This window comes from Pteronotus mesoamericanus, unplaced genomic scaffold (genome assembly GCF_021234165.1).
Source record: "Pteronotus mesoamericanus isolate MK-2021 breed Mesoamerican mustached bat unplaced genomic scaffold, CSHL_Meso_final scaffold_167, whole genome shotgun sequence".
Classification (NCBI taxonomy): domain Eukaryota; kingdom Metazoa; phylum Chordata; class Mammalia; order Chiroptera; family Mormoopidae; genus Pteronotus; species Pteronotus mesoamericanus.
Window position 1 is genome coordinate 6,889,102 of NW_026555308.1, and position 54,386 is coordinate 6,943,487.

Here is a 54,386-nt window from a genome sequence, read left to right on the forward strand (position 1 = left end):
TAGGTCATGAGGGTAGACCCCTCATGAATAGGATTAACACCCTTATAAAAGAGAACCCAGAGAGATCTCTGGCCCCTTCTGCCACGCAAGGACCCAGCAAGAGAAAGCTGCCCGTGAACCAGGAAGCAGCCCTCTTCAGATCCTAAATTTGCTGGTGCCTTGATCTTGGACTCGCAGCCTCAGAACTGTGAGGACTGAATTTTAGTTATTCATAAGCCACTCATTCTACAGTATTTTTGTTATGGCAGCCCAAGTGGACTAAGACACTGATGGATGCTAATGTTTTAATGAGCATTTTTCTCTATTCATATACATAACCCTCTACACATGTAGATCCAACTTTACATAAACATGATAATATATGTGCTAAACTATACTGTTTTTTTCCATTTGATTCTATGCCAGGAGCTTCCAGTACAACAAAGCCCTCCAGAAGTTTTCCATTGTATTGATTTACCGTTAATAATTCACCATTGACATTCATACCGCTGTTGAAAGCAGCTGTAAGAAGAACTAGAAAGCTTTTTGTGTACTGATATGGAACAATCTCCAAGACAGGTTGTTAAGTGTGAAAAACAATGTTAGAACACTGTTTACTTTGCTCTTGGTTTGTTTTTTTTTTTAAACAGGGGAAAAAAAGGTAGAAGGGAAAGAATACATAAACATATTTTCTCTGGAGGAGAAGCCCGTGAACTGGTGGTACTAGCTGTTTCTGAGAAAAGGCCCAGGGAGCCTGAACCCGAGGCAGGAGACAGACATCTCATTACTTATTCTATTGTATCTATGGACTTTGGACCATATATGATTGTATAAACCAAGACAACATATGTGTGTGTTTTGTTTTTATGTTCTCTATACATCACTCTGTGTGTGTCTATAATTTTAACATATTAAATCATTTGTTACATTTAAATTATATAATTTACAATGTATGTATTTGTGACTTTGAAAAATAGTTTATCACTGTATCCCTAGTCCCCAGCCAAGTACTTAGAATATAAGATATAAAAGGAAAACCTCCATAACTACTTATCAAATAAATATATATACTGATAATTAAAATATCACATTTGTGAGTTCTGATTTTTTTCATAGATACTTCCATTCATTTTCAACGTGGGGGACTTTGTCACAATCTAGGAATCACCATGTGAGTATGTCACATATGTGAAGAAAGTCCACTTTGTTGGAAAGAGCAAATGTTTGAGAATTCCTGGGCCAATTTTGCTCAGGATCCTTCTGGCTGATACAATCCAGAATTCTACAAAAGAATCTAGAATACATGACGTTCAGGAATTGTTCCCCCCACAAGAAGGGGATCCGGAAGTGGGTATATGGGAAGATGGGGTGATGCTGGTGGAGGAAACTTTGCCCGATGCCTGAAGCCTCCCTGTAGGAGGCAGATGTTGAGAGAGAAGGAGCCCAGACGCAGACAAAGTAGTCATAGGGCCATGGGCATATGTTCTGGGTAAGTAGGTCTCGTGTTGGCCCTCTGCTTCCAAATTCTCCACCTCTCCAGGAGTAGAACATAACTCAGTGAGGAACAAGAGCTCTGGGGTCCACTCACCTCTGTGGGAATCCCAGTTTCATTACTCACCCACTGACTGTTGTCACCTTAGCCTCAGTCTTCTCACCTGTAAAATGAGGGCGATCATGAGTGCATTGAACTGATTGGGTTGTTTTAAGTCTTGAAGGAGATAACGCAAGTAAAAAACCGAACTAGGTCCCAGAAACCAGGGACAAGCAAAAGTGGACACTGCTCCTGTCCCCTTGGAGCTTTCCATCTGGTAAGAAAAAGGGGCGTGAACCAAAGGATCACACAAATAAACATAAGATTGCTACTGTGACAAGTGCTACGAGAGAGGTGTAAGATGTTTCAAGAGCTGATAAGGGGAGGTTTGATTTCATGAAGGGAGTCAGGGCAGGCTTCCTTGGGAGTGATGTTTGGGCCAAGATCTGAAGGATGACTGAGGATTATTTAGTTGGAAAAGGGAAGCAGGAGGTGGAAGGTTCCTGTGGCCAGAGGGAACTCTACCTACACAAAGAACTGAGAAAACCAGAATTGTTGGAGAGAGGTTACAAAGGTCAATGTGGGGTGTGGTGAGGCTGGGAGCTGAGTATGGCCGGCCCCTTGCAGGGTCTAGTGATAATAATAACCACAAATATGACAACAGCCATCACATATAAATTACTTGCTATATGCCAGACACTGTGCTGGGCACGTTGCATTACTTCATCTAAACTCATAACAATATCATGAAGCTGGTGCTATTATTGTCCCCACCTTGCAAATGAGGAAAATGGCTAAGGAAAGGTGTGGGGTTGCCCAGAACTTGAATCAGTTATGTCTAGCTCAAAAGCCTTGCAATCTTGGACTTGGAATACCATGCAATTTGTCGTGTAAACAGGGACAGTGCAAAGGGGACATTACTAATAATGCCAGGACCACCGGCATAAGCCAGGACAGTCTCATCCCATATCAGATAGTATCTCAGGATAAAGAAAATGAAAGTACTTTGTAAACAATGATATATATTAAGAGACCAGAGACAATTAAGCTGACCGCGGGGTTCAGGGAGGACAAAGTCTCAGTGTCGACAGAAGATTCATTCTTGAACTATTTCCTCTCTCTGCTACAATAGGAAGCCCTTTCTATGAGTCCCACATCTTAAATATATTTGACATTTCAAAAAATAATTGTCAGTTTTATTAATGTTTTAAAATATAAATTAAAAATGTGACAAATGAGTGAGAAACAGCAGTCTGTTTTAATGAAAATTTCATACTCTCCATCAATAAATCATAAACCAAAGAGAATCCAACACAGGCTGTTATACTTCTTGCCTGTCAGTGGAGGGGTGACTGAAGTTGGCCAAAATTAACTTGGCAGAAGGACTTCACGTGGGAACTGGGAAGGTTCTGGAATACTGCAGGACCCAGAAGGTCAGGCTTTGTGCAGAGAGGAGCTGCCCCAGAGGAGATGGCTTGAAGAGATGTGGCACAGCAAGCTGACATGGGCCTCACCACATGGGACGGCTTCCACCAGGACACCACAGTGGTCGGAAAAAACTCCCTAATATTTTGTTGAAATACAGCAGGACAATTGCACTGCTCAGCAGGAGGAGTTTTTCATGCTCACACTTCCTGGTGGGGATGCTGTGGCCTGTCCAGGTCAGGAGTCCCTTGTCTAAGGATGATGTGCAGCTGGGCCCCTCTCCCCTCATCCATGGTATTTCCCCCAATGCAGACACTACTCCAATTGTAGGGCCCATTCCCAAACTCCTTGCCCGGGATCTCAACTGAAATTTCATTTTCGTTCTTGAAGTTTCACAAGACATGCCTTATCTTATTCATCCCTGGGTAGCCATAAACCAATTCCATCTATTTTATGTTTTTAAAGAAATCCAGACTTCCAATCAAGATGGAGGTGTAAGTAAACATGGCTCGCCTCCTTGTACAATCACAGCAAAAATTACAACTAAACTAAAAAACAACTATCACCCAGAGTCATCAGAAGATTAAGCTATATGGCAGTCTGACAACCAAGGAATTAAAGAAATCACATTCATCCAGAATGGTAAGAGGGGCGGAGACGTGGAGACATAGAATGGGCAGTCCCATACCCATGTGTGGTGGATAAAAATCAGGAGGGATGCCTCAGAAGTAAGGGATCCCAGCCCCACACCAGACTACTCAGCCCAGATGTCCAATGCCAGGAAGGTAAGTTCCCATAACCTCTGGCTGTGAAAACCAGTAGGGGTTGGAGAGGCGGAAGAAACTGTTGGATTCTCAGACATCTCCTCTTAAAGGGCTCGCAACATACTTAGGACTTGCTCAGACTCACTCCCTCTGGGCTCCAGCAGAAGGGCAGCAGCTGGAAGGGCACCAGTGGCACACAGGGGGAAACTGAAGTGTCTGGCATCATCATGAGTGCTAGGGGACAGCTTCCTCCCAGACAAAACTCCAGAGGCCAGGCAGTGGCCACTATTCCTTTTCTGAGCCCTCCCCCACACAGAGCCACAGAGCAATGACACCATATCAGAGACTTCAGCAACCTGGTTCACATGGGTTGTCCCACCCTGGTGATTACCTGGGGCTCTGCCCCATCAAACTTACAGGTGTACTTTTCTACAGTAGGTTGTGCTACTAAGACAAGGAGTCAAAGCAGCTCTACCTAATACATAGAAACAAACACAGGGAGGCTGCCAAAATGAGGAGACAAAGAACAAATGAAAGAACAGAACAAAGCTCAAGAAAAAAGAAAAGAACTAAACAAAATGGAAATAAGCAATCTATCAGATGCAGAGTTCAAAACACTGGTTATTAGGATACTCAAGGAACTCACTGGGTACTTCAACAGCATAAAAAAGACCCAGAAAGAAATGAAGGTTATGATAAGTGAAATAAAGAAAAATTTACAGGGAATCAACAGCGAAATAGATGAAGCCAAGAATCAAATCAATGATTTGGAACATAAGGAAGAAACGAACATTCAATTAGAACAGCAAGAAGAAAAAGGAATTTTAAAAAACAAGGAGAGACTAAGGAACCTCTGGGACAATTTCAAACATTCCAACATTCACATCATAGGGATGCCAAAAGGAGAAAAGAGCAAGAAATTGGAAATCTATCTGAAAAAATAATGAGAGAAAACTTCCCTAATTTGATGAAAGAAAAAGACATAGAAGTCCAGGAAGCACAGAGAGTTCCAAACAAGATGGACCTCGAAAGGACCACACCAAGACACACCATAATTAAAATGCCAAAGGTTAAAGATAAAGAATCTTAAATGCAGCAAGAGAAAAGTAGAGAGTTACCTGCAAAAGGAGTTCCCATAAGACTGTCAGCTGATTTCTTAAAAGGAACTTAGCAGGATAGAAGGGACTGGCAAGAACTACTCAAAGTGTTGAAAAGTAAGAACCTACAATCTAGGTTACTCTATCCAGCAAAGCTATCATTTAGGATGGAAGGGCAGATAAAGTGCTTCCCAGACACGGTAGAGCTTAAGGAGTTCATCATCACTGAGCCATTATTATATGAAATGTTAAAGGGACTTATTTAAGAAAAAGAAGAAGATGAGAACTATGAACAATAAAATGTCAGTAAATTCACAACAATCAACAATCAATTAAAAAAACAAACTAAGCAAACAAGCAGAGCAGAAACAGAATCATAGATATGGAGATCATTTGGAGGGTTCCCAGTTGGAAGGGAGAGAATGGGGGGAAAGATGCAGGGATTAAGAAGTACATATTGGTAGGTACAGAATAGACAGGAGGATGTTAAGAACAATATAAGAAATGGAGTAGCCAAAGAATTTATATGCACAACTTATATGAACATGAACTAAGGGGAGGGGGATTGCAGGAGGGAATGGGGGTACTGGGTGGAGGGGTGCAAAGGGGAAAAAATTGAGACAACTTAATAGCATAATCAATAAAATATTATTAAAAAAAGAAACCCAGACAAGGAGTTGCTATGATCTCCCTCAGTCATCCATGCTAGTATTTAATCCCCAAAACTGCTCCTCCCTTCAACACTATTTTCATATTCAGTTGGTGGTTTACAAAGGATAAAGCTAATTCTTTGTGATCTGCATCATCTGTTCAAAAACTTTAAATAGGTATGAGTGATTTGGGGGCAGCAATAGTTGAAATGCAGAGTCCTGCGCTGGGGGTCTTATAAATGCTTATTCATGGGTTGGGAGAGAGGAGACAGGAATATGCTGTGTCCACACACATCCCAGGTGAGTCTAATGCAAGTAATTTAAGGACCACACTTTCAGAAGCTCTCAGCTGAATGAGCCTTGGCGAGAGCATGAGGAGTGGAGCCTGGGGAGGGTGGTTCTTTGGGGAACTGGGATATTTCCAAAGACAACCACCTCAGTGCCAAGTCCCCAGCCCTCCTGGCTCTTTCCCACATCTTCCTTCCACACCAGAAGTTAGCAAAGCTAGTCCTCTGAGGCCAGATTGAAATGCCAAAATGTATGGAGATTAATCACAGAATAATACAAACTGCCGCTTATCATCTCCCATATATTTGACATAATTACCCTACAAGCAACATGAAAATGTTATACTGTAATAACTCCGAGCCGGAAGAAAAAGCAGTGCTGCTGATAACACGAAAATAGAGAAGAATACAGAATAGAGCCCTTCAAAAACTTTTAATTAAAATTTCCCCCTTTCAGCATAATTGATGTCAGTTCAAGCTTCAGTGTTTTCAAAGTGCTTGGCCTCATAGCAAGGAAATTTAGGGCCACTGTCGGTTGACTACAGAGCAAAGCTGGGCCCTGGTGGGGGACTAAGAAAGAGGGGCATAAGGAGAATTGCCACAGCTTTTAAACATATAATTTAGACTGCATCACTTCTTCCATTTAAAATTCTCTCAGTGCTCCCCATTTCCTACCCTACAGAACCCCAAAACCAAGGTCCTCTGGGTGTCACTCAGGATCCTTCATCATGGGGCATTTGTGAGTTTCACCTCTTGCCCTCTCTCCCAAGTGCCCTGGTCCTGACCACATTGCTTGCAGTTTCTCCAATGCAGCAGTCCTAGTCCATCTGCACTGCTATTACAAAACACCACAGACTGGATGACTTATAAACAACTGGAATTGATTTCTCATGATTCGGGAGGCTGGAAGTCAGAGATCAGGGCGCCAGCCCAATCAGGTTTTGGTGAGAGCCCACTTCCAGGTCATAGACTTCTGTCTCGTGTCCTCACATGGCAGAGAGAGGCCAAGAGTCCTCTCTGAGGCCTCTTTTATAAGAGCACTAACTGTATTCCTGAGGGCTCCACCCTCATGACTTAATCACCTTCCAAAGGCCCACCTCCTAATATTATCACTTTGGGGTTAAAATTTCAACATATAAATTTTGAGGGATACACAAACATTCAGTCCACTGCATCTCCATTTACCCAAACCCTTGCACTTGATGCTCAAATTGCCAGGACACATCTCTCCATCTCTCCCCCATCCACTTCTTTATCCAGCCAACCCAACTCATCCTTCAAAACTCAGTTCAGATTTCACCTCCTCCTGAAAGCCTTCTGTCCTCACCTGCAGCCCAGGTGACTATATTGGGTTCCCAAAGCCTCCTGATCTCCCTTCTAACACAGAACTTATCACACTATGTTGTATGAGTAGGTTTATCTCTCCCCTCCACTAGAAGGTGAACATATCTATTCATCTCTGTAGTCCAGCATTTACAGTATCTAGGAGCGAACATATCTCAGAGAATATTTGAAGAATGAAAAATAAATTTTCTTTGTAACTACTATAGAAATTTAACATTTTGTTGATGCCCACTGTATGGAAACCATGCACTATAATTCTGGCATGAGACCACTCTCTGGATGAACTACTTTTATTCGTTGGTCAAACAAGCTTGTATAACCCATTATTTCCCCTTTTGCTTAGACTGCAAGGAAGCTCAAAATTAAATTTCATGCTCAACCATCATAATAGTATTAATCTAATATTTTGTTAATTAATTCTCTCTTTTAGTCTCTGTGATTTTATTATAGTTGTTGTTTTCTATTTCCAATTTATTGGTCCTACTTTCTCAATTTATTTATGATTGGCATTGCAAATGGTTTAACATAGGTGGGCTGCAAGGGATAAGTAAAGGATATACCCTCTAAAGCTTGCTTTATGTCTGACTTAACAGTTAAGCACACCTTTTAGATAAATAACAAGCACAATTTGTCTAAGCAGTAACCAAATACTCAGCAAATATTTGTTGAGCATAACCATGAGCCCAGCATTAAGCTAAGTCCTGTGCGTACAGAAAAGAAAGAAACACAGTTCCCTCACTCAGGGACTTCACTGACTCAAAGCAGATGTAACACAGCCCACTGTGGGTACCTGCCATGAAGGACATGTGTCCTGGGTGCCATGAGACTTCCTAGGGAAATTGGGGAGAGGTGTCCTAGAGGAGGTAACGTTTGAGCAGGGTCTGAGCAGATATACAAGAATTCACCAATGGAGGAAACGCGTGCTGAAGTTTAGGAACGTGGAGTGAGGATACATGTAGACTAGAGGGCTGGTGGACAACCAATCTGTTAAAGAACGGTAGATCATGAAACACACAAGGGCAGACCCCGTTGACAATTTCAGATTTTATCCTACCAGCCATTTTGCATATGAGGACTTCATTTCAATGTTCAGAAATTTTATGGCAGTAGTTTCAGTGCAAATTGTCTGAGAAAACACATCACAGCAAAAGTTATAGTAAGTTCAGTGATGCATTTAAATTAACTTGTACTTTGTTCGGCCCAATCAAATCTAGACATTTGAAAAACAGCTGCACCCAGCAAAACATACACTGTCCTCCTCATAGCTGTAGATAAAATATGACTGTGTCTATTCCACATGGTTACTCTTATCCCAGCATCTTACATTGTGATGTTCAGCCTTGAAATATGGTCTCTGCATTGTGTACTCCTTCTGTGGTGCCAACACATGGACTGTTTTTTCAGATGTTTCTCTCTTTTATTTAATTAGGCCCTTACTGCACTTTGCTTCTTTCTTCTAATTGTTTTTTCTCTCTCCTAAATGTTTTTTATGAATATCTATTGTTGTTAAATTACATTGTGATGTGTTTATCTATTTTGGTGGTCCTCAAATTCTCATGCTCATCCTCATCACCAAAGAGCTTGTTAAAACACAGGTTGAGGGCCCTCACTGGCATGGCCCAGTTGGTTGGAGCACTGTTCCATAAAGCAAAAGGTCACTGGTTAGATTCCCAGTCAGGGCACACCTAGATTGTGAGTTTGGTCCCCAGTCAGGGTATATACAAGAGGCAACCAATTTTCGATGTTTCTCTCTCACATTCATGTTTCTCTCCCTCCCTTCCCCATTCTCTCTCTCTCTCAAAACAACAATAACAACAACAACAAAACCCAGAATCTCCCAAAGATTCCAATGCACTAGAGCTTGGGGTGGGGAGCTGAGAATTTGCATTTCTAACAATTTCCCAAGTGATGCTGATGCTGCTGGTTCAAGGGCCACAGTTTGAGAACAATGGATTTTCATTATCACTTAATTTATTAGCAATTCATCCATGGTTTCATGACTTCTTACATATTTTTACCTTTCTTAAAATTCTCAAACTCTTGATTTCATAAAGAAATGCTCAAATATTGTATATAAAATAATTAGATTAAAATTGTTTCCAGAAATGCACACAGTCCATATAAACCCTTTTACGTCCACATGATATTTAAAATGAATAGTACATACACTATAGAAATTTCTAACTCATTTAAAACTGGTAAGTAAATAAATGCATATAACTTGTATTACCTCTAACTGTGATCTCTCAGTCGAAGTGAACATTTATAAATTAAGAGCCAAGATTTTTTGTGTGATCAATCTATATTTATATATTCATGGTGAAAAACTGAATATACAAACAGACAATGGCCAGACCATGTATAACAATAGAATTTTGACTCACAATCTGTAGCAATCACCCAGAAAACCAACACTAACCAACCCAGGGAGACAGCCTGCTATCCAAAAGTCAGACTGTAGGATTAGACCACTATCTCTAGCAACTGGTCCTAGAAGCCAAACCTTTGTAACAACTGACCCCACATGGGACTTGCTTAATAACTGACAGCATCCCTAAATTTTGTCCCTTCTGCCAACTTGGGACCAACCAAAAAAAGTCAAATATACACCTGAACCAATCACATGGGATGACATACTTCTAATTAGTCCACATACAGCTTACCCAGGCCAACGGCCTCCAATCAGGGCACAGCTGAAGCCGTCCCCTTTTCCTCCTGTAAAGCTTTCCCTCTCCTCTGCCTGCCTTTGAGCTTCTGTCAAAATGAAAGGGAGTCAGCCACCATCACTGTTCCTTGGCAAACTTTTTCAGTAATAGCCTTTGCTTGTTCTCATTTGGTTGGTCTTTGTTTATTTCCACGTTTAGCTGGAGGAACCAGAGGAAAGCCACAGCTCACTGAACCTTAGGGAGATGTCTCTGGGCATTTCATAAGAAGAGTTACATGTGTACACTCCATGAAGGTATTTATCCAGTCTGTGTATCATGGTTGTTGCATATTTGTGTTCAAAAGTCTCTTCCCATAATTATGTTGAAGGACCGTGTGGCCTCAGTGATGGCAACCGCTGCTGTGGGCAAGGGGGATCCCTCTATGAATTTTTGAGCTGAGATGTGTCAGGATCTGTACATTAAAACATTATCTGGACAGCTGTGTGGATAGGGAGTAAGGAAGGACTGGATGAATCAACCAGGGCTTCTTTAAGGGGATTGAATGAGAACTCCAAACCAGATCCTGCCTCCATAGTGGAGACATTCTGTATCCTGAAATACATTCCTATCGCCACTGGAGAGCCAAGCTTTCCCTCCCAATCACAAAGGATGGCGTTGTTTCATCCCTAGGCATGTCCTTGCATGGCCTCCACGTGCAGCAGCAAGTCACAGTCATGGTTATTTAATTAGCATGGCAGACTTTCATCAGGAAACCAAGGGGTACATTAGCAGTCGAGAATCCTCCTTAACTGCTGGGTGTGAGAGGCCGATCATGCCTTTGATGGGCCTGTGCTCACCCTTTTGACCTCCACCGTCTGGACTTGCTAGAACCATGGAAATGATTCCTGGTGGGGTGATAAGAATCCCAGGAATGAGACTCTGGCCACAACATTTGCCAGACTTTTTAAAATTCATGAGGAAGGAGAAATTCAACCCTCCCTGAGCTGCTGCCAGCAAGACCTCCAGAAAAACACCTGATCTTCAAATAAGTCAGTCAGATGGCCTGAGTTTGAGCCACACCCCAGCGCTTCATAGTGGTGGGACCCTGACTACACAAGTGCCTTACCCTCCCTGCCCTCGATGTCCCTGTTTGTAAGAAGGATGCAATGTGAGTGTCTGCTCCTGAGAGTAAAATTATGTATTTGAAGGGTTTGGCGGGATGCCCAACACATAGCAAACTTCAACAATTATGACACACGCGTCTCGAGCTCCGGTGGCACTGATACTGTGTCCCGCAGTCAAGATTAGCCCATGCAGATCTACAGCAGTGCCCCATGCTCTTTTATTCACTATCACCTCCATAAAGAGTCTTTTACATTTTTGTCTTAATTGCCACCTCCATCCATAAAAATTCAATAGCACAATTAGGCTGTATATCTGTTTAGATAGTATGGTCCTTTGGAAAGCCAAAAAACACAGTTATACCCAAATTTTTTCACCTCTGATGAGCCAATTTTCTGAGCAGAGATGAAATCTTATATGCATCTTTTATTCTTTTTTTCCACCCAGAAGTGAGTTAAGATTCACTATTTATATATGTGCATAAAACATTTACACATACATAGACTATGATTAGTTTTACTTTAATTGATGGGTATGACAATGTACATTATTTACATTTTACATAGTCAGTGGAGGAACTGGTGTTTCAAGAAATAAAGCATCTCCTTTAAAAAAAATGGCCAATTTTCATTTATGTTAAGAATGCAGAATCTGGAGTTCCAGCCAAGATGGAGGCATAGGAAGATACACTTCACTTCCTCACACAACCAAAAGAAAGATAACAACCAATTTAAATACAAAAAACAACCAGAACTGCCAGAAAATCAAATTTCATGAAAGTCCAACAACCAAGGAGTTAAAGAAAAAATTCATCCAGACTCGTAGGAATGGCAGAGACAGACAGCCAGGGTGGAGAGGATCCACGGCAAGGCAGTGACTGGCAGATTGGGGTGGGAAAGGCGGCCACTGGTGGGCCAGGATATCCCACACTGTGTGCAGATAAGGCAGGAGGAACAACTAGGGAGCAAGACAAACCGTGCAACCCAGGGTTCCAGCATGGGGAAATAAAGCCTCAAAACCTCTGGCTGTAAATATCTGCGGGGGTTGTGTAGCAGGAAAAACTCCCAGTCTCACAGGAGAGTCCATTGGAGAGACCCACAGGATCCTAGAATGTAACAAGTCCATTCACCTGGGGATCAGCACCTGAAAGGGCACAATCCACTTGTGGGAAGGGAAGAAAGTGACGGAAAGTGGGGCGACAGCCGAGCAAGCAGCATTGTTCCCTCTCTGATCCCTCCCCAACATACAGCACCACCACACAGTGATGGAATACCCTGCTCTGGCAAACCCCTAAGGAACCTAAGAAGGAAGAAATAAACATCCAACTGGAACAGAATGAAGAAACAAGAATTCAGAAAAATGAGGAGAGGCTGAGGGACCTCTGAGACAACTTTAAACATCCCAGCATCCTAATCATTGAGGTTCCAGAAGGAAAAGAGGAAGACCAAGAAGTCGAAAACTTATTTGCAAAAATAATGAAGGAAAACTTCCCCAATATGGCAAAGGAAATAGATGTGCAAGTCCAGGTTGCTCAGAGAGTACCAGAGAAGTTAGATCCAAGAAGGAACACACCAAGACACATCATAACTAAGTTACCCATCATTAAAGATAAGGAGAGAATCTTAAAAGCAGCAAGAGAAAAGGAGGCAGTTACCTACAAAGGAGTTCCCACAAGACTATCAGCTGATTTCTCAAAAGAAACCTTGCAGGCAAGAAGGGGTTGGAAAGAAGTATTCAAAGTGATGAAAAGCAAGGACTTACATCCAAGATTACTCTATGCAGCAAAGCTATCACTTAGAATGGCAGGACAGATAAAGTGCTTCCCAGATGAGGTAAAGTTAAAAGAGTTCATCATCACCAAGTCCTTATTATAGGAAATGTTAAAGGGACTTATCTAAGAAAAAGAAGAGGATCAAAATTATGAACAGTAAAATGACAACACACTCACAACTATCAACAACTGAACCTAAAAAACAAAAACTAAGCAAACAACTAGAACAGAAACAGAATCACACAAATGGAGATCACATGGAGGGTCATCCATAGGGAGGGGGGTTCAGGGAGAATGGGGGAAAATGTACAGGGAATAAGAAGCATAATTGACAGACATGAAATAGGCAGGAGGAGGTTAAGAATAGTATAGGAAATGGAGAAGCCAAAGAGCTTATATATACAACCCATGGACATGAACTAAGTGTGGGGGTGGGGAAGGAATCCTGGAGGGTGGGGGGCTGCTGTGTGGATGGGGATAAAAGGGAGAAAAAAATGGGACAACTGTAATAGCATAATCAATAAAATATACTTAAAATGAATAAATAATAAAAAGAATGCAGAATCCCAAATTGATTGAACTGAGGAAAATAAGAAAGTCCATTTATTCAATTTAGAGTTCAACCTTTGGTTCCAAAATATTTCCTTTCCAGAGTGCATGTGTGTGTGTCAGCAGGCATGTGTGACATGGTCATGACAGAAAATGCTGGAAACTGTCTTTTTGTATGTGTCTTTGTGCGTGTGTATGTTTAGGTGGTTGTTTAATTGATGCACTTACTTGGTAAGATAAAATACAGGTAATAAACCTTGGTCCCCGTAATTTTTTCTCTCTTCTACAAAATCTGAAATTTGGGTTCCTCTTAGCACTCCACCTCTCTGAACTTCGAAGGTTCATCTCTCTCTCATTCTCACACTCACACATGCTCATGGCCTCTCTGTCACCCTGTGGTCTTAGCTGGAGCCATTGGATAGAGTGTCCACTGTTCTCTGGGAGGAAACAGCAGGAGAAGCAGGGTGGACTCAACAGAACTGGGCACAGCTATTCTGCCCCTTGCCTTGTGCTTGGCACGTTGGGGGTACAAAGATAGATAGTTCACAGTTCTAACACTCAAGGTACCCAAAGCCTGGCAAAAGTGTCTGATCTCTCCCACTTTCCTGCTCCCTCATTCTTCTCTTTTTGGTCCCAAACTCAACTTCTTGGTGGCCAAAGCAAAGAGAGAAACTTTATAAGTGACAAGACTTCCAGTTTCCTTGGGTAAAGACCTACTAAAGGTTTGAGAGAAGCATTGCCTTTCTGTCCCTGAAACATGAGATAAATTCCTCTTGCAGACTCTTATAAAGAATAGGAGAGCTGGCATGATGGGGGCATCTAAATCAACACCCTTAAATCAAATGTAACAGTGTATTTCTTAGGGATATTTTTAAGGGGCCTCCCCACTCAAACCCATTTACCATTCAGTAAAAACAGTGGCCATAATTACCAAAAACTGTAAACCATTCAAACTGTTACAGGAGAAAATCGTTTCCTCTTGCTGACACAGTAAAGAATTACAGATCAGTAAGCTTATTAGCTCGCAAGCAGGGTTTATTGGTGACATGTTCTCATGAAAGAGAATGGGACTTGCTAAGGTCGGGGAGAAAGGCAAGGCCAAGAGTATCTAGGGCAGGGGTGGCAAGAGCCTGGGGTGGCCAGAGGCCAGGCAGCCAGAGCAAGAGAGTCTTTTGTTCTAAGGACTTACACAGTTGACAGGATGAGGGTGAAGGAGTTACATATTGATTGACAGGTAAAGGTGGTGCCAGCTTTGGGAGTGTGCGACTACCCAAAGGTGTTAATGGGTTTCTTCCTTTAGGCACTATGGGGCCCTTTCCAGCCTTTCAGACATTGGGATTAGAAGTTTCGAAGGCTTTCTTTCCCAGACAGTGGAGACACTACAACGAGTTCCAAGGACTGCTTTCCTCCTCCTCCCTGCCTTGGTTTGCTATCTATCCTACCTAACAAAATGCCCTTCAGTGGGTGAGTGGACAAACAAACTACACCACATCCATGCCATCATAGGCATGATGCTGAGTGAAGAAAAACCCATCTCAAGAGGTCATACACAGTATGATTCCATTCAGGTGATATTCTCAAAATGACAAAATTCTGGAGATGGGAACAACATTAGTGGTTGCCAGGGATCAGGTGCAGTGTGGTAGTGGGTCTTCAACTCTAAGAAGGGAGCACTAGAGATGTCCATTGTGGTGATGGAAAGTCCTCTACCCTAATTATGGTGGTGCTTACATGAATCTCTATATATGAGAAATTGCATATAACTATACATATATCCACACATATAAATTAGCTCTACAGTCCAATTAACCAAATTGCACCAATCTGATTTCCTGACATTGATATTGTAGTGCAGTTACATAGGATGTCACCCCTGGGGGAAGCTGCAGGAGGCTGGAAGAAGGGTTCACAGGACCCTGTGCACTATTTTCTGCAATTTTCTGTGTAAGTCTATAATAATTGTAAAATATGAAGTTAAAAAAAAAGAAGACAATGGCTGCTATCTCTGGTCCTACCTGCTGCCAAGTTCCCCACCCCAGAGACATCTGCCTCCTGGCTTAAAGGTGAAGCCATGCCGCGTCAGCACAGCCCCTCCCCACCCTTCCTTCCACAGTCTTTGATTCAGGAGCACAAGCAGCTCCCAGGGCCAGCTGAGCTCTGATTCTGAGTTGTCTTTGATCCCTCACTTTAGGTCTCTTACCACTTAAGCTGTCTGTGTTTAAACTCTCCCTGAGTGATCTCCGTTCTTTCATCCAGGTCCTTTGATGACTTAGTTCTGGTCACTTGCTAATCCAGCCAAGAAAAGAGGTTCCTGCTTCCCGCTAGGTTTTCTTTTCTTCAGCTTCTCTTCTTTCCTTTGTTCTTGGCCCTTTGCTGAGCTGAGAGGCCAGGATGGAAGCGCAGGGGTGCTGACCACCTCCATTTCACCCACTGGTCTAAAAAACACTGAGCTGACCCTGGGACACCAGCTCAGCGATCTCACTTTCCCAACTAAAATCTGCGATTTAATTGGCATCACTTTATAATACTTTGAAATTGGAGTTCTAGAAAAATCTGACAATGGGTGGCCCCTTCTGTGGGTATCTGTGGCCAGAGAACTCCTTCAGGAAAATGAAAAAGGCCACAGAGTTTAAAGAAAAGAACCAGGAGGTGGGGATTCAAGTAGTGGCATCACCATTACCAAGTCTCTTCCTTTCCTGGAGAAATGACTGTTCTCCATCGAGCGATGTGCTCTGAGCGGGAAAGGCTTTGCAAATAAGATTAAAATATTATTACCCTAGTTATATCTTCTTCTTCCTCGAAGAACACTTTGGGTTGCCTCATTCACTATCCCACCAATGGAGTCAGTCATTAAGCACACCTAAGTTTGTTCCACCTGAAGGCAAGGGAGCCAGAGTACCCATAAGCTCCATCCATGGTAGATCAAAGACTGTTCCCAGGAGTCCTAGCTCCCCAGCACTTCCAGCCTACCCAGGTATTAGCCAAGCAGACTCTTGAGACCAAAGAATGTCCTCAGGCAGAAGGTCATGGATGCATCTGCACATAAGAGGAAATGGTGGGGGCAAAGAGTTGATGGGCAGACACTGACGCATCTACTGTAAACATAGCATTCCACAGTCTAACTGTTCCATTTATCTAGTCCTGCCAAACAAACCACTCCAAAACTGAATGACTTAACACAATGACAGCATTTATTTTGCTCACAAATTCACACCTAGGCAGGGCTTGGTGCAGACATCTACTCTCTGCTCCTCTCAGCCTCCGCCGGCACAGCTTAAAGGCTGAGCTCTAGAATCATCTAAAGGCTCACTCCCTTACATGTCAGGTGGTAGGATCTCCGCTGGGGCTAGAGCTGGAACTCTAACACATGGTCTTGCCCCCATGGCTGCTTGGGCTTCCTCACAACATAGTGGCTCAGTTCTGGGCACATGACAAGATAATGGCAGAGGGCAACCAGACAAAGGCTGTATCACCTCTTACCATCGAGCCTCAGAATTCATCAGCTATACTTCTGTCTGGCACCTATTGGTTAGAGGCAAATACAAAACCCAGCCCATATTTAAGAGAAGAGGACTTGGACTCTCTACCTTTTTACAGGGGGAGTGTCAAAATAATGGCAGATATATCTTAAAACCACCACACAATACATTTCAACTGAGTTTTACAAATACGGAGCATTTTCTCTGTGCCAGGTATTTTGCTGGATATCAGAGAGACAGGATTGGAAGAGAAATTTAAAGCACAAGTCTGGAGTCAAAGTGTTTGGGCTTATTGCCCTACTTATCCCAACTATAATTTTATAATTTGCATGAATTTTCATGAATCTTTGATTAATACCTATTTCTCAAAGAAAAGATTCAACAACGCCTACATTGTTCAAGAATGCTTTTGTGCACAGGACCACCACATATGCTTGGGCAGGTTGAGCACTGCACAAGGGCGCCCCTGCGAGCAAAGAGCCAAGATGGGGGTGACACTTAAACTGCACCTGCTCACCAGACTGTGACCGTGTGCTCTGGTGCAGAGCTGCTTTGCTAAAGAACATTTTCTGGTTGCACCTGCTAAGCCTGGTGCCCTGACCTGGAGGGGGTATGTTTTGTTAATTTACACAAAGATGCCAAAAGGGCTGGTGCCACATGGGCTGGTGATGACTTTGTTTATATAAGCAGAGACTTTAGTGAAACTTAAAGACACGCCTAAGGAGGAAAGGGGAACACACAGATGCTGGAAGAATAAGGGAAAACCATCCAGTCAGCTACCTATGTTTGTGTGTGTGTATGTCTTTCTCAGGAATAGCTATATGGAATAGAAAGAAAAGAATCAAAATAGTATTAATAGGTATTACCCCTGATTGGTGGAATTATAGAGTATTTTTCTCTTTCTCTTGCTTATATGTATTTTTCAATCAACGTGTTGTATTCTACAATCAACATGTATTATTGTTGTGAAAAATAATATTATTAAAGTCATCTGAATCAATCTGTTTTGTTATACCTGTCAAGGTACACTTATGAGATCTGCTTTGTGCTTTTGGATGCCCAAATAAACAACCAGGGCAGGGGGTGTTGGTCATCCATTCACAGATGAAGAAACAGAGGCACAGAGAAAGGAAATAATTTGCTCGGGTTTACAAATCAAACTACAAAATATTGGTACTAAGCCCTAAGATATTGTGGAAATACAAAGGACATTTTAAGCCAAATACCTCCAAGATAAAGGATGGGTCCAGCAGGAGGGCCCCCAGGGTCAGAGCTAGGATGAGGCAATTGAGGCACTTGCCCTGGGTACAAAATATAAGGGCACACCAAGAGACTCAGTCATCCAGATAAATAATATTGCAATGCAATAGTTTTTTAAAAAATCAAAATGATCTAAATATTCATGATAAATGGAATGTCAACATTTTTAAATAAAGATGGGATCTCACCCTGAACTTCCACAAAGCTGCCCCATTCTCCTCACTCTGGTTTCAGCCCTGAGATCTGGACTCCAGTGCAGGAGTGGTTGAATTTTAAGTGTCTAGAAAAGGAATGGTCTGAGCTGAAGGACATTCTATGAGTCAGCAGGTCGAGCCTGGATCAGGGCCCAAATCTCTGAGCCTTTAAGGACTTCTTTCTATCACACTGCGTAGCATCAGCCCTGGCAGGAAGATGCTGTGGGGAAGGTTGGTGTGTGTGTGTGTCCCCCCTGTTCCCCAACAACAATACTAATATCAGCTGGTACAAGCAGGTTGTTTTCTCAGAAAATCTGAGAGGTGTAGAAAACCTCCTTAATTCTGCCCTGATTTTTCTACCTTCTCAACCATATTTTGGGTACTTGGAATTTCAATCCAAAGCTAAAATGAGGGAATTGAACCTCCTTCAGTAGAAATAGCAGGTCCTAAGACTGCTTCAAAGGACTCCTTCCTCCAGGACAATTAAAGATGCTCTTGAAAGGGCTTCCACCTCTTAACTGTTTCCTTTGTGGAGTGTTCGGGCCCCTTAACAAATGAAGAAATTACACCTTAGTTGGGCAGAGAGAGCATCTCCACCTTGGTTTCTCATGGCCCCATGCCCTTCTCTATCCCAGCACTTGTCCCCATTTGTAATTGTATGTCACACTTGACACATCTGTGGCGCCCACCCCACCCCAAACAATGCTTTCTATGGGGTGGGGTCAGCTTCCATTTTGCTCCCCAGTATCCCTTTAGGGGTGGTGCAGAGTAGGTCTCCCATACCTATTTGCTCAATAGATGAACGATGGAGTTAGCTAAATCCATGACATGGGGCAAGGTCCAAGGTCCAAGGTCCAAGTTCCAAGGTCTGGAAATGAGTAGAACAATAAGGACAGCAACACCGGTTTGGCAGGTACAAACGAGAAGCCCTGTTCTAAACACCATGCCTGTGCCGACTCATGCTCTCACCACAACAATCCCGAAGGTGGGTACTGATGTTGGCCCTGCTGTGTGGATGAGGAATTGGAGGCACCAGGAGCTTCAGCAATGTGCCCACAGTACAGCCTGTGCTCTGAGCCATCATGCTCTGCAGCCCCCTCAAAAGTGAAAGTAGAAATGGGGTGCTCATGGGTAGTTGGATATAGGGAGGTGCATGTAGCATTCAGCACTGTGACCTGCCATTTCTGAGTTTTTTCCTCTTTCCACCTCCCTAATCTTTCCTTCTTAGTAAGTCTAGTTGTCTCCTCTGATTTTACCCCATCAGACACCTCGGGGTCTCTCCTCTCATTCCACACTGACCCTCAGAGCCTCTTGAGCACCCCAAAGGCTTACACTACCATCTATATAACGATGACTCTCCAATGCATGGAACGAAGTAGTTCTCAACCTGAGCAACTGTGCCCCCCAAGGACATCTTGCAATGTCTGGAGTTATCTTTGATCATCATGACTAGGAAAAGGATACAATCAGCCTCTACTGGGTAGAGTCTCAGGATGCTGCTAAACATCCCACCATGCACAGGACATGCCTCCCCCAAACACAGAATTATCTGGCCTCAAATGTCACATTTGAGAAGTCCTGGTTGACCCAATCCTCTGTCCTAAAAAAGTATTTCCAACTGCCTCCTGGACATGTCCACTTGGTTGTCTCCCAGAGTCTCAAACTCAGTATTCTCCAGAATGAACTTGTTATCAACACCCCTCCCCCAACACCACCAGTCACTTTGCCTTCCAGCATTTTCCAGCTCTGCCAATCACAATATCACTCACACTAATAGTCCGCCTGGGAACCTGGTGTCATTCCCCCGCTCATGCTCTCAAAACGTCCAGCAGTCCTACCCTTAAACACCAAGTGTGACCTCTCCCCACCTTCCGGGCACCTCTGCCCCATCGCCGGCCACCACTTTTTCACATCTAAACTAGCAACAGCCTTTTTGCTGGCATTTATCCTAACTGCAGTATCACCACCTCCTCAGCCCAACACCCCAAGCAACAAGCAGAGATCATTCTAGAGCACAAAAGTGTTCCCTCTTCTATAAAACTCCCAAAAGGATTCCCTTTGGGATGATGAAAATGTTCTGGAACTGGATGGTGGCAATAATTGCACATCGTGAGTGTACTAAATGCCACTGAATTGTGCATTTTAGTTCAATGCTGAATTTTATTATATATGTGTTTTATTACAATTAAAAAACGAAAATACAAAACTTCCCATGACCTCTACACTCCTCTCCATGACTTCCGTGATCTGGCCCCTCTAGCTTCTGTTCTTGCTAGGGACTCAAAGAAATCTTTGGACTTTGTTGGAGACCAGAGCAGGGGCGGCTGAGATCCTGCAGGTGGAAAATGGACCCTGAGAAAGAAGACACCTACTAAGAAGAGCTCTGGCTGGCCAACTGAACTCAAAATTAAAAAAAAAAAAAAAAAAAAAAAAAGCTTAGCAGCCATTTCTATTCAGGGGCCTCTCACTAAAACTGCACTTCAAAGAGAAGCCTGCAGTGAACTGCCTGACTGCACTGTGTTTCTGCCATCTGAGCCAGCCCTATAAAAGAGTTTCTGGAATCCTATTTCAACCAATGGGACTGAGGCTTTGCCCAACCAACAAGAGATGCACAGCTCCAACCAATCAGAGTAGCTCTATTCTGACCAATCAGGATAGTGCCTTTGGACCAATCAAACTTTGAGGACTTAGAGTCCTCATTTGCAGGAGGACAGACCAATCAGGGGCCAGGGCAGGGACTTCTGTCCATGTCCATCAGCTCCCCTCTGGCTGGAGAGTGCACTCTCCCTTCTCCACTGGCGTCTGTATCTCTGCATCTCTGCCTGAGTTGAAACACTGCAGATGTCTGCCCTGAGAGGAGCAGACCGAACCAAACCAGAGCTGAATTGCTTAGTTAACGAGAGGCCTGGCCCCAGGGCTGCCTCACAGCTGTGCTGTATCACCACTGAGCTGTTTGCAGTGAATAAAATTTTCTTTTTCATCATACCTCAAATTGGAGATTTGTGTTGGCATTGGATTGGCGGCACCAATGACTGTCAGTTGATAAAATCATGAATGAATGGAGGATTGAGAAAGCAAGTTACTCTGGGAGAGGGTGGCAGAAAGTATTTTTAAAGACACTCCAACACTACCTGTCATCCCCACGCTCTTGTACTGTGACTTTGCTATTCCCCCCAGTCAACTGGGTTTATAGTCCACTCTAATTCAGGATGTCGATCTCTTCTTTTAACTAATTACATGTGGAATTATGACTTCGATGTACATTTTTAGTATACACTTAACCCCCCACACACACTTTTTTACGTTAACAACTACAGTGCCCTGAGCACACACACCACTTCCCGTGGCCTCATTGGTAAAGGGCAAAGGCCAGATGCAGCTATGACCCCATTCAGGTCTGACAATAGTGATGTTAGCTGGCTCCTTTATACTTAATCAGGACAAATCCAGGTGAGGAGAAACACCAGTGACTGGCTCCAGAAATGACAGGTGAGCTGTACACTGGCCTCCCTGAGGCTGCTGTTTCCAGGCAAGGACGCAACAATGCTGGGGGTGCAGGAGGGAGCAAGCCCACAAATGAACAAGGTGGAAGGAGGTAGGAGTGGACTCCCCTAGTGCATAAATATTTTATTACTCATCACATGCTTGTTCCCCCTCTGAGAGTCCCAGTATTCCATTAAATTAAGCATTTCTAATTGAGGTAATAGAAATAAATATGGAACAAATGCTGATGTTCTCACAGAACCCCCACGTCATGAGCAAAGTGGTTGCTCATGAAAAGGCTGCATGCATGTGCCGCCCAGGAATTCCCCACACAGCAGCCCCAGCGCCAGGACCACCCTCAGTGCCACCAGGTGTCTTCAGACCCCAAGGATGGCGAATGGGGAGGCAGAAGCACATGGCTTGGCAGCCAGAAGAGGGGATTGAGTCTCTGTTCTGGCCAATGACCTTGGACACGTCCTTGGCCTCACTGAGCTTCTGCAAGCCCTCTGTCGATGGAACAGAGTGGAGCCCCCTCCTTGCAGGTGGTAGCAATAAACTCTGCTTGGATTCTAACGTGCTCTGCTGTGTAAGAAAGGCATGGGTGCCAGTGGCCCATCATGAAGCATGTTCCCAGGGGGCATCCAGCAAAGGCCAGGGCAGACGACAACGATCTGTGGCTGTGTGCAGGCGAGACACCTCTTGGAGACAATCAGGGACATCAGAGCATTGGAGGGCCTCGTAGGTCATCGTGAGGTGGGAGCCATTGCAGGGTCTGAGCACCCTCTCCTGAATATAAAGCAGAGGGAAAGTGAGAAATGGGTTATCATGCCTGTATTACAGAATAGGAAACTGAGGCAAGGCTTCCCACAAAATGACCATGGCCAGTCTGCTATCGCAGAATTGCCTTTACCCACCAGGGGGCCATTTTGCCCTCAGACTGTTCCCCATCTCCACAGGACCCAGGGCCCCATCCTGAGGGACTGCTCTCCCTTCACCCTAAACAGGCCCAGAACTGTCCCTGGAGCAGCGTCTGCAGCCTCAGGAGGGTCCACCCCAGCTCTGTCCCCGCCCTCTCGGCTCTGAGGGTCTCTTCTAACACCTCATTTCTCTGCATCTCTGCTTTTTTATTTCTGTTTTGGTTTTTTCTGTCTCTTTCCCAGATTCTAGTCCTTTCTGCCCACCTTTCTCTGACTCTCCCTCTGTCTCACATTGCTTCTTTCTTCCTGTTTCTCTTCTTTCTCTCTGTGACAACTCTTTTCTTCCCCATTGCCCTCTGCCTTTCTCCACCCCCATCTCTACTTCTGCCTTTTCTCTTTTACTGTATTTATATATTCACTGGATCTCTTGTGTTTTTTGCGTGCATCTCTCTCTTTCCCTCCTCCCCCTTTGTCTGAACCTCTTCTCCCATTCCCCCCCCCCCCATATGCCCCAGTGGAAACCTAACTGTAAATACTTGAAAAAGTTCAGGCTGTTGTCGGAAGAAAGCAGAGACTACAAGTCCTTCTCCGATGTTCACGGAGGCCTAATATCAGGGTGCCAGCTATGGGGTGTCATGTGCGGGGAAAATGACCACTGAACCTCACTGAGAGGATAAGCAAAGACCACGATTGCTCCTAGTTTTTATTATAAATTAAATCCAGGCATTGACTCTTGGGGAGAGAGTGAGCAACTGGCATGTCGGAGGGAGGGAGACAGATAATGACACCGGCGTGGGGGCCTCGTCCTTGTTCTGTCACCTGCAGCTGCCCCCAGAGCAAGTCCTTTCCTTCTGGGGCTTCAGACTCCTCATCTGCAAAGTGGGGGTGGCAGTACCTGCTCTGCAAGCTTCCTGGCCCCCTCTCATGAGGTCTGGGATCCCGGCTCAGCCCCAAGGTTCCTCTCCAGGGAAAGGTACCAAAGTCAGCGCGGGAGACGGAGGCCGGGTCTTCACGGAGCCCTGACTGTCCCGCCTCCAGGGAGACTCCTCTGCCTGACCCTACAGTAGGACCTGGAAAATGCTTATTGAATTGATTAATCGGTGTGAAATTAGGATGAAGGGGTACCCACCTCTGAAATCGTGCTCAGCAGAAGACACTATGGGACATGATAATCACTGCACAATTCACACTCTCACATGCATTTCTACACCCTTCTCTGCTCCTTTTCAGAACCTCTTCCCAGGAAATGTACCCTATGTTTTACCCACAATGTTTACTGTCTGTCTCTCTGTCACATGCACACACACAGATGACAGCTCTGAGAAGGCATTTGTGCCACTTTGATTCACTGCTAAATCCCCAGTTCCCCAAACAGCACCTGGCAAATCAGACATTCAGCAAGTAGTTGCTGAATGAACAAATATATGAATGAGTGCAAGGAGTGACCAACAACAGAGCTGCCTGGGGAACTCTGCTAAATACCAGTGCCCAGGCCCACTTTTGAGGTTTTGATCCTATTGGGCTCCATTGAGACCCAACAGTTAGAAATTTTCTTCAAGTTCCCAGGTGATGCTAATGTGAAGCCCGGTTGAGAACCACTGTCTTAACACCTGTGCACCTCCTCACCAGCTGTTGAAAACCTGTAGAGGTTCCCATTGCTCTCAAAATCAAATCTCAGTGGAAGGAAATGGAATGGAATGGAATGGAATGGAATGGAATGGAATGGAATATTCTAAAGTTAGCTCAATCATCAGCACCTGCTTACCACAGACCATTGGCACTACCCTCCAGCCTCCTCTCCCTCCACCTTACCACTCTCCCTCAACTCTCCTTCAGTGGGAAATGAAACACTCTCCTTATGTGTTTCCCTCAAACACATAAACCTGTTACAAGCTCAGGGCCTTTGCATTTACTGTCACCGGCCTGGTCTGCTGTTTTCCCACAGAGCAGCTTCCTCCTTCGGGTCTCAGCACAATGCCACCTCCTCCAGGAGGCTCTTCCTGTCTGTCTGTCTGGCTGTCTCCCAGCCACCCTCCATCTCATGAGCCAGTTTTATGTTCTTGCAACACTAATTACTATCCAAATTTCTCATAGGTACTATTGGTTCATGTGTTTATCATCTGTTCCCATGTAGGTTAACAAGCACAGGGATCTTTCTGTCCATCCACACCAATGTGTCCCCAGACCCTAGAATAGTTCTTCACACAGAGTAGGTGTTTAGTAAATATTTATTGAATGAGTGGGGTTCTTTTCCACTATGTGTCAATTCCTTGAATACACACATGCTCTTTTTTCTAATTTATTCTCATTACCCTGGCAGGATTCCTCAACATCGGCGCTGTTGACAGGTGGGACCAGATAATCCTTTGTTGCAACGGCCGCCCTATGACCTGACCTATAGGATGTTGAGAAACATCCCTGGCCTCCACCCGCTAGATGCAAGTAGCACCCATCCCCAGTTGAACAACCAAATATGTCTCTAGACAAGTGTCTCAGATAGGGAGCGGGGGTCGTCCTGGTTGAGAACCCCTGCCTTGCCGTGTTTGTCCCAGTCATTGCTGGGCACCCAGAGGGGTGAAAACAAACGTTTGGGAACTGGTTAATAAAGGCCTACCTCTGACGCAGTTCCAGAGCATGACCAGCAGGTGGCAGAAAAGACCGCATTTTCACTGGCACGATTGCCCTCACTTGAAAGAAAATTTTTTCATTTCTTTTTCGCAGCCCAGCAACTGATTTTGCAACCGTGTCCACTCACCCAGGTGAGGCTTTGTGAGCAATCCACTCAGTCTGAGCTTTTCCAGACTAGACAGGAAGCAGCAGCCACGTCCTAACCCAAACGCAGACGGAAAGTCAAGGGGCACAGGAATTGGTAGCAGTGGGAAGAAAGTCATCTTGGAACCAGGCAAATCTGAATTTCAGTTATACTTGTATCCGTTTCTCTCCTGTGCCCTCGGCCAGTTAATTTCATCTGTCTGAGTTACACACACAGTAACCACACCCAGCCATAAGCCTGCTCAAAAAATCTGCGATAAACGATTGAGCACTGTTCTGGATGGAGGAATATGCCACTAGCTCCCTGTGCAGCTTACCCAACCTCTCTGGTCTTCCATTTCTTTAACAAAGAAGAGAAACTGATCCAGGGGGCAGAGGTGAGGATGAAATGAAGCCAGAGCAGGCACACAGTGGTTACAACCTATAATGTTCTGTTTATGATTAAGAGTTTGTTTTTGTTATTCTGCCACCTCTGCACTTCCTTGGCCCTCTTCAGCCCACACTACACACCTCTGGGTGGACACTGCACACACACCGCACCAGGCAGCACGGGCGCTGGGATGACAGCCAGGTCCAGAGCTCAGTCCACGGCCTGGCCTCCACAGGTGGTCGTGATGGATCAGGAGGCCAGAGCCCACCAAGGTGGTTCCACGGAGCCCCAGGCCAGCCTCCCGCCCACCACAGAGGCATCCAGGCTCAAATGGCCTGGTCCTGCCTCCGTCTCAGGCTGAGCACACGGGCCGCTGCTAGGAAGGCTGCCCCGGTGAACAGCTCCGCGATGAAACTGATCCAGCCCAGAGCCAGGGACCAGCCGAAGCGGATGTCCACCTGGTCCAGCAGGGCCTTCTCCTCCAGGAGACACAGCGCCTCCTGGAAGGCGGCAGCCGAGTACGCAATGTAGATGCTGATGCCGGCGAGGGTGACCAGGGCTGCAGGGAGACCAAGGAAAGCAGCTCAGCCCCCAGCACGCTGTCTTCCTTCTCCCCCAGCCCAGCCGCCCTGTCCTCTCCCAGCTCCACCCTCCTTCCACCCCAGGGCCTCTGCCCACCCAGGTCCTTCTGCCCCGTGCACCCCGCACCCCGCCTCCCTTCTCTTCCTCCTGCCATCAGTTAACTCTGTTCCCTCCCTGTGGGAACAGCTCATGTGTCCGCTTTGGTCAAATCCCCACTGTGGCCTCACAGCACCACATAGCTCTCCGCCCCAACCCCGCCCTGTCTCCGCCAGGCTCAGACCTGCAATTTTGCATTTATTTGTGAAATGACTTAACTAATGTCAGTCTGCCCCAACGGGATGTGAGTTCCAGAGGCATCCTGGATTCCCCAGCACCCAGAACAGCACGTGGCACAAGGCACATCTTCAAAGATATGTAGTTAGAGCTCTGCTGTGCTCTCCAGCCCAGTAGCTACTGGCCACACGTAGCTGTTCAATCTTAATTTAAGTGAACAGCGCAGCCCTTGGTTGGCACCTGCCGTGGTCATGTGCTCCACAGCCTGGTCTGCAGCTCCCCCACGGCGCAGTGCAGGTTAGTGAACTTCACCATCACAGAAAGTTCCACTGGGCTGTGCCGGGTTCAAGACTTTGCAAGCTACTAACACCAATATTAACAGTGGGTGGTCAGAGATCTCACAATATTCTCACCTCTGCTCATTCCTTTTATTTTTCCCCCGTGGATTCCAAGAGTGTGTGTCATCACTGTTTTGATTCTTTTTTAAAGGAGGGACCATTTCAAGCACACAGGAAGTGGGGTCTAAGAACACCCAACCGTGTGCTGGACTCCATCTCTGAAAACCTCTTGCCTGCCAAACAGTGTTGCTGGTTTTGCAATCAATCAAAGCAGTGTCTATCAGAACAGCAGGTGCACATGAGAGTGAGGGGCCAGAGTGAGGGTCTCCTGACAGCCAGCAGCCTAAAGCAGAAGCTCTCTCAGTGTGGTTTTTCTGGCCAAGTCACAAAGGCAGTTCTTAGAACCTGCTCCCAGCCTTCTGCTTCTCTCTGGGGACCACAGACCCAGGGATCCTGGGCTGGAAATCACTCATCCCTTCCGGCTGGGATATCACAGATGGGAAAACTGAGCCCCAGAGAGGCGATGGGACCCCCACCCCCTCTCCTGCTGAGGTTCATGCACAGCCCCTCCTGGAGCCTGAGCCCCATGTAGGGTGGGCACCTACCTCCAAAGAGAAAGAGGGTCCCTGTGAGCAGGAGGAGGAGGGAGGCACGGAGGAGGAAGCTCAGAAACCCTGTCATCCCCCCAAACACCATCAGGATCAGGCTGAGCGGAAGCAGGATCACAAAAGTCCCGTGCATGACTGAGGAGAGAAAGGAGGGCAGTGGGCAGAGACGTGTTATAAACATCATTCAGTCAGTCAACAAACATTTCCTGAGCACCTCCTATGGGCCTGCACCCAAATGCTAGGGGGCAAGGGAATTAACACTGCCTTTATAACTACCACTTAGGATAATAATAACTATAACAATAATAGTTACTGAGGCTTTGTGCTATATAAGCATCAGGCTTAATCCTCACGCCCCCCATGAGGTAGGTATGGTGATCACTCATTCTCTAACTCACTCAGTACTCGATTATTGAGTGCATACTTTGTGCCAGGCACATTGGCACAGCTGATTCAGTAACAAGCACACCAAGACTTACTTCTTCCCTCATGGGGCTGATATTTAATGAGTGGAGTCAAGTAAGAGACAAATAAGTGACAAAGTTGACAGATGGTGACAAATGGCATGGGGAGGGACGTGAATAAAGCAGAGAGGGGAGGGGATTAGGGCAGTTGGTTCTGTGGAGGAAGTGGCATTCAGGTAAAAACCTGAAAGAGGTGAAGGGGGCAACTATGCATCATGAAGGGCAGGAAGGCAGGGGTCCCGGGCGAAGGGAGGAGGAGATGCACAGCCCGCGATGGGAGCGTGCCTGGCAAGATGAGGTCCCCTGGAGGGAGCCGGTGAGGAGGGCATGGAGTGATGGAAAACAGTGATACCATTACATTACAAGACATGATCAAAATTTGCATTATAAAATCAAAAAGTAGAAAAGAATGAATTTTATGAAAGTCAAGACCCATGGTGAGATGGGCTGGGGGTGGAGAGGGAGGGAGGAAGTTTGGGGTTTCAAGATATCAAGTTCTAAACATTTGCCACCACTTTGGCTCTGAGCTTCCTGGCAGCCAAGGCAGGAAGGGAAACAACTGCAAAATTCTCTCTCACTAGTCATTCATTCACCAAATTGCTCTTGGTCATTTACCATGAGCTGGGCACTGGGCCTCTTTAAATCCTTTTGGCAACAAGATAGGCATGAAAATAAATACCTTTCTCTCATGTTTCAGAGCAAGTGAAGCAGCATTCCTTCCAAGAAGTCTTTCCTTACACCCATCTCTGCCACTGTCCCCTGCTCTGCGCCCCCTCAGCTCCCATTGTCACCCTGTCCTGGCATGTGTTTCCTAGGGTTGAAGGCATCTAAGTTGCTTTTCTGTGTCACCTGTTAAGCTGTGAGTTCCTTGATGAGCTAGATCTTGTCTCCTTTTGTATAATGCCATCCCTGAGTTTCTGAGCCCCACTTAGGGTGGGCACCGACCTTACAAGCTCTTAAGATATGATGAGTGTTCAACAGGTATTTGGTGACTTAATTAATTAAGAGCTAGATAGTGTGGCTCGAAGGCAATAAAAATATTGGCTTCTGGTTTTTCCCCCCAGTGGGATTAGGAAGCACCAGTGCTCCCCCATGAAGCTCTAGTGTGTGTGTGTGTGTGTGTGTGTGTGTGTGTGTGTGTGTGTGCATGTGTGCATGTTAGAGAGAAAGAGAAAGACAGAAGGATGGAGTGACAGAACATATCTTTAAATATGTGAGTATTTTTTAAACTTTGCCTTCTTTATTCTCCACCCCTACTATACCCAATTCTGTCTAGAAGTAAATTTAAAAAATGGTTACAAAGGTCATGTACCATGTGCTAGGGATGTTACTATGCTAAGATAAACTGGGTGTTTTTCATAGACATCACTAATGATCACCAATATCTGTTTTCCCCTTCCTTGACATGAAGAAGACTATGCTACTAAGGACCTCCAATTAGACAGGATCATATGTTTCTGGCCAATATATAGTGAGAAGAAATGCCAACCAAGATGAAATAGCAAAAGGCTCCTGAGTAACCTGTCTGCCCGTTCTTCCCTGCTGTGGTTCCTAGGAGGTCTCTTGTTGGGAGGCAGTTTCTAAGAAACAAAAAAAAGGAACCAAGGGAGCTTGTGAGATGAACTCACAGTTAAAAATGTGGAATCCAGAGCCAGGTGATTAGCATTTGAATTCAGGCTCTGACTGGGGGGCCTTGGGTGTGTGGCACTTAACTCTTCAGGGACTCTGTCTCCACATCTGTGAAATGGAGGTCATGATATGTGGCTCACCGTATTGACATAGGGACAACATGTCTAAGGACAATGGGACAACACAGGGAAATGTAAGGCATTCGCTTTGCATCCTATAGAGTGAGTACTAAATAAATCATAAACCTACCAATAATAAAGATGATGAAGACAATAACTCAGCCTGCCTTCCAATGTGACCAGATCACTTTGTCTTCAACCCCCTAAATGCCACCATCCATGATGAGACAAGAAAACACCGATCTCCCTCCCAAGGCTGTCACAGAAAATGTGATTCAACGGACAAAACCTATGCTCTTTCTTCCTTCCTGCCTCCCTTCCTTCCTTCCTTTCTTAAAGGAAGGCAAAGAAGCAAAGAGTCAGTGTGAAAACCTGGTTCTGAAGGTCTGGAGCCTGCATGGCCCAACCTCCAGACAACGGCTGAGAAATGAAATCATTTCTCATTTAGAAATTAATGAGGTTTCCCAGAGCCGGTTCAGCCCCAATGCCTGCATGCAGGGTCCCCAGACACGCTGCAAGCTGACTTGATGTACGTATTCAATTAAAAGCTTGGTAAGAACAGGCTCCCCTTGGGAAAGTTATAAGATCCCCTGCTGAAATTCGGTTTAGCTATTTTTTGTTTGTATGTGCCTTAATCTTTGTTATTTCTTAATTTTCCAGAGCAGCAGTCTTGGAACAGTTCATTCTCTTTGGATATGTACCCATCTCCAACCACCTCTCAGTAGAAACAAATGCCTGTAGGCCTCTAGTAGGGGCCACGCTCTACCGCAGAGCCTGGGATCACCCCTGTGGACAAGGTCCCTGCCCTCAGGTACAGGAGAGAGGCTAGCAAGGAAACGGGGGATAATTACAGACTTGGATGGGTCACAAAGGAAAAACACTGACATGGAAAAACAGAGTGGGCAGTGTGGGGGGGACATGTCTTTGGATACAGTGGTTATATTTGTTTTGTAGGCTGCTGCTACAAATTACTGCAAACTAGGTGTCTTAAACACAACAGGAATTTCTTCTCTCATGCATCTGGAGGCCTCGGGTCCAAAATAAAGGTGTCAGCAGGGCCACGCTCTCTCCAGAAGCTCTCAGGGAGAATTCTTCCTCGCCTCTTCCAGCTTCCAGTGGTTGCTGACAATCTTTGATGTTCCTTGGCTTGGGGCAGCTTCACTCCAATATCTACCTCCATATTCATACAGCCTTCTCTTCTCTGTGATTCTCCTTTTCTTGTAAGGATGCTTGTTATAGGAGTCAGGGCCCACCAGTATAATTCAGAATGATGTCATCTCAAGATCCTTAATTACATCTGCAAAGACATTTCTTCCAAATAAGGTCACATTCCCAGGTACCAGGGGTTAGGCTGTGGACCTATCTTGAAGGGGAGGGAAGGGGTGACCGCTTTCCACCCATTACAGTTTACAGTAGGAACTCAACAGATGACAGCTAAGATTACTCTGTAAAATTAATATTAAAAATAATGCTGGCAGGTCATGGTTTCATGAAGGGCAAATATGTGCCCAAATGCAAAGGATCTTTTTGACTCATAAATGCTTTGTTGCTAGACAACCTAGTGAATGAGAGACGATATTTGCAAATGATACATCCAATAAAGGGTTAATAGCAAAACTATATAAAGAATTCATACAACATAACACACAAAAAAAATCAGTTTTTAAAAAATGGGCAGAGGACCTGAATAGACATTTCTCCAAAGAGGACATACAAATGACCAGTAGACATATGAAAAGATGTTCAACATCACTAATTGCCAGGGAAATGCAAATTAAAAACACAATGAGATATCACTTCACACTTGTCAGAATGGCTGTCATCAATAAATCAACAAGCAACAAGTGTTGGTGAGGATATGGAGAAAATGGAATCTTTCTGCATTATTGGTGAGAATACAGATTGGTACAGCCACTGTGGAAAGCAGTATGGAATTACCTCAAAAAATTAAAAATGGAACTGCTTTGTGACCCAGAAATTCCACTTCTGGGTATTTATCTGAAGAGACTCTAAACACTAATTTCAAAAAGTAAATAGCATTACTGGTAGTAGCCAAGACATGGAAGCAATCTAACTGTCCGCTGATAGACCATCAGAAATCAAGTTGAATGAAAGTCTGACAACTATTAAATTAAAGAAACCACATCCATCCAGACTGGTAAGAGGAGCGCAGATGCAGAACAGGCTGGTCCCATACCCACCTATGATGGATAAAAATTCAAGAGCGATATCTCAAGCATGAGAAGTCCTAGCCCCACACCAGGCCCCACAGTGCAGAGTTCCGGTGACAAGAAGATAAGTCCCCACAACTATGGCTGCAAAAACCAGCAGGGATTGAGCCAGTCAAAGAAACTGCTAGAACCCCAAGCAGTTCCCCTTAAAGAACCCACACACAGACTCACCTACTCAGACTCACTACCTCTAAGCTCCAGCAGCAGGGTAGCTGCTTGAAAGGCACCAGTGGTATACAGGGAGAGACTGAAGTGTCTGTCGTCAAGGCAAGAAGAGGCCATTGTCTATTTTCGGAACCCTGCCCCCATAGAGCTGGCAAGCTGGTGCCATTCTGAGACTCCATCAACCTGGCCAATACTGTTTGACCACCTTGGAGATCCCCAGAGACTCTTCCCCACTCAACTTACAGGCCCACACAAGCTGCTTTTCCATATGAATGCTTTGTCTTGGTTCATGCTTCAGAACTTCATAATGCTATCAAAACAAGTAACAGCTGGCCTCAGTGAGGCACAAGCAGCAGCCAGCCAAGATTCACAGCTTGGCTTCACCTGAGAATCTCCAAGCTCAGCGCAAGTAGCAGCCATCTCAGATTGCTTTATAGCTCAGGCAGGGTGGCCCTGGGCAAAACACGGGTTGGGGCTGACCTTGGCCTGTACCAACAGGGAAACCCCAGGGCCAGCACACCCAGTGGGCAACTACAGACCATGTTGGAGCACCATCACCCTGCCCCTGCACAGCTGATCCTCCAAGCAGAGGATGGTGGCCAGTGGTCACAGCCAATCCTTCCAACTGACTCTCCTCAATAAATTCCTCCCATTGATCTGCCAATAGCAACCAAGTTTCAACTATAAGAGAAGGGTGTCCTTAGCGCACACAAAGGGTGCACTTCCAGAACCCAGTTTGGCTGATAGGAGAGGCTGTGCCACTGGACCCTAAAGGATACCTACTACATTAGGCCACACTATGAAGACACAGAATTCAAAGCATCTCTATCTAATACATAGAAACAAACACAGGGAGGCTGCCAAAATGAGGAGACAAAGAAACATGGCCCAAATGAAAGAGAAGATCAAAACTCCAGAAAAAGAGCTAAGCAAAATGGAGATAAGCAATCCATCAGATGCAGAGTTCAAAACACTAGTTCCAAGGTGCTCAAGGTGCTCATTAGTAAGGACCTCAACACCATAAAAATGATCCAGTCCGAAACAAAGCATTCACTAATTAAAATAAAGAACAATTTACAGGGACACAGCGGTAGAGTGGATGAAGATGAGAATCATATCAATGATTTGGAACATGAAGGAAAAAAGAACCATACAGGACAGGAAGAAGAAAAAAGAATCCAAAAGAAAGTGGATAGTATAAGTAGCCTCTGGGACAACTTCAAAAGGTCCAGCATTTGCATCATAGCAGCACAAAAAAGAGAAGAGGAAGAGTAAGAAATTGGAAATCTATTTGGAAAAAATAATGAAAGAAAACATCTCTAATTTCATGAAGGAAATAGACACACAAGTCCAGGAAGCAGAGAGAGTCCCAAACAAGATGGATACAAAGAGGCCTACTCCAAGACATATCATAATTAAAATGTCGAAGTTTAAAGATAAAGAGAGAATCTTAAAAGCAGTAAGAGAAAAGCAATTACCTACAGGGGAGTTCCCATAAGACTGTCTGCTAACTTCTCAAAAGAAACTTTGCAGGCTAGAAGGGATTGGCAAGAAGTATTCAAAGTCATGAAAAGCTGGGACCTACGGCCAAGATTTCTCTACCCAGCAAAATTATCATTTAGAAATGAAGGGCAGAATAAGCCCTTCCCAGACAAGAAAAAACTAAAATAGTTCATCATCACCAAAACATTATTCTATGTAATATTAAAGGGACTTATCTAAGAAAAAGATCAAAGCTATAAATAATAAAAATGACAAAAAATACAAATCAATCAACAACTGAATCTAAAAAAGCAAAGTAAGTAAACAAGAAGAACAGAGACAGAATCATGGATACAGAGAGCATTTTGATGGCTGACACATAGTAGAGGGTTTTGGGGGAATGGGTGAAGAGGTGAGGGGATTAAGAAGTACAAATGGGTAGTTACAGAAAAGCCATGTGAATGTACAGTACAGTATAAGATATGGAGTAGCCAAAGAACTTATACTCATGACTCATGGACATGAACAATGATGGGGGGATTGCCTGAAGGATTTGGGGGTGCTGGGTTCGGGGTAATGGGGGAAAAATCAGGACAACTGTAATAGCATAATCAATAAAATATAATAAAAAAAGAAGAAGTGCACATATACAATGAAATAGTACTCATCCATAAAAAGAGAATGAAATCTTGCCATCTGCAACAACATAGATGGATGTAAAGGCTATTATGGTAAGTGAAATATGTCAGGCAATGAAGGACAAATAGCAAATGAATTCACTTAAATGTGGAATACAAAAAAATAAGTAAACAAACAAACAAAATTAAAAAAAAAAAGTGCTGTGTTACAAGTGAAAAGTAAGCAAACTCAGAAAGAAACAAAGATGTTCCTGCCAAGGAAAACTATGTGTAAGTGCTCCACTGTCGTCCTGTTCACAGAACGGCTCAATGGGAAAACCAGGCTCCCAGATTGCTCATGAGATCGGAAAGCCCCCAGGTAATGCACCCAGTAACAATTCCACTCTTAAAGACGGAATTTTCCGCCTTTTAAGACATACTTTTCCTTCAGAAACATCAGAAGCTCTGGCATAAGGAGAAAGTCTCAGGAACCATTTCCCAAAGAGGGAAATGCCATTGTCTTTATTTTCAAACGTTGTCAGGGGACTTTGAGACTCCAAGATAGGTTCAAGGACATTCAGTCCTATTATGCCTGGTAAGAAAGTGGATTTTTTAAGTTTTTATAAATATCCGTCCTTGAGTCTGTTGTTACCAGAACTTAGTCTCCTTGAGGATGGGACTGCACCCCATTTATCTTCATGGCCTCCAAGGTGCATGGTGGTGACAGGGGTAGAGCAGGGCCCTACAAGCAAATAGCTGGGCTCAAATCCTGACTCCACCTCTTACCAAGCAAATGAGATCACCTCTCAAAAGCCTGTTTCCTCACTTGTCATTTGGACCATGAATTACCTTCTGACTTTGCCAAGCTGTTGTTGCATTTGAATGTTTAAATAATTGTTTCTTTCCCATCCTCAAGTACCTTAGGCTCTGCCAGGTAGGACTTTTTAATTTCCATTTCACAGATGAGAAAACTGGGTTCAAGGTACACACGTATGTCTGTTGCTCAAGATGGGACAGCTATGAAGTGTGAGAGCTAGAATCGCACAACAAAGGAGGCTGACAAAGGGTAGTGAGACTGCAGGCAAGGGGTGTCTAACTCAGCCTGGGAGTAAGGAAGGGCTTGGGCATTAGGGAGAGAGCTGAGACCTGGAGGGAAAATGAAGAGGCGCTAACTGGACAGAAAGGAGCGGTGGGCATTCCCAAAAAAGGGAACAGAATGTGCCAAGACCCTAAAGCAGGAGATCCCCAGAAGCACACACATATCTCGGCTCTTGCAGCTGGAGAGACAGGCAGGTGTCACAAATAGTCCCCTGCATCTCACTCAGGAGAAATCTAACCTCTAGGGCAACCTCTTGGGGCTTGTTTGATAGCAATATACAACATTCTTCTTAGAAAAATTCAAACAAGACCTGTTTGGCCACCCTACAATTTCTCTTTCTTCCTTTCCTCCCAGAGAGACCTCCAGAGATACTTAGAGGCACACCTTTCCAGTCTTTTTTCTGGATCTTTCCATATAATTACCTATCTTCCCATATATTTACCTATTTCTCTAAGATGCACACTTGGTCACACTTTAACATATCTGAGAACAGGATATGTTTGACCACACACAGCATCTCACACTTATAATGGGCAGGGTTGTTTTCTTTCTTAATGGAATATAAAGGGAAGTTGCATCTTAAAACTTTGGCATATGCCGTAGGAGAAGTATAAAATTGGGGTGTTGGGAGGAGGGGTAACAATGGAATCATACTGCCCATAACACTCTAAACCTGCTTTTTTTCATTCTGCTGTATATCTTGGTGTTCTATTCATGTTAGTATATTATTTTTACAGGACACATCATATTCCATAGAATGAATATACCACACATGTAGACATTTAGCATAACTCCATGCATGGGCACTGAGACTGCGTCTTGTTTTTCAATATTACAAAAACGGTATGGTAAACCTCTCAGAAGGCTCACATGGTGAATCCCAAGAAGTGGAATCAGTTTGAATATTAATTTGTTTCAGTTTAGTCTGTGTACCTGACTTTCAAAGGGGCACCCTGGTGCCTGGAGCAGCTGAGGCCCGAGGCGCCTGCTGCCACCTCCCTGCCTACAGCACAGCTATGCAAGCATTGCTCTAAAAGTTCCCTCCTGCGCGAGGCAGCCTCTTAACACCATTATGTCCCCAAACCCTTCTCCATGTCTGTTCCCATCACCTTGTCTCCTGATACTTGTCCCAGGCCTTGTGGGAGGGCTGGTTTTAATTTGCTGTGCTACTACGACAGTCCAGCACCCAGCAACCCTGGAAACCAATCTTGTGATTGTCCAACCTCACCTCCTCCAAGGACAGCCAGGGCAGGCCACTAGCTCTCGGTCCAGCTTCTGCCACTGATTTGCTTTGTTGGGCAAGACATTAATCCCTGTGAGTCTGGGGTGCTTATCTGTAGGTTGACCAGCTTGGCTTTCCTCCTGGCTCTTAGGAGATGACAGGGTGGTAAGGCACGGGGAGGACACAAAGCGCGTCTAAGAAGCACTTTATGTCCCACCCTCCAGAAATGTCGCCTTCCTGCTGTGTCTGGAACACACCAAACTTCATCCTGCCTCATGCCTCTGCACTGACTATTCCTCCTCTTTTCTGGTCGCCTGCCTGGATGAGGCAGAGTAGCGCAGTGGGACTCCAAACCCAAGAAACAGGGTGAGAGCTCCTCCTCTGGACTGACATGGCCTCTGGTCTTAGGACACTCATGTTGTACTGAGATTATATCTAGTGTAGCTTTATTGTAAAAGGGTGAAAACTGCCTGGGTTCAAGTCCCAGATCTACCAGTTACTATGCAAGTTTTAGTAACTTACCTAACCTCTCTGTGCCTCAGTTTCCTCATTAGAAAAGTAAGAATGATAGCAACAGTACCTGTTTCATGGGATTGTTGTGAAACTTAGCTCCATTTTACAGATGAGAAGCCTGAAGCTAAGGAAAGCAATGTGACTTAGCGTAGGAAGAGGAGTACTACTGTGCACAGTGCCGTGTGTGCTGCATGCTTTGCATATGTGACCTCATTTCATCTCAAAGCAGCCTATTTGTGGAAGCAGGTGACTTATCAGAAGTCACACAGCTGATAAGACGTGGGCCTTTACCCATGATATAGCTGACCCCATCCCTGTCACAAGTAGCACATGACACAGCCTGGCCAATTAGCACATCCCATCCCCTCTACCACAGTGACTGGCTCAGACCTGGGCATGTGATCTAACCTGCTCCAAATGAGAAACCTACCTGAAAGTTTTGCAGAATTATTGGGAAATAGAAAGTCTCCTTTTGCTTGGGTTGCTAAGACTGGAGAGAATTTGAAAACAGAACCCAAGCAGAAACAAAGCTCAGAGAGAACAAGAAAGAAATTGAGCTTTAGTTCTCTGAATGTCAGGAGGTTGGAGCTTCCCAGTTACGTTGACTAGGAAACAAGTTTAAACAAGTATGATTTGAGTTTCTGTCACTTGCCACCAAAAGACTCCTGCTGGTACAACTAGACTGTGGTTCTTTTAGCTCCACAGTGCTGAACTGGATGACCCCCTCAACCAAAAATTATTCCAGTTCCTTGCCAAGGAACCAAAGCCACCATATGTCCAGAGTTAAGCTGAAGGACAAAGTGGATTTTTATTGGGCACTGAAGTGGTCTGCCTGCCGGCCTGGGTTTTATTGGACAGCAAATCCAGGATTCTTCCCATACACCCCCACTAAGATTTGTCCAGGAAGCTGACTCGGAAAACATGCTGCTTTGACAGCTGGCCTCTCTCCTTTATGATCTCTACAGCAGGTCCTTAAAGTAATGAAATGTCTTCACGTAATAAAAGAGCTTGAACAAGATTCAAAATTCATTCTGGGGATAAAAAGTTTCTGGGAAAAGCTCTCTCCAGGGGTGATTTGCAGCAAGCACACAGTCTGAAGGGGCATCCTGCTCTTTCCCATGGATGATAGAATGATAATAATAGCAGCTACTCCTGAAGGCGCACTTATAGTGGCCAGGCACTGCCTAAGGCTCTTTAAATGCACTCTCCTGTCTCATCCTCACAATATCCTTATGAAAAGAGAAGACAGTTATCCTCATTTTGCCCATGAGAGGTATAGAAACATGCCCAGGTCACATGCCTAGTTGGCACTAAAGCAGGGGATTAGACCTAGGACAGAGGGTAAACAGTCAAACAGACTCTGGATGTGAGTTTTGCCTGAATTTTTAAAATCTTAGAGCATGCAGGGTTGTCGCATCATCAAGTTTCACAAAGAAGCCAGACCACTGTCAATGGTAGTTAGCCATCCAATTTACCCATAGATACGAAAAATAGGCTGAATGCCAGCACCCAGCCCAGCAAAGGATCAGCACTCCATAGACGTGGGTGCATCTCAAAGAGGCTGGAAGAGGACTTCCAGCTAAGATGGATGCGTAGGTAGTCACACTTTGCTCCCTCGCACAACCAAAGAATTACAACAGCAAATTTAATAACAAAAGACAACCAGAACTGCCAGAAAATTGAAATGTAAGAGAGTCCAAAAACTAGGAATTAAGGAAAAAATATTCATCCAAATTGGTAAGAGGGGTGGAGAAGATGCTTGGCAAGGCTGCGGACCAGGTGGGCAAGACAAGCCGCTGGTGGACCAGGCGATCCCACAGTCACATATGGATAAGCCAGAAGAAACAACTGGGGAGCAAAACAGACCATGCAACCCAGGGTTCCAGTGTAGGGGACTAAAGCCTCAAAACCTCTGGGTATAAAATTCTGTGGGGGTTTCGGTGGTGGGAGAAACTCCCAGCCTCTCGGGAGAGTCCTTTAGAGAGACCTACAGAATCCTAGAACATACACAAACCCACCCACTCAGAAATCAGCACCAGAAGGGCCCAATTTGCTTGTGGGCAGCGGGGGGAGGGGGGATGTGACTGAAAGTGGGGAGAGAGCCAAGCAAGCAGCATTGTTCCTTCTGTGACCCCTCCCCCACATACAGTGCCACCAACGCCGTGAGAAGCAGGTTGCCCTGCTCTGGTGAATACCTAAGGCTCTAACCCCTTACAATGTAACAGGTATGACGAGACAAAGAAATATGGCCCAAATGAAAGAACAGATCAAAGCTCCAAAAATAGAACAAAGCGATGAAGGGACAGCCAACCTATCAGATGCACAGTTCAAAACACTGGTAATCAGGATGTTCACAGAAATGGTTGTGTACGGTTACAAAATAGAGGAAGAAGCGAAGGCTATGCAAAGTGAAATAAAGCGAAATATACAGGGAACCAATAGTAAAAAGAAAGAAACCAGGACTCAATTTGGAGCAGAAAGAAGAAATAAACATTCAACCAGAACAGAATGAAGAAAACAAAAATTCAAAAAAATGAGGAGAGGATTAGGAACCTCTGGGACAACATTAAATGTCCCAACATCCGAATCATAGGGGTGCCAGAAGGAGAAGAGGAAGAGCAAGAAATTGAAAACTTATTTGAGAAAATAATGAAGGAGAACTTCCCCAATCTGGCAAAGGGAATAGACTTCCAGGAAGTCCAGAAAGCTCATAGAGTCCCAAAGAAGTTGGACCCAAGAAGGAACACACCAAGACATATCATAATTACATTACCCAAGATTAAAGATAAGGAAAGAATCTTAAAAGCAGCAAGAGAAAAGGAGACAGTTACCTACAAAGGAGTTCCCACAAGACTATCAGCTGATTTCTCAAAAGAAACCTTGCAGGCAAGAAGGGGCTGAAAAGAAGTATTCAAAGTCATGAATGGCAAGGACCTACATCCAAGATGACTCTATGCAGCAAAGCTCTCATTTAGAATGGAAGGGCAGATAAAGTGTTTCCCAGATGAGGTAAAGTTAAAAGACTTTATAATAAGGACATCGCCAAGTCCTTATTATGTGAAATGTTAAAGGGACTTATCTAAGAAAAAGAAGATCAAAAATATGAACAGTAAAATGACAACAAACTCACAACTATCAACAACTGGACATAAAAAAACAGAAACAAAAACAAACTAAGCAAACAACTAGAACAGGAACAGAATCACAGAAATGGAGATCACATGGAGGGTTATCAGTGAGGAGAGGAGTGCAGGGAGAATGGGGGTTATGGTTCAGGGAATAAAAAGCATAATTGGCAGGCACAAAATAGACAGGAGGAGGTTAAGAATAGTACAGGAAATGGAGAAGCCAAAGAACTCTATGTACAACCCATGGACATGAACTAAGGGGGTGGGGGATATTGGAGGTGGGGAGTGCAGAGCTGATAGGGAGAAAAGGGAGAAAAAAATGGGACAACTGTAATAGCATAATCAATAAAATATACTTAAAAAATAAAAGAGGCTGGAAGAAATGGCCAGTAGGACTTAGTTTATTGAGCACTTACTATGTGTCTAGTACTTTTATATTGAGTAATTCTTTCATGCAGTGTAGATACCCCACAACAACCAGGCGCTTTGTGAAGTCCAAGGTAAGGTTAATTTTTTCACACAACTAGTTCGTGGAATCCTGACCACACCCTCTCATGGGTTTTACATCTCATTTTGATAGATGTGTAAAGTGAGGGTCAGAGAGGTTAAGATACCTATTCCAGGTTCCCAGAGGATCCTGATAAGGAACTGAGCTCAGATTTGACCCCCAATTCCCTCACTTCAAGGGCAGGAACTCTTGATTATTCTTGAAACATTGCTCCAAGAACACTCAGAGCTCCTCCTGGTCCAGCTTGGGGCTGACAACAGAGTCCATGGGACCTCTGTCTTTCATCGGCCTCCCACCTATTCCAGGTGCCTGGAGGATGTCTCCTTCTGTGGAACTTCATGTAGTGGTGTGCTGGAGCTGGACCGTATCAGCTCACAAGAATGAATGGTTACATTTTTAGGAATTTTGTGAGCCAGTTAACATCATTTTGACAGCTCCCAATTGACCACAGTAGAAATATTTATACCACAGAAATCAGCAAATGCACCAAATCAAGACTGCCCCCTTTCCCAGAGAGCCAATTATTAAATATTTCCCACTATGAGACTGGACTTCAGTGAAACAGTTTTGGTTCATTAATTTACTCATTCATTCATTCATTCAACAAATGTCTGTTGAGTTCCACCTCTAACATAATATAGTCTGCATTCACTTTCATACCTACTCAGCAAACCTTGGTTTATGGCCTACTCTTTACCAGCCTCTGTGCTAAATATTGGGAATTCCTCAGTGGCAAGACAGGCATGGTCCCTGCCCTCATGAAGTTCACAGTCTCATGAAGGCATCAGATTTTTAAGCCCCAAATGTCGCACAACCCATACTGAGAGGAGCGACACACTCCTGGTAGAGGGAATGGCATGTTCCAAGTTCCTGTGGCAGGAGGAAACTTGGCACGTTCCGAGAACTTGCCCGAGGCCAGCGCAGGTGGAGGGGAAAGAGCAAAGGGGAGAATGGAGTTGGAGAGGGATCTGGCAGCCCTAGTGGGCCACCTTAGGGAGAAGCCTCAGTAAGTCTATCAAAAACCGCCCATATTTTTCAAGGTCTATGAAACTCAGCCCTCATTGCCTCATCAGATCTTTTCTACAGTACTTCTCTGGGCCGCAGTTTTCTCACTGGAAAAATGAAGATGAAAATGGAGGCTGTAGGGATTAAATGAAGGCATAGATGATTTAGCTCCATGTCTGGCCCACTACAAGCCTCACTGAATTGAACTATGACCTGTAACTCCCTCCTTCCACAAGTGTTCTTTCAGCCCTTCTGCTTTCTTGCATTCAGTCCTTACACCTTCACGGAGTTCCGAGCACTGTGCTAGGCACTTGGAAAATCAGCCATGACCAAGACAGGCACTGGCCCATAGAGGAAGCGGGTTATTCTCTGCCTCCGAATTTCCTACCTTGAACCAGTTGACAAATACTACATTCCTGCCACAGTCAAGCGCTTTTGTATCCTCAACAGTGAGGCTACAAATAAGGCTGACATGGAGTGTGCCTTCTGGTCTACGGGATAAGACCTCCTCTCTTTCCAACATTCTGCTCTTCAGGCTGATTTAGGTGTCTCCCTGGGATCAGTCTCCCTTCCTCATGCTGCTGTCACTCTGAAACGTAACTGCGAAAGCTCGCATCTGTCTCCCCAGCTGGTCTGAGCTCCTGGAGGGCAAGGCCAGGGTCTTAATCATCAGCACCGTGCCTAGAGCAGAGAAAGCCTGTAGACAACCTTTGTCAAATGAATCCTAAACCGCCCCACAGTACGAGCGGAGCGAGAGGCTCCGCCCGCTGCTCCCAACCGCGCTCACTCCTCCCGCGGGTGTCAGAGGCCGCCCCGCCGCCCCCTCCTCCCTGCCCCCTCCTCCCTGCCCCCTCCCGCCGTTGGCAGAACTCCAAAACTGGTGGCCAGACCTGGTGTCCCCCCAAGCCCCCTCCCTGGACTCACTGAGAAGTTGTCGGCTAGAGTCGCTGACCGTCACGTTCTCCTGCCAAAAGGGGTTCATCAGCGGCGCGCACGGGCTCTGGACTGGAAGAGGCAGAGTAAGCAGTGGGCGGGAACCCTAGAGGTGGCAGCCCAGCCTGCAGATGCCCCCACGGGAGCGCGTGCTCAGAGGGATGCTGGCAGCTGCTGCTGTCTGCCTACCTCCCTCCCTCCTGGCCCCCAGACACCGCGTTTAAGGTTGGGGGACTTGGAGAAGGGGTGCGTGCCCAGCAACAGGTCCCCCGGCAACCAGGGCACTGCGCAGGGGGCGCTGGCGGCCCCGGCCCGGGTCCCCATTGGACCCCTTACCCCGGCAGGTCCGCCAGAGCCCAGAGTGCGAGCTCAGAGGCTCGAGCTGGCTGCGGTTGGCGCCCCATGCACCGTCCTGAGCCCCCTGGCCGCCGCGTTCCAGCCGCTGGGTGTCAATGATGTACCAGAAGTCAGTGCCGATGGCGGCCGCCAGAAGCACGAAGCTGAGCGCCCCCGCCAGCGCCGCCGCGCCCGCCAGCGCACCCAAGGGCACCCGCATGGCCCAGCTCCAGTTCCACTGCCCGCGCTGCCCGGCTGGGGTCTGGAACACCGGCGTGGGACGCCGATCCCTCCCACGGTCCCTGGCTCCTCCCCTCAGAGTCTCACCTGCGCCCTCAGACCACACTCCCAGCCCAAGTGCACCCTCTCACCCCCGCTCCTCACTTCTTTTCCAGACCTCTTCCCTCCTATCCCCTGCCTCACTCTCCACGAACCCCCAGCTGTTGCCCACTCTGCCTTGCCCTCCCTTTCCACCCCAGCCCTGCTTGCTCTCCCACACCACCTCCTCAGCTCCCCACTTCCCACCCGCTGCGCCAGGGATCCTCCTTCGCCCGCATCCCACAGCTCCCGCTCCACCCCCTCCCGACGGTGTGCCCCCTCCCCCTCTGTGTTCAGCCCCGCGGCGCAGGAAGCTGCGCGGTGTGGGGGAGGCAGGGTGGCCTTCCCACAAAGTGAGGAAGTAAGGAGGGGCGCTGTGGGCCTGACAGTCCCCAAACTTGGAGCTAATCTTCAATTAGCCCCTCTCTGTCCCTTCCGTCAAAAACTACCTTCAGTTGATTTCTCCAGGCTGGCTACAAAGGAAAAAGGCAGGCTCGCTTTTTATAAAAGTTCTTTAAAGCAAAGGTCTAGGCTATAGGTCCTCTTAGTCTATTGTTTCGACCACCGAAGCCTTTCTTCATCACCGCGGCTGCCACCATCAGCACTAACATCACCACCATCACCATTTCCACAGCCATCACCATCATCATCATCACCCTCATCAATTGCATCATCTTCTTCACTGCCATAAAACCTTTTATTCTCTCCAGAAATACTTTCTGAGTGCACACTGTGTGCCAGACACCAGAGTGTGTGGTAAAAACATGGATATGAACAACCCAAACACAGCCCCTCCCTATAAGAAGTGTAGGCCTTCCAGTCTTCAAAGCAAGGCACACAAAGAAAACAATCATATTTGCATGGCACACAGGGATAACTGGAAGAGGCTTTTAGATGCTGGAGATGACCAGCCTCAGGGGCTGCAGCAACCAAAGGCCCCTGGACAGTGCCCTTATGACCAAGAGGTCAAAATCTTGGCACTCCTGTGACACATTCTTAAGAAAACATTGTGCCAAGACCAAGAAGTTGATGAATTGGAGAAAGAATTAAACAAAACGTGCTTAGAACAGGGATCCATGTGAGAAAGTAACAGAGGGGAGATCTCATTTAGAGTCAGAATCCAGAAAGTGAGCTTGATGCTGAGACATGCAAGATGCAAAGGCATTTCATGTCTAAGGGATGGATTATATGAAGGGTTTATTTTAGCACATTTTAGAATAACTGGAAGAAGAGTAATCGGACTAGAACATAGTGATAGAAGAACACGTCGACAGAGTTGAGATCATGGAGAACCAGGCACCTGGAGGGGCCAGGTAATGCTGGTCTTGAGGTCATAACCAAGAGTTTGGGTCCAAGTATAAGTCACTTGAATGGTTTTGAGCAGAGAAGTGAAATGCCCTAATTTACATTTTTAATAATTTCAGTCTCCATGCTTGTTTCAGTGTGGAGCAGAGGCTGTGAGGAGAGAGAAAGGGAAGGAAGCAAGGAGGCCATTTAGGAGGACATTGTAAGTAGAAGCAGCAAGAAATGCTGGTACCTTGGGCTAGGGCGGTGCCAGCAGTGAGCAGGGGGTAAAGAGAAGAGATTATTTTAAATTGGGGGCTGGGTGTAGATTTGATAGTACTTAGTGCTAGACTGGGGTTGAGAATTATTCCTCTCCTCATTACTTTATTCTCCCTTACCAATACCATCATAATCTTCATTATCACATCTTTGTCTTCATTATCAGCAGCATCAGCAGCACCCTGAAGCAAGCTATCACCAGCAAGAACACATCTTCCCCTTGAATCTGCACAGCATTCTAACCCATCACCCCTTCAACCACCATCTTGACTAAGATGGATCTTCCCTATAAGCATCACTACTGATGGCTTTGCTTTCAACTCAGTCATCGTCATCAAAACAGTCATCAACTGTTCCATCAACATTAGGAAGCCTAGACGACAGTAAAATTCAATAAAGCTGGACCCCCAATTATGTCTTTAAGAGTTAATCTCCCTTCTCCTTCTCCTTTTCCTTCTCCTTCTTCATCTTTAGCTCTAGCTGTCAGTTGCTTTCCCCTCTCCTGACTTCATTCTTCAGGCAGACTCTCATTTGTTGGATTCCAGAGGCTACCTTTCACAGCTCAGGAACCCCAACAAAAGGAGGGAATCTCTTCTTCAGTGGTGTTAGCCAGTTGTCCAAAACCAAAGCTCATTTGCCTGTTTTTGGATATATTCCCATCTCTGAACAAATCTCTGTGGCTCAGAGGAAGAGAATGCAATGATCAGCCAAGATTGGGCCACCTGCCCACTGCTGGAGCTCAGTCCCACCCTAACCCTTTAAGCTAAGAGGCGTTATGGATGCCAGGTGTGCCAAATAAAAATATAAGACACTAGTTAAATTTGAATTTCAGATAAACAATGAATAGTTTCTTAGCATAAGTATATCTTGTGTGATAATTGGGATATACTAATACTAAACAAATTTACTTTGTTGTTGTTGTTGTTGTTGAAGCTAGGGCCAAACTTAACTGAGCACTCTGTATTTTGTCTGGAAAACCTAGCTGACTCTTCAAAGGAAAATCAAGGTGTCATTACCAGAATGAGGAGAGGGGACGATGGCAAACAAAAACATCGGATCCTCCTCCACCCAGCAGGTACATGTACCTTCACGGGGTCCCATTTTCCTCACCTACATAAGATTTTCTTCCAGTCACCCTTTTCATAGATAACCTTGTGGGTTTTCGTCATTCTATTTTTCCTGAGGATTTTAATACAATCTACCTGAATCGTGCTCAGTAACTCTAAAAAGAACAGGAAGCAATGTTTTTCTATGAATCTGGGGAACGGTGGAGTATATCAAGTATCAGGTGATATTGTTATTCAGCCAGTCAACTGGAGGGGCAGGGTAAAACCTGAGGCTCCTGAGGCAGAATCCAAACAAGCCACAGCATTAGGATGAAAGCCACGCCAGGCATCCTGCTGGGCCCTAGTGTTGCAGAGAACAATATTCAACAGGGATGCTAAGGCTCCTTTCGAATCTTAAATCAGCATCTTACAGGCCGTGTAAGCCCAAAGAAGTTGCTTCCCTTCTCTGAGCCTCAGTTTTCTCAGATATGAAATGGGGGTGTTCATGCCTACCCACCCCAGACGGGCACTCTGAGGATGGGACTGGATGATGAGTATAAAAGTACTTTGTGAATTATGCGGGGTCCTACCAATGTTATTATTAAAATATGCAGAAAAGGCTTTCAGAAGTGCAGGCTGGGGAATGCATTTGAAGAAAGTAAAGAGAAAATATTTGAAAGAAAGAGGAGGGCAGAAGGGAGGGAGATATCAAGATATTAGGAAGAAATGTTACCTTTCAATATGAGCCATACAGCATTACGGAAAAAAAACATTTTGTTTTAAATCAGTGAGATTTGGATTTGCACAGTTCTGCAGCCCCGACACCCTGCTTGCCTCCCCAGCCTCACATACCCAGGCCTTGAATGGGTGAAGTTCTCTCCTGCCTCTGGGTCCTCACACATACTATTCCCTTGAACTGGAACACTCTTATCCCTAATTTTTTTTTTTTTTTTTTGCCTCAACTTTAGAATTACTTCTTTGGAAAGTTCTTGGTTAACACCCCAGCTTAGATTAAAGACTCTTAGGACATGCTGATTCAAGTGTGGTTAAAGCCTGCCATTACCACTCAGGCACTCAACTTTGCAGCTCCTACCTGCAGCATCCTCCTAGGCATGCCTGTGACTCTCCACATGGGGACTTTTCTCCCCAAGCAAGAGGGCCGGAATTATTGGAGAATTAAGATGCCCAGCAACAGCTAAGGATGAATGCAGTTAGAGAATAAGTTGCTCCAGTTAACTCACTCCTTAGGGAAGGGGAAAATTCTGTCCCCCAGAGGTCCCCAGTGGGACTGAGCCCCAGTTGCCCACCAGAGTGATGTGCTCAATGGCACATGTCATATTGGTTTCTTCCCTTGTCCATCTCAAGTCCCCACTCCTGTGCCAATGTACTCCAGGCTAACTCCCAAATAAAATGGCTTTTCCTCAATCCTCACCTCAGTGTCTACTTCAAAATAAAACCCAGCCTAAGCCATATGCTGTCTTAGCACTGAGACTCTCCACAGTAATTAATGATTATTTAATAATGAAGTTATTTGCTGCCTGTCTGTCTGCGTCTTTGGACATTCAGGCAGTACAGTAGGTACATAGGATGGCTCATTCAACACCCTTTTGAGCCACCTCCCCCTTCACATTTCTACACACCTTCCAGTCAGTGGTGACCATGTGAAATAATTCTGACAAATGAGGTAGTAAGTAGATTCTATTGGGAAGGGCTCTCCCAAGAAAAAAAGACAAGGACTTGGGAGAAGAAAGTTTGGGTCCACTTGGAATAGAGGAGTGATATCTGGAAGTACAGCAGCCATATTGCAACCATGACAATAAACCTCCTCATGAGCAGCAAAAACAAAAACATACAGAATGTGAGTTTCTAATAGCATCATTGAATAACTGCCTTGTCCTTGAATTGCCTACTTCCAGAGTTCTCATCAGAAGATAAAAATAAACCCCATCTGTTTAAGCCACCATCTTCGGGCTGTCTGTATGGCAACTAAATGCATCATGAATTGATGCAGACAGGGATAACGTTGGTCCTAGCCAATGTATGTAGTTGGCTTTTACGTTAGTGCATGATACACAGTAGATGTGTAATGAAGATTTGTTGATTTAATAAATGAATCCCGCCCAAAAGCCTCTTTTTGTAAGCACAGGGCTCGTTTTGTATGGCAAACTCATAAGGAACCAACTCCAGGGTTTAGACATATAGCCAGGATATCTATACAGTTATTAAGATTGCTGCACTAGAGAGAAATGGCCTCTGTTTATTGTCTCATGAGATCATGATGTTCTACTAGCCAATTGGGCTCTGCAGACCTGACCCATGCATGGCCAATTAAGTGCAAAGCCTCCATCTGTACATTGGAGACATCTAGAGGTGTCACTCTTCATATCCTGTATGGCATAATTATCTTACAATGAAAAAGGATCAGTAACCCACTGGTTTAATAATCCTATTACATGCCTGGCATGATGTCAAGAGATGAAGACTGGTCTGCCCTCTCTTCTTTTTAGGGAACCTCTTCCAAAATTGGAATAAAAATCCCCTGGCCAGGGAGCAGCTGCTTCCAGGAGCAATGTGGAAGGGAAACAGCTAGGACCAGGAGCCAGCACACCAGGGTTTCAGCACCACGAGCCTGCTGAAAGAACCGAACCGATTGCTTTTGCATTCTGAGCCTCAGTCAACTCGACTATAAAAGGGGCTAGTATAAGTTCCCTTCTAGGAATCTATTCCAAGGACCGCTTACCTGCTGAATTGTTTTAAAGTGCCAAGCACATCAGATGTGTTTCTGTTTTTAATCTTCACATCAATTCTATGAAAAAAATATATATATTTTTTTCCCAAGCCTTAAAATTGGTACAGTTGATGGCCAAAAAAAGAAAACTGCACAAAATTAATATATACAATTTGGTGAGTTTGGATATATGTATACACTTGTGTTACCATCACCACAATCAAGGTAATAAACATATTCATCATCTTTGAAAGTTTCCTTGTATTCCTTTGTTGTTGGTGGTGGCGGTGGTAGTGGTGGTGTTTTGTGGTAGGAGCACTTAACCTGAGAGCCACCCTCTTGATAAATCCTAGTCTCATCTGGGAACACCCTCACAGACACACCCAGAAATAATGTTCAATCTGGGCACCCCATGACCCATAAAATTAACCATCACAAGTGGTATGAGCAATGACTGTAAATAGACACAAGGTTGCTTTTGGGGGTGAAATCAATGTTCTAAAAGTAGGTTGTGATGATGGTTGTACAACTCTGCAGATATACTAAAAACCATTGGATCAATACATATGTAAATTTATATACGCAAATTTGTAAAAGCCCATCTCAGGCTTGCTCTGTCTGAAATAGGAAGGGAAGAGCTCAGGAATGAATCATGAAAATGGAGACACAATGATGGTGGAGGAAACAAGGATGGCAGTAACCACAACAGCACCTCTTAGTGAAAGCACACACTTGCTGGGCCAGGCCCCGTGGCCTCCATCTTCTCTCTTCATGAACACGTCAATCCCGGGAGGTGGTTGTCATTAGGGAGACTGTAGGGTCTACCATCGGCTCAGCACACTGGCTCTGAAGGTAGGCTACGAGGGTTCATACCTCACCTGCAGCCATCCCTAGCCTGAGACCTTGGACAAAGTCCAAAGCCTCAGAAAGTCTCAGTGTCTTCATCTGTGGAGAAGATAGAAGAGGACCCTGACCTTGGGACTGTGAGGACATGACTGGGAATCACTCCTGTGAAGCTCTGAGTTAAGTTCAGGTAGCCCATAGAAAAAGCCAGTAAACAGTAGCTCCAGCTATTAGCATGGGTCCCTGTTCTGGAAAACATGACAGAGCAGCTCAGAGTCTGACCCAGGCAAGGGCACACAGCTAATAAAGCACGGTTGCATTCAAACCCAGGCCCAGCTCCCAGCCACTACCCTGGTATGAATCTGAACAATTAGGTCTGACGTCTGCCCCAGTGCTGCAGACAGCGCCTGCCTGCCCCAGTCCTCCCCCTGAAAGCGTCTGCAGCTCCTGAGGAGACAGCGGCTCTCCAGATTGCTAATGTCAGAATTGGCACATCGGTGCCCAGTGCCAGCCTCCAGCCAGCTCCCCACAGCCCTCCAAGGCTGGAGCAGGCAAAGCCCAGGCTGGAAATTTACTAAGATTCTGAACACCACAAGGGGTGGTCCAGAACCAGCCAGATCTTAAGAGGTTATGTTCCCATGAAACTGCTGCTGGGGGACACTGTCATCCTCTTCCCCAGCCAGGACCTGTAACAAGAGACCATGAAGGACAGATTTGGTCATTCTCCCCACCATGGCTCAGTGGAACTAGGGGAGGATCAGAGGCTCATAGAGCAGACAGAAACCATAGCATCAATCCAGTCATCTTACAGAAGAGGAAAGGGATGCCCAGAAAAGGAAGGGTACTGTTACTCAAGGTCTCTCTGAAGACATGAAGAGGGGCATCTCTGGTCAACCTAATGAGATATAATTTATTGAGCAGCTATGGTGTAACAGACCCTAAAGATACAATAGGAATATGACAAGGTTCCCTTCCTACTCTGAGGATTTCATGGTGTCCTGGGGAACATAAAAAAGGAAAGGAATACATGCAAGACAATGTAGCACATGCAGTCGTGGAAGTAGGTTGAAATCACGTTACTTGATGAAAACTACCATTTGCTGAGTGCTGACTTAAAAAGCCTTTCCCATACTAGTGTATTCAGATAGTACCTAACTCTGGCCTCCCCCGCAATCTCTGTCCCTCACACCCTTGTCCTGATGATGAGATTCCAACTACACAGCAACCCTGCATGAGTTTCCTGTGGCCACTATGTTAAATTATCACAAACTGAGTGGCTTAAAACGTCACACATTTATTCTCTTTTAGTTCTGGAGGTCAGAAGTCTGAAGTCAGTTTCCCTGGATTAAAGTAAGGTGTGGGCAGGGATGTGTTCATCCTGGAGGCTCCAGGAGACAATCCATTTCCGGGCCTTTCCCAGCTCCTTGAAGCCACCTGTGTCTCTTGGCCCCTTCCTCCATCTTCAAAGCCACCAGTGTAGCATCTTCTCTCCTCTCTAATCTCTGCTTCTGTCCTTATACTTTCTCCCTTGGACCCTCTTGCCTCCCATTGAACACAGCTAGGAAAATCTCCCCAACTCAAGATCCTTAATCACTTCTACAAAGTCCTTTTTGCCATGTGAAGTTACATAGTCACACATTTTAAGGATTAGAATAGGGACATTTTAGGGGGGCCACCACAAATCCTAATAAAGCAGCGACTCACTATCATCCCCATATTAGAGATGAGGAAGCTGAGGCTTAGAAAAGTAAAGTAACTTACCCAAAATTACAAAAGGAGCAGGGATTTGAACATGGGTTTACCTGACCCCTAAGAATAGGGGCTGGTCACTACTCTTCTACAAAAGTCAGTAGGAAGAAGTACAGAGCAAGCCAGCGATAGAAGTCCTCCCAAAAGAGGGGACCCCAGATCAAATTGCATTTGCAATTGGGGCATAAACTGCAGGCCACTTGGCTGCACTTTCTACCACTCCACCCAGAGCATCATCCGTGTGTGCAATGTGGTGGGGAGGGGGGGACACATTGCATGCATGGATAAGTGATATTCCCAAAACATACCACGCCAGCTTCCCCTGTAGTTCCAGATCATCGAGACGAAAATAGCAGCTTAACTGAAAGCTTCAACAATTTAGCCAATTAGGTATCCCCACAGCACAACCCATTTGCCTGCCTGAAACATCTATGAGCATCCGTCTTCCATCTGAAGAGTGGGCATAATTAACACCTAATCACATAAGTGTATTAACCACCCTCCCTACCTCCTTCTGTTCTCCTTGGTTCTGGGTTTAGTTTACAAACATTTTTCCAGTGTTAAGAAGTACCGTATCTTGCTGTGTATAATGCACTCCCATATATAATGTGCACCCACATTTTTGTGTGCGTTATACATGGGATCCCATTGTTATACCCATGGCGTGTAATCATTATACCCATGTATAGTGCTCATCCTTATTTTTCCCTCAAAAATTTGGGCAAAAATGTGCACATTATACCCAACAAAATATGGTACCTTGTTTCTAGAAGAGTCAAGGGAAATAAGACATCTAGACACAGACCAGACAACCCTGGCCTTATCCAACCTCAGCCGTTACCGAAAGTCTAAATAAAACCTCCAGGGAGTGTGCAACCCAGAGACTCCAGGGATGCTCTGTGCTGGGAAGCAGTTGAAATGTTTAGTAGAAAAACAGTATGTAAACTTTTCTTTTTATTTTGGAAAGAAGAAAGAAAATGTAAGTTACCTGTTATCCCACAGCCAGAGAAACCTCTACTAACATATATTAATGTAATAATATAATACAGTACAGTAATATAATATAATATAGAAGCATTTCTTTCTAATCATTTTCTCTGCAAATATGATATTGATAATACTGTTTATTAAGCTTTCTCTGTGTGCAGGACCCTGTTCTAAGTGTTTTGCCTGCATTGTATCAGTCCTCACAGCAGTTCTGAGACAGGTGCTATTATCATCTCGAATTGACAGGCGGGAATATGGAGGCAAAAAGAAGTGAAGCAATAAAAGAATAAATAGAGCCAAGATGGTAGATAAGAGTACAGGCTTTGAGGGCAGACCTACAGGATTTCTTACATTCTTTCCTCTAACTCTGTGTATTCCTTGTGTAGGCAATGTTGACACAGTTGTGAAATACACAAGATTTAATATTCCAAAGGTACAAAATGCCATACTGTGAAGTCTCCTTTCCTCTCCTGATTGCAGTCACCAGGTTCCCTTCCCTAGAGGCAACCACACTTAGCAATGTCTTTATCTTTCCAAAGATATTTTGTGAAAGCAAATATGATTTTGTACACATGTGTGTGCCCGTGCATGCATTCTTTTTTACACAAATGGCAGTATACTCGATATCTTGCTTTGTTAACAAAATATCTCATGGGTCAGTCAAGGGTGGTTTCTAACTTATCAGATGCATAAAAGTGAGAAGACTTAAACTAGTTCCTCCTTCATCTGGTCATTATGAAAAGCAAGTAAAACAATACTCAGTAAAATACTTACTGAGAGCCTTACATATAGTAAGCACTCACAATACATAAGATATTATTATTAGAGTTATAATCCCATTTTATGTAGTTTTCAACTATAAGTATGTCATTCAGTTGAACATCATACACAAAATTTAAATAAACCTCAATCCCTACCTTGCACCACATATAAAAATTAACTCGAAATGGATCACAGACCTACACATAAAAATTAAAGCTATAAAACTAGAGGTAAACATAGGAGGAAATCCCTGTGGCATTGGGTTAAGCCAGATTTCTTACACAGGACACAAAGACTACAATTTATGAAAAAGAAAAAAGATGATAGTCCCCATTGATCCTACCTCCTGGTAATCACACCCTTGTGTAATATCCTTCTTTGTGAATGTGGATGGGACCCATGACTTCTTCTAACCAACAGAACACAGCAAAGGGGATGGGATGTCATTTCTGTGATTACATTATATGAGAATGCCATTTCCGTCTTGCTGGCAGACTTTCTCTATTTGTCTTCTCAGCTTATACACTTCCTGCTGGAAAGGACAACATAGTTAGAAACTGTACATGGCCCTCTCAGCAATGCCAGTAAATAGCCCTCAGTAAATAGCCCAGGAAATTCTGACAACAACATGAGTGAGCTTGGGATCAGATCCTTCCCCAGCAGAGCTTGCAAAGGAGACCCCAGCCTCAGCTGAAAGCTCATTGCAGTCTGTGAAGGACAGTGAAGAAGAGAACCCACCCATTCATACCTATTTTCCTGACCTCCAGAAATGGTGAAATAATAAGATGTGTATTCTTTTAAGGACACTAAATTTGTGGTGACTTGTTACACTGCAACAGATAACTAGTACAACTGGCATGTTTCTGGAGAGTAGTTGGCTGCTATGTGTGCACATCCTTTGACCCTACAGCTCCTCCTCAGGAAGTAGTGAGGCAATTGCTTCAAAAAGTACCTACAAAGATATCTATCACAGAGTTCCATAGTCCAAGAAAAGTATCTAACATTTAGCAGGGACCTACTATGTGCCAGGCACTTTGTCTGCTTTACTTCGTTTAAAGCCTCACAACAGTCCTGTTCTTATATTATCCCCGTTTTACATGCCAGGAAATGGAGTCTCCATGAGATGCAGTAACTCATCCGAGATGAATCAGTTAATGTTTATCAAATTCTTAGCTCTGTGTCTGGCACAGGCAAGTGCTCAATAAATCTTACAATGTTAGGACTCATTCATTTTCAAGTTATACAAACTTAACCCAAAAATAGTCTAAGCTAAAAAGGCCTCCCAGAATTGGAGGCTTCAAAAGGGTTCTGGCTTCAGGCACGGCCATATCCCAGAGCTGAAAGTATACCTATCATCGGGATTCTGTCTTTACCCATCTATTAGCTTCATTTGCTTCTGTTTTTCAGGCTTTATCCAGACAGACTTACTTCTTCCTGGCCAAGCAAACCTGGAAGAACAAGAGCATCCCTCTCCCAAAATCTACAGGCTAATCCTAGAG

At 44.9% G+C, this 54,386-nt stretch overlaps 1 protein-coding gene across 2 annotated transcripts; it reads right to left on the minus strand.

The window, feature by feature from the left end:
* Nucleotides 1-25,965: 25,965 nt before the first annotated feature.
* Nucleotides 25,966-43,111, minus strand: TMEM114 (transmembrane protein 114). Of its 2 annotated transcripts, XM_054589227.1 has the most exons (4): nucleotides 42,892-43,111; nucleotides 42,547-42,627; nucleotides 27,438-27,575; nucleotides 25,966-26,198 (listed from the first exon to the last, which is right to left on the minus strand). In XM_054589227.1, the coding sequence occupies exons 1-4, from the start codon at nucleotides 43,109-43,111 to the stop codon at nucleotides 25,966-25,968; spliced, it is 672 nt and encodes a 223-aa protein (XP_054445202.1). The 2 variants fall into 2 exon arrangements, with proteins under 2 accessions (XP_054445202.1, XP_054445203.1); XM_054589228.1 differs by lacking the exon at nucleotides 27,438-27,575.
* Nucleotides 43,112-54,386: the final 11,275 nt, after the last annotated feature.

Excerpts from the sequence above, each read along its gene's own strand:
- TMEM114 (XM_054589227.1), bottom strand. The coding sequence starts at position 43,111 with ATGCGGGTGCCCTTGGGTGCGCTGGCGGGCGCGGCGGCGCTGGCGGGG. Across the intron at positions 27,576-42,546 it reads CTCTAGCCGACAACTTCTCA|TCATGCACGGGACTTTTGTG; the intron begins GTGAGTCCAGGG and ends TTCTCTCCTCAG. Across the intron at positions 26,199-27,437 it reads GACCCTCTTTCTCTTTGGAG|CCCTGGTCACCCTCGCCGGC; the intron begins GTAGGTGCCCAC and ends GTCTCCCTGCAG.